The following is a 72,089-nucleotide window of genomic DNA, read 5'->3' as shown; positions in this document are numbered from 1 at the left end:
TTACTAGTTGTTGTACGCGGTTCTCGCTAGTATATAAAAAGAATTTTGGTGTGAGATAATAAACAAAAAAAATTAAAGAATAAATTATAATAAATATGGAGAAGTAAGGTGAGAGAGAAATGTGGGGTAGTGGGTAGTTAAAATGGAAAAAAAAATATAATTGTGAAATTATTAAAAAATACTTAAATTATTTGACTAAATTTTTTTAAAAGAAAGAAATAAAATAAAGAATAAATTTGGGTATTCAAAAATTGATACCAAAACATATTTTCTTTTATAATAATATAAATTTCAGTTTTTTTTTTTTTATAAAAAGTAAATTATTTGACTTATTAGAGTATCAATGCTGATTAAGTATATCAATTATTTCGTATCAAAACATACATAGGAAGTCGAATGACAATGAGAATTGGCATCTAATTAGGTGGTTGCATCTTTGTTAGCATGATTTGCCTCAATATTTATTATCAATAATTAAAATTCTTTATTTCTCTGCCAAAAAAAAAAGGGGGAACGACAATAAATTAAAAATTATTATAAAAATATACATATATCTACACATAAGTCGCATCCGCCTTTTGATATATAATACACCAGATAAACAACACAAATAATTACTCACACCAATATTTTAATTTATGAATTGTATAAATTTATAAAGTTTTTAAGTACATATATCGATTATGCAAATGTTACCACTATCAGAATTAATGCAATCGAAGCCTAATAAATTTTAAAAATAAAATCTTTGCTTCAAAGGTAAAGTTGACATCCCAGAAATCATTTATTAGGCAAAAATTTTGGGATTCGGATATCATATACGTCTGTGTTGATCTAATAGTAATTTATATTTTATTTGTTTTAAAATTATTTACGTAATAAGTTGAATATCTCGAAATGTTTATGGTATAAATATCTTTGTACAAAACATAAAGAAAAACTTTGAAACATCAGACCTATCAGTCCCCAACTTTTCAAAGACGAAAACTGGCAAGATTGGGACCATAGTCGTGGAGGACGGAAGTACGATTTCAGGTAAAATTCCATAGACAGTACAAAGAAGCGTAGCATGTGGACTGGTGAGGAGAAGATTCAGTACCACATTTCCAAACTCAATATTCCTTAAACGGCGTAGTTTAGGGCCCAACTTTACTTGTGGGCTTCGCACTTTTAATCTAAATCGAATGTGGTCCTAAAGGAGTATTTTGGGCTGGGGCTGCACCAACTAACATGCACATCTTTAGCGGCTTTTTATCATTGGGATGATATTAATTTAGTGAATTTATTTTTTAAAAAAATTAAAGATCAATATTTTTTTATAAAATAATTTTTGTGTTTTTAAGATAGTTGGTTTTCTTTAAAATTAAGTTATTGAAATATTTGAATAAAATAAAATTTTAAAACATATAAGATATTAGTAATGATGATTTTGTAACTAATGTAAATAAAATAAAAGATATTTGTTAAAATATTAAAATTAAGCTATTTATTTTGAAATAACATATAAACGCCTAACATTTCGAGATCTTATAAACTTAATTTCAAGTAATTTAGTGAACAATATTCTACTTTATGTTATAAGATATTTTAAAAAATTTATAAATCGGTCACACAAAGGGCCTTTGCTAACTCTTTCAATATTTGCTTAATTTTAAACTGTTGTATTGTAAATCCATTGACATTTTGTTTTAATATATTGGAATGCTAATTAGGGATTTTTTTAAACTCTAGCAATCGTTTGGCTCATTTTCTACTTTTATATATATGAAGTACAAAAAAACAGCTATCTAGTTTTTTGGTTCATGAATAACTACTTTTTATCTAATAATTATAATTAGGAAATAATATTTTATTACTAATGTGAGCAAAAAATTGCTCGTCTGGATAAGTTCAACTCAAGGTCTTTGGGCTTTGAATTTCACAAGTCTTAAAATAGAGATTTGCAAAAAACACATTATCATTCTAATATTCAGTCAGTAAACAATTAAAAGATGATAATTGCGAGAAAAACAATCCATGGTAGGATAAGCGCTTAGTGATTATGCATCAAAGCTTCTCATGTGTGAGTGTGTAAAATTGCAAGTTACCCCTCTAAAGTGAGGTGATAGGCATATTTACGATTGGCTCCTGCAATGGTTGAGAGGAGTTTATCTCCTACTGGACTCGAAAAAGGGGTATCCATAGACAGAATCCCTCCTTTCTTGAGGATAGATGCTCCTCCAGTGGATAGGGCTTATCCCTGATGATACGGTCACTCCAACAGGTAAGCTATCCCACATTCCAAGCTAGTTGTTGGGTGGATTCTTCCATCAGAGCTTCCCAGATCCATGATTGTCCTATTTGGCAGTGGATGGACTTTTTGGTTCAGTTAGTGTCGGGAGCCCCGGCAACTTGTTGGTCGGGTTCCCTCACGTGGGTCGCCAGCTACCACGCGAGGAGGTTGCTGAGGCCCCGGGGCCAATGCCTAATCCCTTGCAAGGCCGACATCCTTAGGCTTGTGGCGGGTTGATAGACTTATCCTGTTGGGCTCCTTTCTTTTTTTGGGTCACTTTACCATTCGTTTTTGGAGCTACTAATTACAATTATGTTTTTTTATTTTACGCATTTATTTTTTTATAAATATAAAAATATTATTAAAAAAATACTGATGAAGGATAAAAATTGAAAGTTTATTTGTTTTTTTTGCTGATATTATCATTGCGTTCAAACCCTAACGAAAGGGATCAATTTTAAATAAAAAAATTTTCAAATAGGGTGCAAGTATAATTTTAAATTTTTTTTTGAAAAATGTATGATTTTGCATTTTAGAGCGGTCTAATTAGTAGATCCTAAAAATTATTTGGAGAGGAGGAGGAGAATATAATCTAAGATTGGTGTTTTGCAAAACCCTTAAATGAAAAATGTATTTGATTTATTTTTCATCCAATGCCCTAGTAGAAGGAAAATAAGAAACTATTTGGGCCATATTGGTTGTTTTGGTTATTTATGATGAATTTATAAATCAATCTAAGTTTTTATAAACTTGCTCTTAGTAGGTTCTAATGAATAGTTCTTGGCCTGTTTATAGTTTATACAATAAATGGGTTTTGTAGCTACTTTCTTACTATATTAATAATACAATTTATTTTAGATTGTATTATAATAATATATGACCAAGTTTAATTCACTTGGTACTAAAATTATAAAGATATATGTATTTATTTTGTTGTATCAATTTTCGAGTACTAAAATTTATTATTTAATTCATTTTTTCTTTAAAAAAATGGTCAGAATATTAATTTTAATATTTTTTAATAATCTCACAATTATAATTTTTTTCTCTCAACCACTAATCATCTTTCTCTCTCACCTTATTTGTCATGCCTTTTTTTTTCACAAATTTCTATATTTTTAATAAATTTATAATTATAATTTATTATTTTTTCTTTCTTACCTCACTCACATTTTTTTTCTTTTCTTAGGGACTTTTTTTTTTCTCATCCCCTCACATCGTAATTGTCTTTCTCTACATACTTTTTTTTTATCATTATTTTATACCATAATTTCTTTTTATATGCTTTCGAAGACCACATGAAACTGTAGTAGTTTATTAAAAGTAAACAAGGGCTCATACTCGGTATCATTTCATGAGTATTCTAACTTAGAAATTAAAAGTATCTAATTTGTCTAGGCATTGATGGATTTATTTCGAAAAAATAGAAATCTAAAAGAGCAAGATATTTAACAACTAATCACAGTCTCAAAATACGATAATTAACAACTGAAATCAATTACAATCCAAGATTTCCTTTTCTTAAAAAAATTAAAAATACAAATGTATGTCACACCAATTGAATTGAAACATTCAGACAATTATCGGGGGAAAAAAGGAATTTTTGAAGACTCGCAATATCCACACAAATACCAAAAAAAAAAAAAAAAAAGAAAGAAAGACAGCAAGCTCAAGAACACTCATTTCTAACGTTAATTATTCTTCATTCATCTTAATCAATATCTGCATCGCAGAAAACCCTCTCAAAACCCTTAGACGGTGAAAACGGCACCGTTATTGGCCCACATTCAACCTTAAGCTTGCGATGGATCTTGAAAACCCCAACCTTCAACCTGATCTTGGCCCGGATCTTCACGTCCAAGTCAACACTCCCGGAGCCCCGCTCCATTTTCAAATCTCGGGCCACAGCCCCATACAGCACTGCATCCTTCGCCACCAAATCCAAATCCAAATGCGTGATATTCCTCCTGCGCTGATAAAACGGGTGGACATTGTTCACAGACAGCTTCTGATCCTCATACGACACCGTCACGTCGATCCTGTCGTAGTACAAGGATATCCTCTTGTTGGGGTTTTCGGCCCGGAGGACGAAGTGGAAGTTGGAGTTGAGGCGGTCGTTGGTCAGGTTGTAGCCGCTGATGGAGCCCTCTTCGATGGAGTATCTCAGCTTTCTTGGCTGCACTGAGAGCCAGATGATGAGAACCGCCAGGCCGGTGATGAGTATGAGCGCTAGCAGAACACCGGCGATGCTTCTCACCAGGAACGGGTGGCGCTGCCGCTGCCCCTGCTGTTGTGCTGGCGGCGGTGCTGGTAGCGGCATGGTGGTACGTAGCTGAGGATGATTGATATTATTAATTGTTATCTGATTTTTTGTTGTTTGTTGGCGGGGTTTGGGGTAGTAAGCATAGTTGATTTATACAGGTGAAAAGATGCATGGAGAATTATTTTCTTTTTTTAATTTTTAATAAATAAATAAATATATAGTTATGTATTGATAATTTAAAAATTGTTGTGATAGTTGGAAAGCTTTATGGTTTCTTGCATGGAACTCAAGAAATATACGAGTGATGATATTTAGAAATTAGGGTTTTGTGGAGAAGGGGAAAGGAGGAGAGATAGTACGTGAAGTTGTAGGTGAATATTCTTGTCTTGCAGTGCAGAGTTTAACGAAGTCTTTTTGTATGGAAAATTTTGGAATCTCATGCCTTATCAATTATTGCTCTTCTTGCTTTCCGCTCAAGCTATTCTAAAACCAGCTTTAAAGTTGTTCCTCTTGATTTCAAAGTTGAGTTTAAATGTGTCAGAAAATCTCTCTCTCTCTCTCTAAAAAAAATTAATTTTAAACAGTTGAATTCTTTGATCAAAATTTACATATATTAAATCTTATCATTTCTAATTATGGACATAGAAAAAAAGGACCTGCAAAAAAAAAATACGGTATCACTCCGACGCCCATATTTAATATTGGATTTGAGTTAAATAAAACGAGAAAGTAAATAAATGTAAGAAGAAATGGAGATATGTTGAATGAATTGAAAGAAAAATGTGTGAATAATGCATAAAGAGTGCTTGGAAGGATGCTTAGAGAGTTAGGGAGCTATTCCCGATCTAGGGGGACCAAACCTGTATATATAGGAGAATTTCCCCGCCTGCTGAGGGTCTATCTCTCTTTCCAGATTTTCGTTCGACAGAGTGACCTTTATTATTCATACTGTCCTTCTAGGACTGATGTGGTCCGAGGTGACAACTAAATGGTGGACTAGTTATACACCACATGGGAGAGGGAATTGTCATGTTTGTGAGCTTTTTGGACCGGCTGCTCTTGTTGGGTCGTGGCCATGGGCTGAGTCTGAGGGTTTCCTGGGCCTCTATCTCCCTTCTTGGTCTGCTTAGTCACTTGGGCTGCTGAAGCTAGTATATTTGGGGTTAAGGGCTGGGTTGTCTCAATCTTTTCTGCTTTTTTGCATTGGACCACCCTAAACGTGCACATCAATATATATATATATATGTGTGTGTGTGTGTTTAACACAACTTGAAAAATGTTCTTTAATATTTTATTATTAATATTATATTTTATTATAATATTTTTATATTTTTTGTATAACTAATACTGTATAATTTAAAGAGAATTATCAATAAAAATACTTTTTATAGAACCATAGGGAAAAACATATTACATAGGTATTGGACCTTTTCCAGACCCAATACTGATCATAGGACTACAAAATAAAGACCTACAGGGCGTTTGGCAAAGCTTATTTCTATAAGATTTTATATTTTAGTAATTTTTTTATAAGAGGGTTTTTTACACTTATAATTATTGTAAAAAGAAACTATTGAAGTATTTATACATAATAAGATATTTTTTAGGTAAATGGTAACCTTCATTAATAGAGAAAAATGGTACAAGAATAATACATTGTTGAATCCTGTATGGTTGTATCCAAGTTAGCCTTGACATCTATGTACAAAACTATTTGCCGACAACACGACCAAGGGATATGACCATGTCCACCGTGTTGTGCTCTCCCATGTCATATGTTGAAAAATTATGGCCCATGATCCAATTGAAAAGACCCAGCCCACATCACACAAACCCACACATCTTGGATGGCTTAGCCCACTCCACAACTTCCGCCCATTTATTCGCTCAACCCACTCTCTCCATCCGATCCACTTGACCCTACCTGATTCCTCACCAATTAAAAGGGAGTCTCTCTCTTTATCTGATTAATGAAACCCTGACTCTAATTCCCCCATCTCCTCGCCTCTCTCACCCTCCATCGTTCTTCTCTCTCACCGTGATAAATGTCTTCTCTCTACTTAATCCACCTCCAGTGGCTTTCTGAGTAGGACAACCAAAATAAAAGATAGTCTTCTTCCTTGTCTTATGATTAACAGTTCTTCGTGAACTAGATTTTCTAAGTGGAAATCTGTTGAATGATTTATTGTGTGGTCCTATGTGGTTCCAAGTGAAAAACTTGAGAGATTTTAATGGTATGTGTGATTAAGCCTTGGTGACGAGTTTCGGGTATTAGCAATCGGTGTGTGTTTGTCGGCCTTAGTGGTTGTGGGCTTCCTTCTTCGAATCTGGCTTCTTGAGCTAACTGCTTTTCTGTTTCATTTTATCTAATTCTAATTTTTTGTAAATTTGTAAAATACTTATATATATATATATATATATATTCTTAAATCTATAATATTTGTTGATATTTGTTGTAATATCGATTTGTAATATTAAGGGATTTTCGTGATCCATGATTTTCTGTAATAATTGATTAGGACTTTAATTTTTTGGCTCACTGATGTGGAATTTTTTCCCAACACCATCCAAGGAGGACACGACCTGAAACACAACTGTGTTGCTCACTGTTGATTCCATGAAGATCACAACCAATGTCACTGCCGTGTTTAGGATCGTGTTACTCACTGTCTCCAAGCAATTTTCCACAATCTGTATAATGTAGCAGTTTAGGAAAAGTGGAAGGCTCCTACTTACAATTCTCTGCTTCTTTCTGCTCCAAAATTACCAATGCCAAGTGGTCAAGATCGCAATAGATGCCTTTATTTATTTATTTTGTAGATAAAATAAGATTATGAAACTTATAATATATTAATAATGGCAAATTTATAATTCATTTCAAGATAATTGAACTAACTTGTTGAAACTAAAAAATAAGTTGAAAACTCCTTACTTTTTCAAATGAACTTATAAGCTCCTAATTTCGTATTTTTTTTTAATGTTATGACTTCTATATAATAATCTATGAAATTTACTTTACGAATGTAAATTGTCTCGCTGACCATACTGATCCGACTCGATTACGTTTGGTCACGATTTTTGACCACGACCTTCCCACGTCACCGATCTAAATCTGTTATTTGGAAATAAAATAAAAAGTTAGTCGGGTTCGTCCCGACGACGATACTCCGATGTTTAAGTCAGACGTGTGTCGAAGGAAAAATGTTGCGATCTAAATAAGTGAGTGAAATGTGTGTGTAATGCGTACATTCCCTCTTTGTAATTTGGAGGTTTTATAGACAGTGGGGTTGGGGTCCACCCTTGGAACAGGTGTCATCTTCATGTTTACCCATGCAATGACTAAGCTGCTTCATCGTTGGACACCTGTCCGAGCAGATTTACGGGTCGGATTCGGGTCCGTCCGACCCGATATAGACGTCATCAAGCCACAAAGTGCCACGTATGGTCCAACGACCTCGGTGTGCAACCTTATAAATGCTCTTCTATTCTATCGACCTACGACCTCGCATGCGACCAACTAATCAACCCATTAATCATCCCCACTTCATGATATCCCCATCACATACATCTGAAAGTTGTACTATTTCTTAAATATGTACAATGTCACAAGAATATTCCTTTTACAAATTTAAATGATCAGAAAAATATAATATTTATATTATATATAACATGCCCCATCACGTATAGATGATATTCTTTTTTTTTTAAAGCTTGCATGTTAAACTCTTATTTTAAAAATGATTGTTTTTTTTAAAAAAAAATGAGCTTAAAAATTTGTTTTTAAATGTTATAAGTTGGTTTTCTAAATAAAAAAAATTACTAACGCATTACCTAAGTTTATAAATTCTAAAATATCTTACACAATGATCTAAAAAAATGATAAACTCATCGGAACAGCATCTTATTTAAAAATATGCTTGAAACATGACCACATGCCTCTACTTATTACATTTATTAAATGGTATATGTGGGGCAAGTGCTTGAAATTTATATTAACAAAATTAGGTATATTCTCCCCCAACAACTCTTTGTGCCATGGCAATGGGAACTTTCACATGCCACACCAATATCCACATATACCCTCCTTCCTACTAGTGTTGGATTTTACATTTTTATCTCAAATTTTATTATATTTTTAATATATAAGTATAAAAAATTATATTATTTATTTTATTAAAGAGAAGATTTTACACACGTATCATATATATATTAAATAAAATAAAAAATTCAACAAAATTTGAAATGAAAAATCCAATTTGCTTCCAAGTACTCCGAGGTGCGATCTTCTCCAAATTTTCAACAAACCATATAAATAAAGAATAAAGTACCACTAATTAATTCTAAAAAAGACAAGAAAAAGCACCCCACAAAGGTTTTGAGTTGTCAAGAAGAGGGGCACTGCCATTGGTTATCTTTTTCCTACACAAATGATTCGCATATTTCTTATTGGTACACTTGTCGGTACTTCCGGCCAATCAAAAGCGAACACACGGAATTAAATAATAATAATTAATTTTTAAAAAGGAAAATGAAACAGGCTGGCAATAAAAAGGAGTAGATCAAATGTGGAGCAATGGAGGTGGTCGCCGCATATCCCTTGGAATTATCCCATCCCATGCTTTGCAAACCTATGGGAGAAGCAACCTTTTACACACACACAGATATATATATATATATATGTGTGTGTGTGTGTGACTAATTACATAGCATGCTGTAGCTCACTATATATGCATCCCTCCTATAGTACTAGAAAAGTACTGGCTAGTTAGCGCCGCCACATATCCGCCACGCCGTGGCCAATCGTGGCGGCGGCGGCGGCGGCAGAGGTGATGGCGGTCGCTCGAGATCTATTTCTCGTTGTAATGAGATGAAGATGATTGAGCTTGAAAGAATTATTTGGATCGTTTCTCCGACAGGGCAACTTTCAATCCTTTGGCATGTTAGGGTATTAGCTTCCACGACCTTAATTGTTGTTTTGTTATTGTTATCAGGTTTTTTATTGGTCGGATCAGAAGAGTTGTGTAGGATATTATTAAGACTATTCAATGTTTAGAAGTTGGAGCTTGTAGTTCTACTTCTCTTTTTTACTGAATTTTCTTTGTAATTGGAGATTGTGTTTTCTGTGCTGAATGACTATTCTTTTCATATACTTCTTACATTGATGAATGGGACAAATACCAACGCATGTTGTCTTTGTTGGTAAATACTTTCTGTTGAGAATGTTGTGTGTTTGGAATTCCACTTTGATACGAGGGTTACATTGGTGTTGATGGGTGCTTTAATTATAGATATTTTTGTTAGCGATCTATGGTCTGTGGGTTCGAAATTTATTCATTGATACGAGGGCTACATTGGCATTAATGGGTAATTTCTAAACAAGAGTTTAACTCTTTTCTCTTTAAAACAAAATTGCCATGCACATATGCTTATGCTCGTCTTCCAAAATACTGTGATGTAACTATCGGGAGATAGTGTGAAACTACAATCTTGAGAAATTAAGGACAAACCGAATAATATTTGAACTTACTTGATAAAACGATCAAGAATGCTTCTTTTTTTTGCAAAATGCTTCTAACTCTAATATATATTACTTCGTCAAAAAAAGTATGGGTCCAATGATATGAACTATGTTCAAAATTTGGGTCGAATCGAATGCAAATCTTGAAGGCGGACCTGCAAAAAAGACGTTTAGTAATCTGACGCTCAAGTTAGTATTGGATTTGAGATTGAATAAAGCCAAAAAAATAAACAAATGTAATTAAAATCGAGACATGATGAATAAAATCAGTGAAAAGTGTAAAAATATGTGATAACGTGCTTATAGAGTGCTTAGAGAATGTTTAGAGAGTGAGAGAGACGATTTATAGAGTAAGAGAGGTTTGAGGGACGTGAGGGGGACGTTCAGAGAGTGAGAAAGGTCTCAGGAAGTTGTGTGAGAGGTTAGAGAGTGTCTGGGAGGTCTCATTCGTATGGAAGGTTAAACCTATATATACAAAAAGGTGTCAGGTGTCCCCCTACGATGGGGCTCTACACGTTTCCTTCATTCTCGAGGAGAAATATACAAAAGTCGTTTGGATAAGCCATAATCTATTCTTATCTTTTGTTAATCTTGTTATTGAATGCTTATCTTTAAGTTGGGGAGAATTTTCATCAGAGAGGGCTCCTAACCACTAGGAAGTCCTAGCCGCCAAGAAATCCAGGATTTTGGCAGGACTTCCTTATCTCCAAGATTTCCAACCGTCAGTGAGTCCCAGTTACCAAGGAGTCCATCCTTACTAGGGCTAATGTGATTCCAAGTGGCTGTTGACTAAACCAACTGGATGCCATGGGGGAGTGTAGGCTACCATGCGGGTCTTTTGGATGGAATATTTTGTTGAGCTTTAATCATGGTTCGAGTAGGGGAATATCTTGGGTCTCCCCCCTTTACCAATTTTTTTTTTATGAGACACTAGCCAGGGCTGCTTGCCAGGTTCCCTTGAGCCTCTTATGATATTACGGGCCTCTCGTTTCTTTTTTCTTTTTGGATTATTTAGGTCTCTTTGGACCAATTTATTTCATGCACATCGATAGCCCTCACTCTAATAAGTGGAGATTTTGACACTTATTAGAGTAGACGCCTTCAGAGATTAGTCCAAAGAAATAATTTTTTTTTTTTTTCGAATTCCTTCAAAGAAGCACACAAGAATTTACTCCAAACAACATTGAATAATTTTTTCACTTGTACTAATATGCATGCACACAAGAAGCACAAAACAAACTTCCTCTATAAATTTCATTAAGTGAGTTTTCCAGGAAATATTCAAGCCAAAATTGAGTTGTTTGAATAGTTTGCCTTAATAGCTTGATAAAAAAACTTAAATAATTTACCAACTTATATTTTTTAAATTAATTTACATATTCAAAGGGAATATACATGTAGGAAAAAATGCATACTACCCCTATAATATGGGTAACGTGCAAAATACCCTCCTATGAGAAAAAATATCAAATTACCTCCCTATATTGTTAAAATTGAAGCAATTTACTTTGCCCCTCTCGCGACTGGACATGATTTTTGTTTAAAATAACTATTATTTTATATAATATATTATATATAAAATTTATTAATAATTATTATATATATGTATTAAATAGATAAATACTAATTTTTATATAAATATATAATATATTTAATATATGCTTTTTTATTTAAAAAGAAAAAGAAAAACCTCACCCCGACCGCCCGCCGCCGCCCCCTTCCCCTTCCTCCTCCCTCCTGCTCCTGACCCCTTCCCCTCCTCCTCCTCCTGCCCCTGCTCCCTTCATCCTCCCCCTAGCCCCCCCTTCCCATCGTTGGCGCCCCCCACCTTCCCCCCTTCTACCCCCTCCATTTCACCCTTCCCCACCTTCTCCCTCGCCCCAGCCCTCCCCCATTCTCCATCGCCCCCAACACCCCCCCCCCCTACCTTCCCCCAAATTCGTCGCTCACCCCAGCCCTCCCCCATTCTCCATCGCCGCCCCCCCCCCACCATTTCCCCCTTCCCGTCACCTACCCCCTACTTTTCCCGTCGCTCGCCCTCCTCTTCCTCCCTTCCCCCTTCCCCCATTGTTGTGTTTCTCTCCCTCTCTCTCTCTCTCTATATATATACATATATATATATAACTATTAATTATATATAATATATATTTTTATATATTTTTTATCTATATTTTTTAAGTTTATATATTTATTTAAATAGTAATCATTGATTGAAATAAATTCAAATTTGGACCGTAAACAATTTGGACCTTAGATTTAAATTAGATCCAATGATTATTAACTAAGGCTAAAACTATAATTTCATAATAAAAAATTAAAAAACTAAAAAAATAAAGGAAAAATGTGTGAATTACACGAACTCGTTTAAGGGGTATAATTGCTCTACTTTTCCTTTTACAAGGGGGTAATTTACTATCTTTTTTTACAAAAAAATAATTTAATTATATATATTCAATAAAAAAAAAAAAAGAAACATGCCAATCATCCTTTAATTAGTATTATATCAATGTGTGATAAAAGAATCCCCACTAAGACATAATATTTTGCACTTCCACTAATTAGGTTACATATGGATGGATGAATTTGAAATAATTTTTAATAATAATACTTTTTTTGAATTTATTTAGATAATTCTAAATTTAAATGGTTTTAAATTCTTCAATTACAAATTTAAACCATATTTTATTGAATAATGATCGATATTAATATTTTTCTTTATGCTGTCATTTTTAATTTATTTTCTAAATTCTTGTCTCAAATTCAGACATATAAGTCCAAATATAGCACGATAAAATAGTATTAAATTAGAGTTTTCATCGTAATAAGATACATATAAAAATATCAATTTTTATTACACATAATGCGAAGGTCTAGAAATTAATTACAATAACCTCCTCAATAAATTGGAAAGTACATTTATATTTTGTGATATTTGCTTTGTGTTTTAACGTTTAAAGAAAGAATACTCATAGTGTAGTATTATACTTATACAAATTTTATGACTATTTACTAAATTCACCAATCATAATTCTTGATAATTTAGAAACTGGGCACAAAATTAAAAAATCAAATATTCTGTATTATCTATTTTCTACTTATAGAAAAAAAATAATATTTCATAATCTAGTTTACAAAAATCTTGTTATATATATAGAAATAAATCTAAACGCTTGGGTGGAGAAATTGCAAAGACACATGATTTTTTATTTTTTTAGCATTATATTAATTCAATCAATACATCAATTACTAAAAATAGTAAACAATAAATTACAATAACTCTAAATTCGACCAATATATTAATATGACTGTAAATAAATTATAGCAACTTACATAAAGTGTGATAAATACCCACACATTTATTAAAACTCGAACACATAACCTCGAATTAGTTCATAAAACCTCAGTCTTAGGCTCAAATACTAGGTTACACATCATTGACGATGAACCAATGACACATAATTGATAAATAATAAATAACAAATATCGGAAATATAATAACAGGTAATACACCTCACCTCCTGACACGAATTAAATTTAGAAAGTTTTGAAGATAATAAGATTTGATTTTTTTTTGGTTGCTCAATGTTGACATGCATGATTTTCTTCTTAAACACAGTCAATTATTGTTGGGAATTTCTTTTTTTCCTTTTCAACACTCAAAAGAAAATATGTACCTAATTATAGTAAAATTACTAAAAATCAATGAAGACAAATTTTGTATCCTAAAATTCTTAGACTAAATTACCCCTAACTTATTAGATTAAATAATTAATTTTGTGGAGTTAAGAAATTTTTTTCTAGGTCTTGCAAATTAACAAATATCACTTGTAAGTTTATTTTTAGGATTTTTGGTAAGAATATTTATGAGGTACTTAATGTGTCATTATTTAATTCATGAAAATTTGAATTTTGTTGATTTGTATATAAATTGGTATTTAACATAAAAGTCCTGCAATCTTCATTATATAATTTACCATCTCAGAAATTTCCATCCATTAATTTCATAAGACAAAATAGTATTTGATGAGTTCAAAAAATGCACAGGTCTAGTTGATATGGACTATACTCAAAGTTTAGGTCGAAGCGAATGTAAATTTCAAAGGGGGACTTGCAAAAAAGGCGTTAGCACTCCGACACCCAAGTTAGTATTGGATTTGAGATAAAGCCAAAAAAAAGTAAATAAATATAATTGAAATTGAGATATGGTAATAAAGTTGGTAAAAAGTGCAAAAATACTTTATAATGTGCTTATAGAGTGCTTAGAGAATGTTTAAAGAGTGAGAGAAATGATTTAGAGAGTAAGAGAAGTGTGAAGGACATGAGGGGGAAGTCCAGAGAGATAAAAGTGTCAGGAATGTCTCAGGGGTAAATATGGAAGAGTAAATATGTATTTATAGGGTAGTGCTCTCTTTCGATAGGGGTATGCATGTTTCCTCGATTTGCAGGAAAAGTAGATGAAGGTTGTTTAGATAAGTCATAGTTTGTTCTTATCTTCTGTTAGGCATACTTTTGAATCCTTATCTCTGAGTTAGGGGACCCTTCATTAGCAAGGGCTCCTAACCGCAAGGGAATCCAAACTGTTAAGGAGTCCAGGGTTTTGGAGGTACCTCCCTCGTCTGCAATGAGTCTCAACCTTCAGGGAATTCTTTTGTACTTACTTTGTCTTGGGAGACCCCTCACCTGTGAGGAGTTCTAGCCACCAGGGGGGTCTTCTTAAAGCTGATGTGCTCTAAGGTGGTTGCTAACACATGGGTTGATGAGATACCACGTAAGAGAGTGGGTTGCCACGTGTGTGGACCTTTTGGAGCGAATCTTTTATTGGGATTTGATCAAGGTCCGAGTAGGGGGATGTCTTGACCTCCTCCCTTTGCCAATTTATTTTGGGGGACTCCCATTAGAGCAGCCTGACAGGTCCCTTAAGCCTCCTAAAATATTACGGGCTTCTCGTTTTCTTTTTGGATCGCTTACACTTCTTTGGATCAACTTATTTTTAAGAACATCAGTATTAGTGTGAAGTTATCATTTGGATATTTTTAATAAAATAAAATAAAATGGGCTTTTTCACTAAAAGAAATATTATATATAATGAGTTTTTGGGAATTTTAGCAGAACTATTTAAGTAAATCATCAAAATTTTGTCTACTTACGCAATTACTAATTATTTTAAATAAATACAGTATTTCTTTTTCAGATGTATTTTATAGGTAAATGATAGGAATGTCACACAAGTCACTAAAAATTTAATAAGTGCAATGCATTATACTAAACAACTACCAATTGCTTATTTTAAAAGGCAAATTGCAACATGCTTTTTTGAAATTTGTGATATTTGTAATTTTTTAAATAATGAGAAGGTATTTGTAATTAAGGAAAATCTTACTGAATCCCTTTGTAATTTTTCCTATCTTAAATCTATGCCTTTATAAAATATTTCCATAATACTTTATAATTTAGAAACTCTGTCCATAATAAAAATCAAATTTTAATGAATTACTCACAATATACTCGTAAAAGAATAAAGTTGTAACCTACTTTACAAAATTTTATTATTGAAATAAATTCAAACGTTTAAAAACCTGCGACGACAAATAATTGACATACGACAAATTGTGGATATCGGAGATATAAATGAGGGCATTAAACCTCGCCGCTCTCCACATAAGAAAACACACATCATCGACAAATGCAGAATCTTGTAAAAAGCTATAAATTTCAAACGAAAAATTTCACTGTCTACACCAACACAGTCTCGCAAAAAGCTATAAAATCTAGGCGATAAATTCCACCATCTGCACCAACACAGTCTTGCAAAAGCTATAAAATCCAGGCGCTTAATTCCACCGTCTGCACCAACACAGTCTCACAAAAAGCTATAAAATCCAGGCGATAAATTCCAACGTCTGCACCAACACAGTCTCGCAAAAAGCTAAAAAATCCAGGCGATAAATTCCACCGTCTACACCAACACAGTCTTGCAAAAGCTATAAAATCCAGACGCTTAATTCCACAGTCTGCACCAACACAGTCTCACAAAAAGCTATAAAATCCAGGCGATAAATTCCACCATCTGCACCAACACGGTCTTGCAAAAGTTATAAAATCCAGGTATTAATTTCACCGTCTGCACCAACAAAGTTTTGCAAAAGTTATAAACTCCGGACGACAAATTCCACCGTCTGCACCAACTTTGAATAACTCCGTATAAAAGATCTAGAATTTTACACCTTCATCCGCTACAAGATCTTCCGTTCTTTGTTGGAAATTCATTTGTATAAACAATCTACTTCTTTGCAGGACTCAGAAGTGTAACTTTCAGTTAATACAGATCGAAAACACCAGATCAACTTCAAAGGGTGAGTGAGTCTACTATATCAATCTCATGTCATTTTTATTCACTTTTCTGCAACTGCATTGTTACATCAATCAGTTCAGTGTCTAATTAAGCATTTTCTAACAACATTTATTTATTTCTCCTAAATTTTTCTATAACCTAAAAACAATTTTTCCAATTATTCGAGAAAAATCAATGGGATACATTTAAATATTTTATTTTTGAAATGAGATCTAGTGATTATAGGGTATATTTATTCATTTGAATTATCTACATTTATGAGTCAAATTTAGAAAGTCTTAAGCCCATAAAAGTTTATGTTTTTGGACTAAAAATTGACATGTTTGGTTTTTTTAATTTTAAGTACAGAACCATAATTCTTGTTCAAAAAAATCAATTTTTTGTTTTTCTTTTTTCATAACGCTCCCATTTAAACGTAAGTTTTTTTTGAAAAAAAAATTACTAAAAGTTTCCATTAGAATAAATATTTGTAAGCTATAAAATTCGTATCATTTGTTTTGAACTATCAACCTTAAGATCCAATGATTTCTAGACTAAAAGTTAATTTTTTTAATAGAAAATTTATTTTGTTTTCTCAAATAGATAAATATCAATTACAGAATCTTTTATATTTTATTTTCAAGGTTTTTGCTACCTTTTTTAAAGTATCAAAGTAATATTTATGAGCTAATTATTACGACATCATTCCGTTTATTAAAATTTTAATTATTTATGATTTATACAATAAATTTATATTTAACATACAAAAATTTGAAATCATTGTAATACAACTTATCATTTCTGAATGAAATGGTTATCCTTTGAATTTTTTGAATAAAATAATTTTGAAATGGGATTTTCTCGTTTGGGGGACTCCCACTAGACCAGCCTGACAGGTTCCTTAAGCCTCCTAAAATGTTACGGACCTCTCGTTTTCTTTTTGGATCGCTTACACTTCTTTGGATTAACTTATTTTTATGAACATCAGTATTAGTGTGAAGTTATCATTTGGATATTTTTAATAAAATAAAATAAAATGGGCTTTTTCACTAAAAAAATATTATATATAATGAGTTTTTGGGAATTTTAGCAAAACTATTTAAGTAAATCATCAAAACTTTGTCTACTTACGCAATTACTAATTATTTTAAATAAATACAGTATTTCTTTTTCAGATGTATTTTATAGGTAAATGATAGGAATGTCACACAAGTCACTAAAAATTTAATAAGTGCAATGCATTATACTAAACAACTACCAATTGCTTATTTTAAAAAGGCAAATTGCAACATGCTTTTTTTTTTAAATTTGTGATATTTGTAATTTTTTAAATAATGAGAAGGTATTTATAATTAAGGAAAATCTTACTGAATCCCTTTGTAATTTTTCCTATCTTAAATCTATGCCTTTATAAAATATTTTCATAATACTTTATAATTTAGGAACTCTGTCCAAAATAAAAATCAAATTTTAATGAATTACTCACAATATACTTGTAAAAGAATAAAGTTGTAACCTACTTTACAAAATTTTATTATTGAAATAAATTCAAACGTTTGAAAACCTGCGACGACCAATAATTGACATACGACAAATTGTGGATATCGGAGATATAAATGAGGGCATTACACCTCGCCGCCCTCCACATAAGAAAACACACATCATCGACAGATACAGAATCTTGTAAAAAGCTATAAATTTCAAACGAAAAATTCTACTGTCTGCACCAACACAGTCTCGCAAAAAGCTATAAAATCCAGGCGCTTAATTCCACCGTCCGCACCAACACAGTCTCACAAAAAGCTATAAAATCCAGGCGATAAATTCCACCGTCTGCACCAACACGGTCTTGCAAAAGTTATAAAATCCAAGTGATTAATTTCACCGTCTCCACCAACAAAGTTTTGCAAAAGTTATAAACTCCGGACGACAAATTCCACCGTCTGCACCAACTTTGAATAACTCCATATAAAAGATCTAGAATTTTACACCTTCATCCACTACAAGATCTTCCGTTCTCTGTTGGAAATTCATTTGTATAAACAATCTACTTCTTTGCAGGACTCAAAAGTGTGACTTTCAGTTGATACAGATCGAAAATACCAGATCAATTTCAAAGGGTAAGTGACTCTACTATATCAATCTCATGTCATTTTTATTCACTTTTCTGCAACTGCATTGTTACATCAATCAGTTCAGTGTCTAATTCAGCATTTTTCTAACAATATTTATTTATTTCTCCTAAATTTTTCTATAACCTAAAAATAATTTTTCCAATTATTCGAGAAAAATCAATTGGACACATTTAAAATTTTATTTTTGAAATGAGATCTAGTGATTATAGGGTATATTTATTCATTTGAATTATCTACATTTATGAGTCAAAGTTAGAAAGTCTTAAGCCCATAAAAGTTTATGTTTTTGGACTAAAAATTGACATGTTTGGTTTTTTAATTTTAAGTACAGAACCATAATTCTTGTTCAAAAAAATCAATTTTTTGTTTTTCTGTTTTCATAACGCTCCCATTTAAATGTAAGTTTTTTTTGAAAAAAAAATTACTAAAAATTTCCATTAGAATAAATATTTGTAAGCTATAAAATTCGTATCATTTGTTTTGAACTATCAACCTTAAGATCAAATGATTTCTAGACTAAAAATTAAATTTTTTTAATAGAAAATTTATTTTGTTTTTTCAAATAGATAAATATCAATTGCAGAATCTTTTATATTTTATTTTCAAGGTTTTTGCTACCTTTTTTAAAGTATCAAAGTAATATTTATGAGCTAATTATTACGACATCATTCCGTTCATTAAAATTTTAATTATTTATGATTTATACAATAAATTTATATTTAACATACAAAAATTTGAAATCATTGTAATACAACTTATCATTTCTGAATGAAATGGTTATCCTTTGAATTTTTTGAATAAAATAATTTTGAAATGGGATTTTCTCAACAAAATATATTATAATAAAACTTTTGGACTAAAAAAATTATTTTCACAGTTAGTCCTTAACGTATATGTAAAATCTTTTTCTCTAACTGGGACGACAAATTTTTTAAGAGTAAGGGCTAAAAAGTAATTTAGCCCAAAAAATAGTATAAGTTCCAAAAAAAGATCAATGCTAATTAAACAATATATTACTAAAGAAAATTATGAAATTCAGACTTATTGAATATTCATTGATTTTATTTTTGGTACGTATAAATTAATGTTGAAGTTAGTTCTTTTGGGTTTTCAGCTACAGTCATGGATAAAGTCAATAGCCAACCCAAAGACAATACCCAAGTAAGCAAATCTTCAGTGTTTAAATTCTCAGTTTTGTGGTTCTTTATTCTATTGCTAACGCCGAAATTAATTTGATTGATTGTATTTACTATATATCCCACAATTATTTATTAAAAATGTGCAAATTAATTTGTGGTTTTCTTTAATAATTAACAATTAATTTCACAATTATGTATTAACAGATAAGATGGAAATACAGGTGACTGCACTTGTGAAATGTGCATTAGTATATTGCCACTTATGCTATAAAATCCTATGCATTGTTCATCTATGTTTTCTGTAATGATTTTCCTGTACACATGCACATGCACGTGCAAATGTTGTGCACATATTTAACAGATGTGAGGGTGGATTGTGTTTGTGGACTATTCATACATCAACATGCAAAAAACTTGAGTTGTTTTTCTTTTTGAACTCATCCTGCACATATTATGCACAGATATGGCTTCTACAAATAATTGTCCTATAGGATTCATATACTTGGTTTCTGTAAGGCAGTATGACATTTCACTTATGGTTTTTGTTTCTCTTTGCACGATCTTGAGATACATGTGCACGAGTGCATTGTTGTTTTTTGTATATTCAGTTTGCCTTCATGTGACTGGATCTTAATAATCAAGAGATTTTTGGTTGCTCCCATGTAATATTTATGGTTTTATCCCTGATGAAATCTTAATTTTGTTGACAATATGGAACTTTGATGTTTGATAATAGGCACATGTCTTGATATTACTTTCTGTTGTTTTCTGTTGCAAAACCAAAGGACATGGATTCAGGTGAAGTAGTTGTCTCCTCCATTCGAGCTGGGATGAAGAGAGAGTTTGCAATGATGATGAAGGCGCAATCAGAAATAGGTGGGCTTCCAGCAGGCGGAAGGAGAATGACTAGGTCGCAGAGTACTGCTGGTTCCAGCAAGGGTAACGTGCAAAGTGCTGACAAGGTTAGTAGTAAGGTAAAAGGGTCTGAATCCAAGAAAACTAAAAAGGATGGAGGTGAAAAATTGGGAGTGGAGAAGAGGGATGCAACAGAAGCCGTGTCTAATGTAGGAGGTGATTTGGGAGGTTTGGAGGGTGATTTAGTTGTTGTAGAGAGGAGGGAAGCACAGAAAGTGGGGGCTGAAAGACCAGTTGGAGAAACAACTGATTTAAGGATGAAGATGTCTAAGAAGGTTGAGTTAAACAGGATCCCAACAAAGTTAAAGGATCTTCTGGAGACGGGGTTGCTTGAGGGTTTACATGTTCGTTACGTTCATGGCTCCAAGGTAAAATATTCGACATTGTTTTTTTGTTTGGTTAGTTGTTGATATGTATTGATTTTCTTTTCTTTGTGACAATTCTAGGGGAGGAAGTGGCCAGAATTTGAGCTTCCGGGAGTTATTCAGGGAGCTGGAATACTATGTTCTTGTGATGAATGCAAGGAAAGAAAGGTAAAGTCTCCAAACATTATTAACTGGCAATTTATTTGCACGTTCCTGTTCTAACTATTTTGTGTTGTCGATGTAGATTGTCACGCCTAATCAATTTGAGATGCACGCGGGTAGTGGAAATAAGCGTCCACCTGAGTACATATTTTTGGACAATGGAAAGAGTCTCAGGGATGTGCTGAACGCGTGCAAGGCCAATCTTTCAGAGTCACTGGAATCTGTAATCCTGAACGCCATTGGTCGTTCAAATTACACGACTGCTTTCTGCATCAATTGCAAAGGTGATATTCATGCATTGCTTTCAAATATTGCATATGCTTTTGAATAAGATATTTAACATTCCGTTTCTCTTTATGCGTTTAGAGTTGATTCCTGAAGCCAGTGCTGGAAGATCAATGCTCCTCTGTGATTCATGTGTGCGGCCAAAGGAGTCTGATGCCAGTGATGCTCAGATCAGTGACACCAGCCGCAGGTAATTGTCCTGCATTGATGGCTAAAGCATTGAAGCTATGTTTGTTTAGTACTTAGCTTACATATGCTCTAGAACTGCACGTCTCTATCTGTATTTGTTTAGTGTTCATTTCTTCATGTGCACCACAACAGCACATTTTGTGTCTATATTTGGTAAAGTGCTTGCTCCTTACATATACACTGGAATTGCACATCTCTGCACAGTAATCTCAGCATCAATAAAATAAGTTCACGGAAACAATGTATATTAACATCTTGGGGACTTCGTCTATGTTATTATTCTTCTCTATTAAGCTGTTATTGATCCCAGAATGTAAGCAAATGAAAAAAAATAACTAATAATGGAGAGAAGATAACATTTAGACCTTGATATTTACAATTGAATAGTGTTTTGCACAATCCACATTACAGATAATAGTTGTCTTTTAGGCCTGTAAACAAATCATATAATTGGAAGTTAATAAATTAAAAGGCTTCTCTCCCTTAGTCTCTTTGCATCCATATCATGTAACACAAGCTTATTCTTTTTCATTATTTATTTGAGGGGCAAATACATATACAGCTTAGAACACTAGGAAGATAAAGAAATCGATTCTGTTTATTTGAAGTTGTCTGTTCATGGTGAACATTATAGGTTTCCGTTGGCTGGTCCATCTGCTCCTGCTTCCTCTAGTCATCCGCCTGTGGTTTCAGAAAGTGCTCAAATTTCTTCAGATAGTCAACCACAAGAGAAACGTCGAGGGAAGCTAACACGAAAGTAAGCACTCTTTCCCTGTTGTTTGTATCCTAAAGTTGATTCCTATTGTTTGTATCATAAAGCTGATTAAACGTAACATATCTTTCTCATACTTGTTTGTATCAAACGTAAAATATCTTTCTCAAACTTAAAATGCCTTTCTCTAGTTGTTTGTATCATAAAGTTGATTCCTATCTTTTCCGTTGTGCAGGGATTTGAGAATGCATAAATCGGTCTTAGCAGAAGACGTGCTTCCTGAGGGTACTGCTTTGTCGTATGTTATGCACGGAGAGGTGAATGCAATTTATTATTAATACTATCTCCTTATCTCTGGAGTTTAAATACTTTCTCAGAATTACTTATGGACGCTGTAAAAGTAGTTCTACCCTTCTAACAATCTATCAAGTTTTTGTTGAATGATTGTTAATTCTTTACTTCTTTCTTGCTATGGAGCAGAAAAAGCTTGAGGGTTACAAGAAAGATGGGGGTATCTTTTGCACGTGCTGTAGAGAAGTGGTATTTGAGTTTTCTTTGTTATGTAAAATTAATAATTCATCTTTTGTCTTGTACCTGGAAATTACTTGTTTGTGATGTTGATGAACAGGTGAGTCCCTCGCAGTTTGAGGCTCATGCTGGTTTTGCTTCCCGTCGAAAACCGTAAGTATTTCTTTGAGTATGTTGTTTTGATGATATTTATAGGGTTACCATAATTAATTACATTGCACAAGAACAGCACCAAGTGTTTCTTTGAATCTGTTGTTTTGATGGTTTTTAGGGGGTTACCATAATTATATTGCACTAGAACTGCACCAGAATTGCACCAGAACATTTGTACTTTAACTTAGGTCTGCTTGGCTTGCAGGTACATGAGTATATACACTTCCAACGGAGTGTCTCTGCATCAGCTATCCCTCGAGCTATCCAAAAGCCGTAAATCATCTACAGAGGAACATGATGATCTCTGTTCAATATGTGAGGATGGAGGAGATTTGCTATGCTGTGAAAACTGTCCACGAGGCTTTCACACTGGTAAGAATATAGTTGTGTTGTAGCATGTTATGGAACTCTTTATTCTGGTGCATCGTGCATGTTTCTAAAATCATACGAAGGCTGTTATTTGAAAATTTATGCCTTCGCAACATATACTATTCATGATTTCCTACTAAAAGAAACAGTAAATCAATCTACCAACTCTTTCAACCTGGTTATCGGATAGCTCACTTTGCTCTATTGGTTTATGTGCAGAATGTGTCGGTCTCTCAGTTCTTCCCCAAGGGATATGGTACTGCAAATATTGCCAAAACATGTTCGAAAAGGAAAAGTTTGCAGTGCCAGATGCAAATGCAATTGCTGCTGGAAGAGTCCCTGGTATTGACCCTCTAGAAGCAATAACGCAACGGTGCATTCGTGTTGTTGGGACATCTGAACCTGAAATCGGTGGATGTGCGATTTGCAGGTTCTCTATCTACTTTAATTTTTCCTTTCTTTTCTTTGCTTTCGGGTTCTGCTTTTGGTAACTCCGTTGAGATTTGTTTTTCCAGGGGCCATGATTTCTGCAAGTCAGGATTTACTGCCCGCACAATTATTTTATGTGATCAGGTAGTACTATGTTATGTGTTGAAATAGTTTAAGAAACTGATTGGGATGGTCTGCCGTTTCTCATGTCACAAGCATGATAAACCATGTGTCTGTTTTTTGTAGTGCGAGAAAGAATACCATGTCGGTTGTCTAAAGGAGCAAAACATTGATGATCTGAAGGTTTGCATGACTTTAATGAGTGCTTATAATCACTCAGCTTTCCACAATTGATACATGCACGTAAGTCTTCTCTTGTTAAACAATGGTACTTTACAAAATGCAGGAGTTGCCAAAAGGTGAATGGTTCTGTTGCAGACCGTGCAACAATATTAACTCAGCCCTTCAGAAGTTGATTGGGGATGGCGAGCAGAGGCTCCCGGAAGCTCTTTCGGATGTTTTGAAGATGAAATGCGAGGGACAAGATCTGCAAAAGAATCCGGAGCTTGGAATAAGATGGAGGCTGCTCCGTGGGAAAAAGGCCACAGCAGACACCAGGGCATGGCTTTCTGGTGCTGTCACTATTTTTCATGTGAGTATATTCTGTGTGCTGTTTCCCTAAGTCTTTGTTTTAAATATTTATAGTGCTAAGATACCTCATTATGTGAACTATCATTTCCGATATTGACAATATGAAGTAAAGGCCTATTGTCTGCACAGAATTTGCACGGTAGTTTATATTGTACATTGTTGACAGGAACCTTGGAAATCAATATTTACTCTCAAATATGATCTAGAATTGCTTTCATTATCTAAGATTGAGTAATCTTTCACATCCTTTTGATTTCCACCTACCACATTTTTTCAGGACCGCTTTGATCCTATCTCTGATGCCAGCACGGGCCGTCTTGACCTTATCCCACATATGGTTTATGGGTAATAAGTCTGTTGTACTTGCGCACGCCCTTGTTTTTATGAACCTCTTTAAACCTCTTCTTTTGTTGAACATACTGTCTACTATTTCTGATGATCTGCAGGAGGCACTTCAAAGACCAGGATTTTTGTGGCATGTATTGTGCTGTACTGATGGTCGAGTAAGAAATATTATGATCTTTAGTGTATTCATTTTTATTTTTACTTTTTCTTTTTCGAATTTGACCTCTGTTGTAATCAATTATTTCTACAGCTCGGTGGTGGTATCTGCTGCAATTTTTCGAATTTTTGGAGAGGAAGTTGCAGAGCTGCCCCTAGTCGCGACAAGGAGCGAGTGTCAGGGAAAGGTGCGCTTCTCAACTCCCCTTTGCTTCGTCGATTGTGTGAAAATTCAATATAAAAGAGTTATATTTTTCAGGTGCTTCATATATTCAATGGCTACTCCTTTTGCAGGGATACTTTCAAACACTTTTCTACTGTATTGAGGGTCTTTTAGCATCCCTCAATGTGAAAGATCTGGTACTTCCTGCTGCTGATGAAGCAGAATCATTGTGGAGAAACAGATTTGGGTTTGAAAAACTCGGCCAAGAACAGGTTCCTCAATGCTTACTTTCTACTTTATGTGCTTTTTTTACGAGTCATTTATCGCAGCAATTAGTGTTTAATGGATTCCGTTAAAAACTTAACTAATACTGCAATAGACTATATAGCACGAGCTATGCAATTTACATAAAAACATGGTACCAGTTTTGCACTATAGATGCACACCCCAATTGCTTCAAAAACTTTATAATTGGTATTGATATTGCAATCGACTAAGCATATGTATGATACAAATAATGCATGGTATCAAATTTGCGACACCCTGAGATAAAAAAATGCACTTAGCTTAATACCTTACCTTGTGTTCAAGTATAATTCTTTTTAACTCGCACCTGTTTGCCGCATTGCAGTTGGATCGATATATGAAGAGCTATGAAATGATGTTATTTCAAGGAACGAATGTTCTACATAAATCGATCGCCAAGGCCTGAGACCTCAGCCCTTGTTTAATGCTGGTGGGCTGCTGTATGTACAGTATGAAAACTGCTTCTCCCCTCTCTGCCATAGCTTGTTACAATTTTTTGTAGTTGGATTTGTTGGTCGTAGCGTAGAATGTGAAATATCGAGGATAGGAGGTATACATCCAGGCTTGCAGGTCCAATGTTTGGTGTAGGATGATTCAAAATGTAAGAATACCAAGAAATATATAAGTAACAGTATCTGTTGTCTGAAGAATCCTTTTTTTGTTTTTCTAAACTAGAATTGTAGTTGCTGTTCATATTTATTGTCCAACTCTTACAAGGACCATTTGAGAAGCTAATTTAACTGTAGAAGAAAATTGTTGCGACTGTCTGATGATGTTTTGGAGCTGTTGGTTTTAGTTATTTAATAAGATGTATTTATTAGAAAACATTGCGTGCAAGTTGCACGTGCAATATACGTGCGTTCAAGAAATATGTATACCATGTATTTAGTAGCTTATATCGTTCACTCATTAAAGTTAAACATATGATTCATCACACAAAGTCCAGGAAATGACAATTCCAAATCATATTACACAATTTTAGTGAAAAACCAAATTAAAAAAGTAAAATAAAAGTAAAATATCAATTGATCATCCAAATTCTCACATAATTCAGCTTTTTTAAATTTGAAATAAAAAATACAAAACGTAATTTAAGCATTTTGATAAAGAACATTAACTATTGCTTAATTTTGGTGTTCTTTATATGGTCATGAGGGTTTTCTTGTGTTCATGCAAAATTTTAGGATTTAATTTGGTAACTGAACTTTTTAAAATGGAAGAAGTTAACATTTCTGCTAAAATTAAACCAATCCATTGTATCTTTTTCATGTACAATTTGCAAATTAAATGAATTTATTTTGGTAACCTAACTTTATAAAAAAATAAAATAAATTAGAATTTCTGCTAAAATTAAACTAATGAACTTAATGATCGCAACATAATAATCAATAATTAATATAGAATGAATAATTAAAATATGGTAACTCGTTTACCTACTACTTTTTATAAAAAAAAAATTGCAATCTTAAAATAGTGATTGCTAATTTTAAGACAATTAATATTGATGTAAAATTATAGGAATATAAAATTCTAATTAATCATATGTTTGCCTTAATATCTTGATAAATAATTTACCAATTTATATTTTTTAAAATTAATTTACATATTCAAGGTGACTATATATATATATATATGTGCACACAAAGAGAATAATAGGTGTGCTTTCTCTTTGCTTTTGCTCAAGGATATGCACATCCCACTTTTAAAATTATATTTTAATTTAGTTATGTATGTTTTTTCTAAATTTTTAAAAAAGAAATATACCAATCATCCATTTATTAGTATAATATCAATGTGTGGTAAAAGATCTCAGCGAAACACAATATTTTGCACTTTCACTAATTAGGTTGCATATGGATTGGTGGATTTGAAATAATCTTTAATAATGATATTTTTTCAAATTTATTTAGATATTTTTAAATTTAAATAATTTTAAATCATTCAATTATAAATTTAAATTATATTTTATTGAATATTTAATCGATTTAAAGTTCTTCCTATGTCAAGTCATTTGAAGTTCGTTCTCCAAATTCTTGTCTCAATTCAAACTTTCTATTCAAATATAGCATAATACGATAGTGTTAAATTGGAAGTTTTATCATAATAGGACACATATAGAAATATCAATTTTTATATCACATAACGCGTATTTCTAAAAATTTGTCTTAATTACAATAAACTCCTCAATAGATTGGAAATTACATTTATATTTCCTGTATTTGCTTTGTGATTTTACATTTAAAGAAAGAAATGCATTATAGTAGAAAACAAAAGTCAATACTAATTCACCTATGACATTAGAGAATGCTCATAAGTGTAGTATTATACTTATACAATTTTTTATGGCTATTTACTAAATTCACCAGTCACAATTCTTGATAATTTAGAAACTGGGCACAAAATTAAAAATCAAATATTCTGTATTACCTATATTCTATTTATGGAAAAAATTTGATATTTCATAATCTACTTTACAAAAACATTGTTATATATATAGAAATAAATCTGAACGCTTGGGAGGAGAAATGGCGAAGACGCATGATTTTTCAATATACTAAAAATAATAAACAACATATTATAATGAGTCTCAATTCAACCAATTTATTAATACGACTATAATAAATTATAGTAACTTATATGAAGTGTGATAAATACCCACAAATTTGTTGGGTATTGATCTTATAACCTCGAACTTGTTCATGAAACTTTAGTCTTAGACTCAATCACTAGACTAAGACATCTTTGACGATGAGTCGATGACACATAATTGACAAGTAATAAATGACAGATATCGAAAATATAATAAAAAGTAATACACCTCACAGGAATTAAATTCAGAAAGTTTTGAAGAAAATAAAATTCTTCTTAAGCACAAAGTCAATTCTTGTTGAGATTTTTTCTTTTTCCTAATTTTCAACACTCAAAAGAAAAAATGTACCTAATTATAGTAAAATTACAAAAAAATCCATGAAAACAAATTTTGTATCCTAAAATTCTTAGACTAATCCCCCTAACTTGATAGATTAAATAATTAATTTATGGAGTTATTTTTGTAAAAGGATTCTTTTAAGGTCTTGCAAAGTAACAAATATCACTTGTAATTTTATTTTTAGAATTTCTGGTAAGAATATTTATGAGGTACTTAATATGTTATTATTCAATTCATGAAAATTTGAATTTTTTATGATTTATATAATAAAGTGGTATTTAACATTGAAAGCCCTGCAATCTTCATAATACAATTTACCATCTCAAAAATTTCCATCCATTAATTTCATATCACAAATAGTATTACTGTAAAGTTATCATTTGGATTTTTTAATACAAAAACTGAAATGTTCTTTTTCACTAAAAGATATTATATATAATATATCTACTTAGGCAATTACCAATTATTTAAATAAATATTTCATAAGTACATTACTTTCAATTATTTAAATAATTACAATATTTCTTTTTCAGATTTATTTTATAGGTAAATGTTAGGAATGTCATACAAGACCCTAAAAATTCAATAAGTGCAATGCATTACACTAAACAACTACCAATTGCTTATTTCAACTCTATGATTTTATAAAATATTTCATTGTGTAATATTATGTTAAAATATTTTGTGATTTTTTTTTTCAAAATGTGCTTACCATAATACTTTATAATTTAGAAACTCGGTCCAAAATAAAAGTCAAATTTTAATGTATTGCTTATAATATGCTTATAAAAGAATAAAATTCATAACTTACTCTATAAAATCTTAATATCGAAATAAATTCAAACGTTTGAAAACTGCGACGACCGCATACGACAAATTGTGGATGTCGGAGATATAAATGAGGACAGTACACCTCACTGCTCGGCATAAGAGAAAATACATCATCGGCATATTCACAGTCTTGTAAAAAGCTATAAGTTTCGGACAACAAATTTCACCATCTGCACCAACACAGTCGTGCAGAAAGCTATAACCTCCGAACAACAAATTCCACCGTCAGCACCAACAAGTCTTGCAAAAAGCTATAAACTCCGGGCGATAAATTCCACCGTCAGCACCAACACAGTCTTGCAAAAAGCTATAAATTCCGGGCGATAAATTTAAAAACTCCATACAAGAGATCTAGAATTTTACACCTTTACCCACTAGAAGATTGTTGGTTCTTTATTGGAAATTCATTTGGAAAATCAATTTACTTCTTTGCTGGATTCATAAGTGCGGCATCCAATTGATACAGATCGAAACCACCAGATCAATTATGGCGGGTAAGCGACTCTACATATCAATCTCATATCATTTCTATTCACTTTTCTTCAACTGCATTCATACATCATTAACTTCAATGTCTAATTATGCATTTTCTAACAACATTTTTTTTATTTCTCCTAAATTTGTCTATCACCTAAAAATATTTTTCCAATTATTCGAGAAAATAAATGGGACACATTTAATTATTATTATTTTTAAATTAGATCTAGTGATTATAGGGTATATTTATTAATTTAAATTATTTACACTTATGAGTCAATTTAGAAAGTCTTGAAGCCTATAAAAGTTGATGTTTTTGGACTACAAAGTACAAATCGACATGTTTGGTTTTCTTCTTAAGTACAGAACCACAATTCTTGTTCAAGAAAATCATTTTTTTTAATTTTTTCATAACGCTCCCATTTAAATTGTACGTTTTTTTTTTGTTGAATTACTAAAAATTCCATTATAATAACTTTTTGTAAGCTATAAAATTCATATAATTTATTTTGAACTATCAACTTTAAGACCTACTGATTTCTAGACTAAGAGTTAATTTTTTTAATAGAAATTTTATTTTGTTTGTTCAAAATGATAAGTATCAATTGCAAAATCTTTTTTTTTTTTAAATTTCTATGTCTATTTTACCTTTCTAAAAGTACCAAAACAATATTTATGAGGTAATTAATACGATATCGTCCCGTTCATTAAAATTTTAACTTTCTATGATTTATACAATAAATTTATATTTAACATACAAAAAATTGAAATCGTCCTAATACAACTTATCATTTCAGCAACTCCAGTAAAAGAAAGATCTACCAAAATAACTCAATTTATTAATTTCTTAAAGCAAAACGGCCAATGGTAAATTAGTGTAAAAACAATAAAATCTTAATAATTATGAGTAAAATGGTATTCCTTTGATTTTTTTCAATAAAATAGTTTTGAAATGGGATTTTCTCAATAAAATATATTATAATAAAATTTTTGGATTAAAAAAATTGTTTTCATGATTAGTCCTTAACGCATATGTTAAACCTCTTTCGTTAACCGAGACGACAAACTTTTTAAGAATAAGGGCTAAAAAGTAATTTAGCCTAAAAAAATTAGTATAAGTTAATAAATAAATGCTAATTAAATAGTATATCACTAAAGAAATTATGAACTTCAAACTCCTAGATAATTCGACTGAAGAATAATTTTTTATAAGAAGAGGACCAAAATGAAAACTGCTGAATCAAAATTTCAATATTCAAGATCTAAGTTCTATCACGAAACTTTCCAAATATTTGCATATTAATGGAATATCGGATCTCAATTTAACAGAATCCGAATAGCCATAATTAGGTGAAAACTTTCAAATCTATTAAGTTTTCAAACTTTTAAATAAAACCCAAAATGCTTGTAATTGTTTTTTGAAGTAAAAATTATGCGCATACATAATATGTGCAACACTTATATAGTACTACTAAAGAAGAGCATATTTTTATGTCTCTATTTTTCAGTTTGTTTTTTAAATATTTACTTTAGTTTCTTTATTTATTTATCTACATACTCACTCGCTCACTATCTTTTGATGGTTATTTTTTGGAATAATTATACTTCGTTTTCATAAAATTTGGTATAGTTACACGTAAACCCATATGATTTGAGAAATTACATCTAGCATTGTTGAGATTTGCTTTCATCTAATAAATAAGTTATCCAATTGGTCAAAATTAACCGAATTTGCTGATAGTTAACCAAAAAATTGATATTTACCCTTAATTGACTTATTACTAACTATTGCAGGTTATATAATTTTTTTTTAATTAAACTACCCTTATCACGGTGAAAATATATCTCCTCACATGCATTAACGCGTGAAGACGTACGAGGGTATCTTAATAAATCAATCGAGTTAAATATAATTTTTTTGTTGTTAATATCAATAAATTATTTAAATTTTAACTAACGGAGGGACTTATTTGTTAACTTATAGAATGTGATATGAATTATTATTCTTAATAAATTATATAGTAAATTATTTTAATTGATAATTAATATAAATAATTATAATAAACTCACAAATTCTTTTTAGAAATGAGATTCGAACTTATAACTTTAAACTTATTTATTAAACGCGTGTTCTTAAAATATTTTAGTAATTTAGTACTGAAGTTTTGTAAATAAAACCCAAAACTTTGAAATAATAATTTTGGAGTGTGGTAACTGTGTAAAGTACTTATTTTTTTTTTTGGGGAAAAAGAGAAGAGGAACGCAAATCATACGACATGACGAACTGTTCATATTCAAATCTAAAGATACAGAGATACAGATACACATCATCATCATGTATCCGTATAAATATACATATTATGCTAGGTATAAATAGCGGGAATTTAAATATGTAAGAGTTTTTATCTGGAACGTGACTTTTGCTATTACCTCTGTTTTTAGGTCTATTTTCCCCCAAAGCTCAGACCCAATTCCTCTTCTTCCCTCCAAATTTTTCTTGGGAAGTTGAAGTTTGTAATCAAGGAATCAATCCGCGTGATCTTCTCTCCCTTATTGGCACTGCGTGGGCTCGGAAGGTATGGAGCATATTGTCTCTTCGGCTTTTGATTTTTTTTTTTTAATTTTTTTCTACCCATGGTTTGAAGTTTTACTTTTGATATCAGCAATCTGTTTCTGGGTGGAATATGAGTATTATCTGCTGGGAGAAATCTGGATACGGTGAATAGTTTGGAGAATATTGCGGTAGGGAATGCATTTAGGTTTTGATTTTTCATGTTTGGGAACACCCTAGAGTTTTCTGTTTCTGGTTGTATTTTGCAAAGTAGTTAACCTAGATGGTGGTGTCATGGATTTCTTCTTTGCTTATAAATTCTTATTGAGTACGTCGCTTTGCTGTTCTTTTACTCTGTTTTTTTTTTAGGGGTTTTCAGTGTAAAAGGTGTTCTCAGGAAATAATTGTTAGAGGATGAATTTGCTGAGCAGAATTATGATATGTTAGCATATTGACTTTCGAAGTATTCAGGGGTGCTGAATCTTCTTGACACTGGGTAGGATGTTGTACTATAGTGTAGAATATATTGTGTATATTATGTGTACTATGCAATATACTGTCATAGTGCAATTATTATGATAATAGACAAGATTTGTGTTGTTATCATGATATGCATGCATATATTATACATATACAAGACTGTGTAAATATATGTTCATAGATTATGTATGTAATAGATTACATATATTCACCATTTTATTATTAGACATCTTTTTGAATCATCGTCTGTGTAAGTGCATTATGTAGGAAAAGCATTCATTATTTTATATGTACCTACATACAACCCTTATATGTACACAAGGATAGTAAGTGAATATCGTAGTTTCTTATTACATATTATTTTGTGAATCAATGGATTTAGAAATTGTTTACTTACTAAATTTGCATTTGTTTCAAAATAGATCCAGAGTAATATCTACTTTTTGGTTAATAAGAAAATGTATATTATAAAAAGATTATGTATGTATGTCTACATATCCCAAAATATGCACATGCACTTTATATGCACATACAGTAAAACCTTACTAATATATAACTACGTATATCAATATATACATACAAATGGACGAACCCATTATGATTCATTACCTATATGAACCATTTTATTCATCACCATAGTATTATAACTACTTTAAAAATGTAAAATGTCTCACTAAACATACATTTCATAGTTATACTATTTCTTATTATTTCCATAATTTTAAATGACTACTTCATTTAGAAGTTTTGTTAGAGAAGAGACCATTTGATACTTAATATCTATAACATGCCCCTCATGTGTAGGTGATATTATTTTTCTTGTAAAGCCTACCATGTGAAGCTCTTGTTAATAGATGGTTAGGGGTGAGATTTGAACTAAAAAACTCTTGTTTAGCCTATCTCTTGTACAATGTTGAATAATTACTTCATCCGAAACTCTAAACCATTAGGAAGAGGAGTCATTTAATATTCAATACCTCTAACACGCAACTATCAATATAACATCCTCATTAGTACCAACCATTTCTTGTTGCAATGATACCAAATACCTTAAACTAAACTTCAATGTTCCAATTGAAAGTAATTAGATGTAACTAGTGATGAAATAAATCCGTACGGATATGTCCATGTTGCATATAATATTTTCAGTTATAGTTAATGATGTAACTAGGTTGAAATTCTAGAACATTATGTATTTGCACGCATAGCTGTAAATGGCGTGTGCCATGGCGCATGGCGCAAAAGGCGAGAGCCCAGCGCCATTTTCAAAAGGTGGCGTTGGGCTTTCACCTAGCACAGGCATGGCGTGCGCCATGGTGCAAAAAAATTGATGAAAGAAACCCTAATTTGCGCCAGTTTATTTTCTGTTGAAGGTAGTAGTTTTACGTCTTATTGTCCTTCTTTTTTTTATTCTTTTTTTGCTGGAGCTTTAGTAAATTGTTGATTACTTTATTATGTATTGTTATTAATGTCATGACTTAATTTTCTTGTTATCATATCAAATAATTTGCTGAATAAATAATTCAAATTTCTCTTGCTAGATATTTTTTTTATAATAATTTGCTATTTTCTTGAAACTTTTGGCTGAAAACCAAGAAACGAAACATGCTGATTTTGGTGAAGGTACTACTGTTATAAAAATATAAATTATTTAGGCAAACATACGGTGTGCTTCAACAAGGCACCCGTTGTGCGCCATGGCTCCATAGTACCTTTGTGCCATGATACACCATGCGCCTTTAACAACTACATTTGCACCCTTATAAACATTATAATTTTATTGCTATAACTCAAGCTGCTGGGTTTGTGGTTTCTTTTCTATTCTAAACAATGTTTAACTTCTCAGTTTTGTGGTTGTCTATTCTATTGCTAACTTGTGATTTATGGAGTTTTTTTGGGTGTTCAGCGATACTCATGGATAAAGTCAATAGCCAAGCCAAAGACAATACCCAAGTAAGCAAATATTCAATGTTTAACTTCTCAGTTTTGTGGTTGTCTATTCTATTGCGAACTCCGAAATTAATTTGATTGATTTTATTTACTATTTTGTTATTCTTAACTGGGAGTAGATAGATAAGTATTTAACTAATTAAAAAGTTAGATAATTGTTTGATCATTTTAAAAAAGTCTTTCTTCATTTGCCAAGTAATAAGATGGATATTAAGTGTTTCTTTGATAGTGTGCAAATACAGGTGACTGCACTTGTGTTATGTGCATTATGTGTGCGTTATGCTATAAATCCTATACATTGTTTATCTATATTTTCTGTAATCATTTTCTTGTGCTCTCAAGTCACACATGCACATACAAATGTTGTACTCATATTTAACAGATGTGAGGGTGGATTGTGTTTGTGGACTATTTTTCTTTAACGATTAAAGTTTTCAATTTGACATTCCATGTAAACTGATGTATTTTGATGTTACTAAGTCCGTGTATGATATTCTAGTGCACTTCTTTTGAGTTTGGGGCATGGGTTGAATATTCTCTTTGTGGATTGCATTTGTATTGACGTTGCAATTTGTAACTTTAATAATACTACTACACATAAAAATAAAGTCGGGTTACTTTTGTAATGTGAAAAGCTTGAGTTTTTTCCTTTTGAACGTATTCTGCACATATGATGCCCAGTATGGCTTCTACCAATAACTGTCCTATAGGATTCATATACTTGATTTTCTTTCCTCTTCTTTTATCGTGCGGTCAATCATTTAAATAAAATTTGTATCTTTTGTTCTATAATTAATGGCCATGTAGAAGGCTAATTATAGTTGGACATTTGAAGAATGTTTTTATTGGAAAAAAGTGGAATTTACCCGGTTGTAAAGGCACTATGACATTTCACTTATGGTTTTTGTTTCTCTTTGCACGATCTTGAGATACATGTGCACGAGTGCGTTGGTGTTTTCTGTATGTTCATTCTGCGTTCATGTGACTCTGGGTCTTCATAATCAAGAGATCTTTGGTTGCTCCTATAATGTAATATTTATGGTTTTATGCCTGATGAAATCTTAATTTTGTTGACAATATGGAACTATGGTGTTTGATAATAGGCACATGTTTTTGATATTACTTTCTGTTGTTTTATGTTGCAAAATCGAAGGACATGGATTCAGGTGAAATAGTTGTCTCCTCCATTCGGGCTGGGATGAAGAGAGAGTTTGCCATGATGATGAAGGCGCAATCAGAAATGGGTGGGCTTCCAGCAGGCAGAAGGAGAATGACTAGGTCGCAGAGTACTGTTGGTTCCAGCAAGGGTTACGTGCGAAGTGCTGACAAGGTTAGTAGGAAGGTAAAAGGGTCTGAATCCAAGAAAATAAAAAAGGATGAAGGTGAAAAATTGGGAGGGGAGTGTGTGAGAAGGTTGGAGTTTGATGTTTTGGACTGCGACAAAGGGGAGAAGAGGGATGCACCCCTGGTCGTGTCTAATTTAGAAGATGATTCGGGAGGTTTGGAAGCTGATTTAGTTGCTCTAGAGAGGAGGGAAGCAGAGAAAGTGGGGGCTGAACTTAGGGAAGACATGCCTTTGGTCATCGAGTCACCTTCTCAGGTTAGAGGTACTGACGGAGATTCTATTCATGAAGATGAAAGACCAGTTGGAGAAACAACTGATTTGGTATATGAGAGAACTGAAGCGTCTACAAGCGGGTTGTTAGAGAAGCCGCTTAGGAGGTTTACTCGCTCAGCATTGAAGCTGCAGGATGAGATGGGGTTAGGATCAACGGCAGGGGTGGTAGATAGTGGCGGTGCAGTAACTTTGACTACTAGCCCGTCAAAGTTAGAGATGAAGATGTCCAAGAAGGTTGAGTTAAACAGGATCCCAACAAAGTTAAAGGATCTTCTAGAGACAGGGTTGCTTGAGGGTTTACATGTTCGTTACATTCATGGCTCCAAGGTAAAATATTTTACAATTGTTTTTTTGTTTGGTTAGTTGTTGTATGTATTGATTTTCTTTTCTTTGTGACAATTCTAGGGGAGGAGGCGGCCAGAATCTGAACTTTGTGGAGTTATTCAGGGAGCTGGAATACTATGTTCTTGTGATGAATGCAAGGAAAGAAAGGTAAAGGCTCCGAACATTATTAACTGGCAATTTATTTGCACGTTCCTGTTCTAACTATTTTGTGCTGTCAATGTAGATTGTCACGCCTAATCAATTTGAGATGCACGCGCGTAGTGGAAATAAGCGTCCACCTGAGTACATATTTTTGGATAATGGAAAGAGTCTCAGGGATGTGCTGAATGCGTGCAAGGCCAATCTTTCAGAGTCTCTGGAATCTGTGATCCTGAATGCCATTGGTCGTTCAAATTACACGACTGCTTTCTGCATCAATTGCAAAGGTGATATTCATGCACTGCTTCTAAATATGATATATACTTTTGAATAAGATATTTAACATTCCTTTTCTCTTTATGTGTTTAGATTTGATTCCTCAAGCTGGCGCTGGAAGATCAATGCTCCTCTGCGATTCATGTGTGCTGCCAAAGGAGTCTGATGCCAGCGATGCCCAGATCAGTGACACCAGCCGCAGGTAATTGGCCTGCTGTGATGACTAAAGCATTGAAGCTATGTTTGATTAGTACTTTACTTACATATGCGTTAGAACTGCACATCTCTATCTGTATTTGTTTAGTGCTTGTTTTTTGCATGTGCACCAGAACAGCACATCTTTGTGTCTATATTTGGTATAGCACTTGCTACTTACATATACACTGGAATTGCACATCTCTGCACAGAAATCTAAACATTAATAAAAGAATTTCAAGGAAACCATGTATATTAACATCTCGGGGACTTATGTTTGTGTTCTTTCTCTTCTCTATGAAGCTTGTTATTGATCCCAGAATCTAAGCAAATGAAAAGAAGTAACTAATAATGGAGCAATTGAACAGGGTTTTGCACAATCCACATTACAGATAATAGTTGTCTTTTGGGCCTGTAAACAAATCATACAATTGGAAATAAATTAAAAGCCATCTCTCCCCTAGTTTCTTGCATCCATATCATGTAGCACAAGCTTATTCTTTTTCGTTATTTATTAAAAGGCAAATACATATACATATACATACAGCTTAGAACTCTATGAAGATAAGGAAATCGGTTCAAAGAAATATTTCACTAGGCAGATAGGTTTCAAATATTTAGTGAAGATTTTCTACTTTTTCTTTAGCTGTTGTTGCAGTCCGCATTTCCTATTAAGCTTGTTATCTCTCTGATTGTGATATGTGCTCACTGCAGTTGTCTGTTTATGGTGAACATTATAGGTCTCCATTGGCTGGTCCATCTAATCCCGCTTCCTCTAGTTGTCCGCCTGTGGTTCCAGAAAGTGCTCAAATTTTTAAAGATAGTCAACCACAAACGAAACGTCAAGGGAAGCTTACACGGAAGTAAGCATTCTTTCCCTGCTATTTCTGTTGTCTCACAAATGCATAGTCATGCTCAAAAGCAAAATGTCTTTCTCATAGTTGTTTGTATCATAAATCTGATTCCTATCGTTTCCGCTGTGCAGGGATTTGAGAATGCATAAATCAGTCTTAGCAGAAGACGTGCTTCCTGAGGGTACTGCTTTGTCGTATGTTATGCACGGAGAGGTGAATGCAATTTATTATTAATACTCTCTGCTTATCTCTGGAGTTTAAATACTTTCTCAGAATTACTTATGGACGCTGTAAAAGTAGTTCTACCCTTCTAACAATCTATCAAGTTTTGGTTGAATGATTGTTAATTCTTTACTTCTTTCTTGCTATGGAGCAGAAACGGCTTGAGGGTTACAAGAAAGATGGGGCCATCTTTTGCATGTGTTGTAGAGAAGTGGTATTTGGTTTTCTTTGTTATGAGAAATTAATAATTCATTTTGTCTTATACCTGGAAATTAGTTGTTTGTGATGTTGATGAACAGGTGAGTCCCTCGCAGTTTGAGGCTCATGCTGGTTTTGCTTCCCGTCGAAAGCCGTAAGTGTTTATTTGAGTCTGTTGTTTTAATGATTTTTATGGGGTTACTATAATTTACATTGCACAAGAACTGCACCAAGTGTTTCTTTGAGTGTTGTTTTGATAGTTTTTGTTGGGTTACCATAATTACATTGCACGAGAACGCACCCCAATTGCACCAGAATACTTGTACTTTTTCCACATGAACATTATACTTTTAACTGGGGCAACATAAAGATCAGTAGGTAGATGAGTTGGATGCTTAGCGGACAAGTACTAGAAGTTATAATTTTTTGTCTCCTTCAACTTAGTTCTGCTTGCAGGTACATGAGTATATACACTTCCAATGGAGTGTCTCTGCATCAGCTATCCCTCGAACTATCCAAAAACCGTAAATCATCTACAGAGGAAAATGATGATCTGTGCTCAATATGTGAGGATGGAGGAGATTTGCTATGCTGTGAAAACTGTCCACGAGCTTTTCACACTGGTATGAATAGTTATGTTGTAGCATGTTATGGAACTCTTTATTCTGGTGGGTCGTGCATGTTTCTAAAATCATAAAAAGCTGGCAGTTATTTGAAGATTCATGGCTTTGCAACATATAGTGTTCATGATTTCCTACTAAAGGAAACAGTAAATCAATCTACCAACTCTTTCCACCTGGTTATTGGATATATTAATTTTTTATGCCTATTGATTACTTTAGGTTCACAACATGCTATTCTGTAAACCCAGAGTCCTACCGGCTCAGTTTTTGTAGCTCTGTTAGCATTTATGCCTTTCCTCTTACTTTAGATAACTCAGTTTTCTCTCTTGGTTCATTTGCAGAATGTGTCGGTCTCTCAGTTATTCCCCAAGGGATATGGTACTGCAAATATTGCCAAAACATGTTCGAAAGGGAAAAGTTTGCTGAGCGAGATGCAAATGCAATTGCTGCTGGAAGAGTCCCTGGTGTTGATCCTCTAGAAGCAATAACGCAACGGTGCATTCGCATAGTTGGGACATTCGAACCTGACATCGGTGGATGTGCCATTTGCAGGTTCTCTATCTACTTTCTTTTACATTCCGCATCAGGTTTATGTTTGGCATTTAATTTAAACCTGTGATGGTCGTCTTGATGAAACAATTATGTATGTGCATTCAATCATTTACCAATTCTTTTTTTTAAATAAATAAAGTAGAAAAACATGTCTCGCTGGGTAGATTGTTTTTATTGTTTATAGATATATTGAATTCGGCACTTCAGCTGTATAGTGATGAGAATCTTGTAATTGAGTGTGTTGCTTCATTGGCTCATATACACTCTAACCCTAATCTCTTTTCCTGCTTTTTCCTTTCTCTTCTTTGCTTTCTGGTTCTGCTTTTGGTAACTCTGTTGAGATTTGTTTTTTCAGGGGCCATGATTTCAGCAAGTCAGGATTTACTGCCCGCACAGTTATTATATGTGATCAGGTAGTACTATGTTATGTGTTGAAATAGGTTTAAGAAACAGGTCGGGATGGTGTGCTGTTTCTCACGTCACAAGCATGATAAACCATGTCTGCTTTTTGTAGTGTGAGAAAGAATACCATGTCGGTTGTCTAAAGGAGCAAAACATTGATGATCTGAAGGTTTGTATGACTTTATATCAGTGCTTAGGATCACTCAGCTTTCAGGAATTGGTAAATGCACGTAAGTCCTCTCTTGTTAAACAATGGTACTTTACAAAATGCAGGCGTTGCCAGAAGAGGAATGGTTCTGTTGCACACCGTGCAGCAATATTAACTCAGCTCTTCAGAAGTTGATTGGGGATGGCGAGCAGAGGCTTCCAGAAGCTCTTTCAGATGTTTTGAAGAAGAAATGCGAGGGACAAGCTCTGCAGAAGAATCCGGAGCTTGAAACAAGATGGAGGTTGCTCCGTGGGAAAAAGGCCACAGAAGACACCAGGGTGTGGCTTTCGGGAGCTGTCACTATTTTTCATGTGAGCATATTTTGAGCGCTTCCCTAAGTCATTTAGTATATTCCCATTTGTTTAAATATTCTTAGTGCTAAGATACCTCATTATTTGAACTATCATTTCCCATATTTCTCTGGTCTTCACCTTTATCTGGAGGAACTTAGTGATGACAATATGAAGTAAAGGCCTATTCTGCACAGAATTTGCACGGTAGTTTATGTTCTACATTGTTGATAGGAACCCTGGAAATCAATAATGCTCTCAAATATGATATAGAATTTTGCTGTTAATTATGTAAGATTGAGTAATCCTTCATATCCTTTTCTCCTGAAATAATGGTTGGAAAAAAGAGCTGAGAACACATGTTGATAACCTTACACCAGCTTGCTTGTGTTCTATTAGTCCTGTTTGAGCTTATAGTTGATTTCCACCTACCAAATTTCTTCAGGACCGCTTTGATCCTATTGCTGATGCCAGTACTGGCCGTCTTGACCTTATCCCACATATGGTTTATGGGTAATAAGTCTGTTCATACGCACGCCCTTGTTTTCATGAACCTCTTTTTACCTCTTCTTTCGTTGAATTTACTTTCAACTATTTCTGATGATCTGCAGGAGGCACTTCAAAGACCAGGATTTTTGTGGCATGTATTGTGCTGTATTGATGGTCAAGTAAGAAATATTATGGTTTTTTAGTGCAATAATTTTATGTTTACTTTCTTCTTTTTGAATTTGACCTCTGTTGTAATCAATTATTTCTACAGCTCGGTGGTGGTATCTGCTGGAATTTTTCGGATTTTTGGAGAGGAAGTTGCAGAGCTACCCCTAGTCGCGACAAGGAGCGAGTGTCAGGGAAAGGTGCGGATCTGAACTCCCCTTTGCTTCCTCGATTGTGAGAAAATTCAGTATAAAAGAGTTAGATTTTTCAGGTGCTTCATATATTCAATCGCTACTCCTTTTGCAGGGATACTTTCAAACACTTTTCTACTGTATTGAGGGTCTTTTAGCATCCCTCAATGTGAAAGATCTGATACTTCCTGCTGCTGATGAAGCAGAATCATTGTGGAAAAACAGATTTGGGTTTGAAAAACTCGGCCAAGAACAGGTTGGTCAATGCTTATCTTCTACTTTATGTGCATTTTACGGGGAATTTACTGCAGCAATTAGTGTTTAATGGATTCCATTAAAAACTTAACCGATACTGCAGTAGACTATATTGCACGAGCTATGCAATTTACATAAAAGCATGGTACCAGTTCTGCACTATAGGTGCACGTGAATTGCTTCAAAAACTTGACAAATGGTATTGATATTGCAATCTACTAATTCTATATGATACAAATTATGCAATTTCTCCAAAGAATGGTATCAATTTTCCGACACCCTGAGATAAAATATGCACTTCACTCTATACCTTGCCTTGTATATATACAAAATTTCCCAAGTTTTTTGCCAAACTTTAGAGTATAATTCTTTTTAACTAGCACTCATTTGTTGAATTGCAGTTGGATCGATATAAAAAGAGCTATCAAATGATGATATTTCAAGGAACTAACGTTCTACATAAATCGATCGCCAAGGCCTGAGACCTTAACCCCTTCTTTAGTGCTGGTGGGCTGCTGTATGTACAATATGAAAAGTGGTTCTCCCTTCTCTGCCAAAGCTTGTTACAATTTTTTGTAGTTGGATTTGTTCGTCGCGTAGAATGTGAAATGTGGAGGATAGGAGGTATACATCCAGGCTTGCAGGTCCAACGTTTAGTGTAGGATGATTCAAAATGTTGAGAGTACCAAGAAATATATATATAGAGAGAGAGATACTGCAAAAACTAACATTAACTGGACCTGTCGTCTGGAGAATCCCTTTTTGGTTTTTCTAAGCTAGAATTATAGTTGTTTAGGTGTTAGCTTAGGTTTTATGTTTAAAGTGTTGTATTTTTGCTGTTCATATCTTGGTATCACAATGTATTTTTGTCCAACTCTTTACAAGGCGGCTGGATATTTATTGACCATTTGAGAAGCTAATTTAATTGTGGAAGAAAAATGTTCCGAGTAGATTCTTGTTTTAGTTGTGTGTGACAGTCTGATGATGTTTTGGAGCTGTTGGTTTTAGTTATTTGATAAGAAGTATTAGAAAGCATTGAATGCAAGTTGCACGTGCAATGTATGTGCAGAATTAATTGTTTGCAGGTAAACTTATATTTTTTTATTAATTTATGTAAAATATAATGTTATAATTTTTTATATGGAACTATTATCGTATGTAATTATAATTTTTTTAGAAAATAGAGGGGAGGATCAGAAACCGTACTAAAATTTAAGCTTTAAATAAAATCTGTTTTTTACATGTGTTTTAATAATTTAAATTTTTCAGGATTTACCAAGTCTATTTTTTTCTAAAGTTTTTACCATATTTATCACTAAATAAAATATAAACCTAAAAAATCCTTTATTTTTTTATTATACAAAGGTTATTGTATTTTTTTTCTATATAAAATGTTATTTCAATCAATAATTAAATTACATTTATATATAAACTTTTGGATACTTATGCTTGTTCTTTTCAATTGTCAATTTAACGAGTACGTAAAGTTTAGAAATATATTCTCTCTCAATTTGTATATAATTTTAAAAGTTTCCATCCTCTTAAACTCCCCCCCCCCCCCCATTGTTTATAGTTTTCTTCAATCCCTTTTAAGCACATTCTTGTGCAAACAGACAAATAAAAGGGAGACAAAATATATCTATATATACACTTTTTCTTAATCTTCTATACCTTACATTTCTTTGTGTCTCAAGTTTTTTTTGTTTGCCACTTTTTTATTTTCTAAATTATTCCACCATTCTTTTTCTTTTCTCAACCACCAATTCCGTCTCTCTCAACTTCCATTTTTTTCTTTTTTTATTTATATAACTAAAATGCATATTTGAAGAAAAAAATAACAAACAAAAGAAATTGAGACACCAAATAAGTACTCTTCAATTATTATACTTAGTAAATATGGCACATTTTATGTATGTGTATAATTTTTATAAAAATATATATTTTATAAAGTATATCATATATATAAGATAATATATATGTATATATACATATATAAGATAAAAATGAATGAGAAATAAAAAACTACCAAAAGGTAGTTATGAAAATTTATGATGAGTGGGGAAGTTAAAAATAATTATTTAATTTTTAAAAAATAAAAAATTGACATATCAATAAATTTAAAACACCAAATAGGATGCTCTTCAATTATATATAGTATAAATTTATGGGATAATTACACTCGCATCTCTTGAGGTTTGATGTAATTTAGAACTCCATATGATTTGGGAAAATATATCTACCACCCTTGAGATTTGCTTTCGCCTAACAAATAAGTCCACCCATTAATCAAAATTCACTAAAATTGTTGATATTAATAAAATAAAAACTTAATGAAAATTGATATTTACTCTTGATTGACTTAAAACTAACTTATTGCAGGTCAAATAATTTTTTTCTAACTAAACTACTCTTATAATGGTGAAGGCGTATGAGGTAATTTTGTTATAAAAAGATTTATTCGACCTGCTATAAGTTAGTAGTAAATCAACCAGGGGTAAATTAGGATTTTTCTAATTTCTTATATTAATATAAGCAAATTCAATTTTGACTAATGGAGGAATTATTTGTTAGGTGAAATCAAACATCAGAGGTACTAGATATAATTTTTTAAACCACAAAAAATCTACATATAATTACACAAAATCTTAGTAGAGGGGAGTACAATTATCCCTAAATTTATAATCTAAGAATGAAAAGTAGATATAATTCATCCTAATATATATTGAAAAATAAGATAGATTAAATTTAAATAAAAGAAATGATACTAATTGCCAAAGCGGGAAAATTCACTAAATTTGAAATTCAAAATAAAGTGCCCTAATTGATTAAAGAACAAATCAATCATTTCCCCCAAAATACACACAGCTCTTCTTCATCTTTCCCGATCTCTCGTCGTTTCGCTTTCGCGATCTCTGATTCTCTCTCCAGGTATCATTCTCTATCTCATACGTACACGGAGACAACTATGTTCCTCACTTTTGATCGCTTTTATTGATTTTCACAGATTGAATTTCAACTAGGTGTGCAAAAGTAATCCTTTTGGAAATAAATAGGAATGGGTCAGATCCAATACTCAGAGAAGTATTTTGATGACACCTACGAGTACAGGTACTTGTGATTTGATTTGTTTTGATTTTTCCCCATGTTTTCTCCAGGATGCTGTTTTTGGCTGGATATTTCTTTTTTTTTTTCTTTTTATAATCTTATTTGATGGAGTTTTTGATTTTTCAGGCATGTGATTCTTCCAACAGAGGTGGCCACACTGCTTCCCAAGAATCGCCTACTCTCAGAAGTAAATGTTATATTTATCAATATGCAGAGTAAAATTTTGGGTTTGTGTGTTGATTATTTTAATATTTAACTGACTTCTGGTTCTACAGTTAGGCTTTTTCTCCAATCAATGTTTTTCTTTGTTGTTTGAATTCATATATTTGTTTTGGTGGGAATTTTGAGCATTGGGTTTTCTTCGACCAGACAAGGATAATCAGGAAAGAACCTATGCTTTCATGTTATACTTTTTTATGAATGGTGGCTGTGATCAGTGATGGTTTTAATGAATTTCTCTGGTGATGATTTCACTACTGGTACTTAGACATTCTTTTATTTTTGCTTTGGATAAAAAAAATTCCAGATCACGTTTCTAGCTATGCAAGTAGACAAATACTCAATGAGTTTGCTAGCCATTAAATGATAGAAGATGGTATCATTGTTTTACCTTATGACATCAGTATATTTTCATCTACGGACTTCCAGTCGGACATATATGCAATTAGATGGTATGAACACATTTTTTGAAAAATGTTGGGGCTTGGCTATCCTATATATCTGGAAGTGTTATGGACTTGGGAACTTTATATAAATTATGTATTGCATTGATGGAGGGATATTCTTATCATTGTGCCTATGATATGTCCTTGTACATGAGCCGCAACCCTACTGTGGGTGTATGCATATTGCATTTCCTAACATGTTTAGTAATTCTTGCTTTTTCTTTCCTGTGTTAGAATGAGTGGCGAGCTATTGGGGTTCAGCAGAGCCGAGGGTGGGTCCACTATGCAATTCATCGCCCAGAGCCACATATTATGCTGTTCAGGAGGCCATTGAACTACCAACAGCAGCAGGAAAATCAAGCTCACTAAATGCTTAAGTGAAACTGTTGCCAGGGTGCTAAATTTCTGAGCTTTAGTTTGGAAAGGGTGCTACTGTTTCCTCTGGAAATGTACCTCTTACATAATACTCTACTAAGAAACTTGTGTTCTCTAAGTGAATGCTGGTGTGATAAGTATTGCGCTGGTGGAGGAACTTTAACGTTGAAACTTCTTTTTCAACATCAATATCACCAGCACCTGATATGTATTAGCAGTCTTCAGATACTTTACTAAAATGTTCTTATTCTATTCACTAGTGTTTGGTGATGCTGATTTTGTATATCTTGTTTTGGCACTTGTGATGCTTGGATTACAGTAATTAGAACACTCTGAGGGACCCAGATCTGCCTTGCTTTTCTTGTTTCGCATTAACCTTTCCTTCACTCCACGATGAAGTTGAAAACTTCAAATGGTGCCAAAGAATTACTATAGTCAATACAATAGCAGTACAAATTTACAGCACCATATTGTTTTTTGGTGGTCGAAGCTCTTTTCTCTGTTTGCACTTTGATTTTGAAAAGAACTATTTATTTCAATCACTTTGCCTACTGTATATATTCATAACTAAACAGTGCAAGTACATCTAATTGTTGTGATATTTTCCTATTAACTTCCAGTTGTGACACAGATAAAGAGCATTGTGATGGTAAAGAATTGCTCTGTTAAGGAGCCAGGGCAGTGTTATTGGTCTTTAAATCTATATTTTAGAATTTGGATCATATTGATTCTAGATTACATGTATGACAAGTCAAGTTTCTTTTGGCTCTGGATTTGGAGTAAAGTTAAATGTTTGCAGGGAAAACTCAGAATTTTCATGCACACACTCAATTAAACATGCTTGCTAAATTGTTAAGCTTTTGGTTGCAATATATATAGCAACAATTTTATGTGGATCATTTAACATGTGAGTGAACTTAGAGTGAAAGTTATAATTCTACTTGGCATTTAGCTTGTGGAATCTCAGTGACAATAAGACAGAGTAAATGAATCTGTTGTTTTAGAAAATACTGATCATCTTGCATGTATAACTTGCTTATCGACTTGTGCACTTAAAACAGTTTCTTGTTCTTTTTTCTCCCATAAAATTCTGTGGTCCTGTCATTCTGATTACTATTTCACTACAAGCTCTATTAACTTCATTGAGAGTTGCCGTTTTGTATTGATTTGTTTGTCCTATTGAAGCATATATGCACCAGTATTGGAGATCCCATTGCTATTAAGCTTGATCATGCACTTTCAGGTCTAGGAATTACAGCAAATTCTCTTTCTCTTTACTAAATGATCTGAAATATCAACTGTGCTAATCTGACTCTATTTACGTTTATGTAAATCCAATCATTCATTTATGAAGATAAGATTGTTACGAGGTATATCCATACACTAGCACAGACCAAGCCTTTCAAAAACCTCCAATTCATCTGCAACAAGAAAACTCCATTACGAAGATGGACTATGGTACCTACCCTCCCCACCCCAACCTCAAAAAAGAAAGGGAAAATTACATCAAAAGAAGTAAAAGAAAAGCCCACCCAACTACAAATTTCTTCCAGAAGCCTTCACAATAGATTTCAACTAATTATGAAGTAACTGAGCTCTTCTAGCCTCAAGTGCAGCTTCTTCCTTTTCCAGCTCCATCCACTTCTCATCAAAACCCTTCAAAACATCCTCTCCCAAACCCTCCAATCCTTGTTTATAAACCTCATAACTTCCCGAAAATGCCCACGAAACCTGCCTCATCAAGAATGGATAACTACTCCAGTTTACTCTGCTTTCACTCCCCTCTTTCTTTGCATCATCCAAAGTTGTGGGAGAGGGTATTCTTGTCTTTTTGGGTCCCCAAATCTTCCGTGCGAGCTCATACGCTTCGCGATCATGAGGGGTCTTTATGGAAGACTTGGACCTCGCTTGCTTGTGGTACTTTTGCTTCAGTCTCCTGATCTTGTCACGGATCTGAGCCTCGCTGAAATCGCCGCCGCAGATGGGGTTTCCGCTGGAGTTCAAGAGCGAATTCAGGAGGTCAATTTCGTCCTTTTGTGTGAAGAGTCTGGTGGGCTTTGAAGGTACTTTGGAGGCGCTGCGGCGGTTCATGGCGGAAGTGGTGGTTGGCGTTGACTTGCTAAGCGGTGTTCTTGGGATCTTATGAAATGGTGGATGTCCCAATGATTCCCACTTTACTTAAAGCACGACTCTGTTTAGTGTTTTCTAAGTTCTTTTCTCGGCCTAAATATTCCTTCCTCGGATCTAATTTATATAAAAATTGGCACAAGTCATACAGCTTGAGCATGTCAATATTTTTTATGCTAATCGTGGTTTCATCTTATCTATGCGTGTATATAATAAATAAATTTTTACATTTTAAAATATATTATAAATAAAAATAAAATAATTAATTGAGCAATTTAATTAATGTAAAATTTATGAAATTCAATAAATTAATTATCTTATTAGTTAAAAAATATTTTTAAAATTATAAAAAAATTGGCATAGTAATGCTAAAAACAACCATTTGATACCTATAACACTTCTTTTCTTTATAATAGTATAAGTATACATAATATGGGAATGCCAATGAGTTCAAATTAAATTTTGGACCATCTTAAAATTATTTCATATATATATATATATAATGGGTCTAAGAGTGGGTGTTGAAATTTTGTTTTGAGGTTAGATTCAAACTTTAAAATATTAGAATATTTTCTTTTTATAAATTGATTAAGCATATTTAATTATATGGAACTTGTAACATAAGGAGACTTTGAAATATGAAGGAACAAAGAAATGAATTGAAGAAAGGAAATTCACATCCTTGTGCTCAGGATGGTGTCGCTAAACTACAAAAAATGAGCCCAGGGTCAATTTGCCTAATGTCGGCTCAGGATGGTGTCGCTAAACTACAAAAAATGAGCCCAGGGTCAATTTGCCTAATGTCGGCCTGGAAATGTAAACGGGTTTTGGGCAGTCTTATGTGGAACTGGCCTGAGCACTCTGGATTTCGGTGAACTTGGGCACTTCAAAGTTTTCCATAGCTATTGTTTGAATTTTATTACCGCTGAACTTGTAACAATTTGAAATTTTATTAGCATTATACATCTCAGAAAACATATAATTTTCTTATTTCAAGCAATTTATTATTAAATTATTAAGAAAGTAATTACTAAGTAAAATTATATTAACTCTTTCTTCTTTATTTATTCAAAAATCAAATACCAAAATGCTAGAAATTTGAATCGAAAACAATTGACCATTTCAATTTTCGCATAAACACACACTCAACACTGCATACATCCCCGGTAAGTTTTGTTTGTTGGAGCAACTATTGTGTAATAAGGTAGAATAATTTGGACCCAGATTACCGTAAGAAGAATCAAAAATAGATACACATCTCCATTACAAACTAAACGGTTAATTTCATCCAAACAATTCCCTAAACAACAATTATCAGATCAAACCTAAGAGCTAGTGAACTTGGTGACAGCCTTAGTCCCCTCGGAAACAGCATGCTTAGCAAGCTCGCCGGGCAACACCAATCTAACGGCAGTCTGAATTTCCCTGGAAGTAATCGTAGGTTTCTTGTTGTACCTGGCCAATCGCGACGCTTCCTGCGCCAGCTTCTCGAAAATGTCGTTGATGAAGCTGTTCATGATCCCCATGGCCTTGCTCGAGATTCCAATGTCTGGGTGGACTTGCTTCAGCACCTTGAAGATGTAGATCTTGTAGGTTTCGACGCTCTTCTTCGCCTTCTTCTTCTTTTTCTCACCGGCGGCGGCAGCGCCACCGTCCTTGGGGAGCTTCTTCCCGGCTTTGGGCTTCTTCTCCGCCGGGGCCTTTTCCGCCACGGTGGTTTTCTTCTCCTCCGCTGGCTTTTTCTCGGCGGGCTTCTTCTCTGCCTTTGGTGCCATTTTTGGAGGAGCTAAAGGCAAATTATCTTCAACTTTGTTCGACTGAGAGAGAAAGAGTAGATGATGATGGATGTGAATTTTGGGGGAGAGTGGTTTAAATAGAGGAAAGGTAGGATTTGATTGGCGGATTCGCTGGGACAAGATATTGCATGTGAACCGTTGATTAAGGTGGGAACTAACGGTCAGCAATCAGGACGGGTGAGATATTTAGGGATCGGCTGCGTGCTTCCATTGGTTAGGATCTACAGACGTGGATTTGTAATCTAGTCCGTTGATAAAGATGGATATCTACGAAGGGTATTTTGCTCTGGGAAAGCGGGAAATTTTGGGCGTGGTTTGAAGTTTTGGGCATGATTTCGAAATTCTTCCATTTGGCGGAGGAGGGTAGGATTTGAATTTTCATGTAATGGAGTTACTTTGGAATTATTTTAATTTATTTTGATATATCAGGAATAGAGTCTATAAATATATTAGGCGAGTTTTAGAAATTAATATTTTTGCACTTTAATGAATTACGAGTCTTATTTGCTAAAGTTGTCACTATATATATGTCATTAATTATTTATATTGATTGATGTATTACTGTTGTATCATATAATTACTATATTATGATAAATATTAATATTATCGTCACTTAATATATATCTTAAATAATATTTTTAAAATTTATTATTAGTATTATAATCTTGTGTTGTAATGTGGTTAAGTTTCCCTGTCAATTGTCTTAAGTTTGAATTTCTTTTTTAATTAGGGTTAACTTTTGTAATTAGAATTTAGGGGTAGAATTTATGGCATGCAAAGATCAATGACTCCTAAGAAAATAGATTCACCTCACTCAATTTCAGCCGAAAACAACACTAGTTAGTCGAAAAATACTACTAGTTCAACTTTTGCCAACCCGTTGATGGGGCAACACTCACTCGATGTCCAATTTTAGCAAGTTTAAGACTTATCCACCTCATCCGATAAACAAACAACACCTCACCTCCAAAGTAAACCAACGGGAATATATATGTCAATTGTGTCTTGTTATGTAAAAATAACGTGTAACCACCTCTTTAAGTTTGTATACTTTTTCTGTATATTTGTAGTGATAAAATTTGAAAACTATCAGTTGATATTTGGTTACCAATATTATATTTTATTGTAATGATAGTTAATTTATGTGTGCAAAGATATGGATCTAGAAACAAAAGCTTGACAGAGTTGGAGGTAAACAATTATATTTTAAAAACACATTGAGATAGATTGCTATTTTTTTTTCATAGGGGGATAATATTGTTCATTTACAATATCACGGGAGTTGCTTGCATTTTTTCTTAATTGGAAAGGGCAATATATACAAAATATTTTAAAATTTATACATAATTCTTAAAAAGCTTAGAAAGTTTTGGGGGGCATGAGCTCCTCCAGCCCGCTTATATCCGTTTTTGGGTGTGCAGGCGCGCATGAATTGTTAGAACAAATATTAAAAATGTTGCTTGTATGATGGGTCATTTGTTAAATAATTATTCCTATGATGTCCTAGGATTATACATTGTTTAATTTTGAATTGGAAAATGTAGGCTTATATATGCATGGTGTGTGAATGTGTCAATTTAGTGAGCGAAGTGTGTGCAAATGTGCAGTGTGTTGTTATGTGTGTGCAGTGTGTATGGCGCTTGCAAAGTGGGGGAGTGTGGCTGCGTGCGGACTGTGATGTGTGCAGTTCGTGTTATAATATGTGCAGTATGTGCTAAATGTGTGTAGAATATGTGCACTGTGTTATATGTGTAAGTTTCATTAGGTACATTATATGTTTATGTGCAGTTTGTGTGTCAGTATGCGTTTGTGGTATATATTGTGTGTGCATTATATGTTATGTCTAAGTTTAGTTTAGTCTGTCATGTGTGCCATTTAGTGTGTGCAAGTTTATTTTAGTATGTGCAAGTGTAGATAAGTGGAAAAAATATTTTTTTAGTCCTATAAAATAAGGGCAGAATTTGTTTTGATACCACAACTATGGAATGTAATGCTTTTAATCTCATAAACTCAAAATAATATTTTTTAGTCCCAAATAATGTGATTTTGGACCTTTTTAATCCCAAAGTTACAACGCATTTTTAGTCCCAAACAATATTTTTATAGTCCCAAAACTATAAGGCACATGACTTTTTTGGATAAAAAATATGTGATTATGAGTTTTATGGGACTAAAATTGACACCTGCCATAGTTGTGGTATTAAAATAAATTCTACACTTATTTTGGGACTAAAAAAGCATTTTGGGACAAATCGTGTATTTATAACCCATATATTTTGCTTCATGTATATGGATTTTATCTTTTGTTTTGGAATGTGTTGTATTACTTATTTTGAGCCGCACATGACTTTATGGGATAAAAAATGCTTATTTTTAGATTTAATGGTACCCAAACACTATGAGATGTTGGAAGGCCAATTTTTCCTCCTTTTTCGTAGAATCACTTGACTTTTCCCGCCAAAATGGTGGAGTTAACGGCAGTTAATGGAGCACAACAGTCATGTGCACCGCACATGACGTCACGGGATCAAAAATACTTATTTTTGAGTTTAATGGTACCTAAACTTAAACTCGCAAAAATTGTAGTACCAAAAACAAAACTGACCTTTTCTAATAGTATCAAAATAGGATTTTGCCCAAATTTTGTCATAGAGTTTGTATCTTGTCGCCTATGTAAATATTGTTTGATTTCTTTTTCAAATGTCCATTTTCAATTTTACATTTTTTCAGATTGTGATATTATATTTGACTTGGCATTTTCTTTGTGAGATCGAACCATAATATCTAGAAAATATTATATTTTTAATTCTTCAGTCCCGTTTAGTTAGTATAATTAGGCATGATAAGATTACTTATCATACATAATTATATGTTTGGTTGGCATTATTAGAGCCCGATATTAATACCAGACTATATTTTATTTATAAGAATTTATGAGATAAATGGATTTCATCTCTTAGGTGGGATACGCAATCTCACCAATTACTATAAATTCGTATTAAAATTATCTTTCCTCATTTGCCCTTCTGATCCCCATAACCTCTCTCTCTCTCTTCCAGTCTTCACTTCTTTCCTCTCTTCCTCGCTTTTTCTTTCCATCTATTTCTTCTCTCCACGAATAATATAAGATGATTACTCTAAAACAACCCTCAGAGTTCTTATTTTTCCTAAATAATTAAAAAATTATATTTTAAATTATAATAATTAGATAATAAAATATGAATAAAAAATATTACTTTTGTTTGGAAAATTTGAAAAAAAAAAAAAAAAGAGTTTTGATTACTAGCTAAATTGAAAATGTATTTAGAACTTCTGTTTCTTATAAATATAAAAACAAATAAAATATTGATCTACTAATTAATTTTATTTTAAAAACTTTATTTCAATAAATAATTTAGAGATTTAATTTCTGTAATAATTCACAAGTTACAATATAAAAATAAAAATAACTTAAAAAAAGATACCCTTAATAGTACTTTTACATTTAATAATACTTTATAATCCATTCAACTAAATACTATATTATATTATCACATGAGATATCACATATATACCTCAGACCAAACAATATATAATGAAAAGCGGGATTAATTATCATTCAATCCCTTCACGTCTAATCTTATCATTTGAACCAAACGAGTCCTACAAGTATAGAGAGTGATAATTTAATTGGGCATTTGATAGTTTTTCACCTAATTAAAAATCTATCACAAAAATATGAATTCAAGCACATTTTTTTCCCATCACATCTTTTCATATAAAAATCTATCATAAAACATACTAATATGAACATATTTTAATTTCTCACAAAAAATCAAATAAAAAAAGAAAAACCCACTTAAAAGTACTGAAAATTGAAAACCACACAAGACCATAATTTTGCATTGCGCCATGTGATTTTTCTGCTTAATGATCCCATCACGTGATTAGTAGCAATAGATTTTATACTACATTCATCTCTAATTTCCATAGCAAGCCCATTTTCTTCCCTGGTATAATTAATTAGCTATAAATAAACGCATTTCGGACATGTGATCGAAGACAAAATTAAACTAGATTCAAGCCATGTCGTTGCAGCAAGTACACATGGTGAGTGTAAAAGAATACTACACAAACGTTTGTAAAATTGCGACTTTAACATACAAAGGGTTATTCTGTACTGAGGAATGTCACACAAAACAAAGCCATCAATAAGCTTGTCTGTGTAGAATTCTTTTACACCTGATCAATACAAGTGTACGTTCTATATATTAACTATGTAGTATACATGACTCGGACCAAGTTTCAAACTAGAAAAGTACCTAAAAACTATACCAAGCACCCAAATTTCCACCTACAAGGAAAGCACTGTATTCAAATATACGGAACAGATGAAAAACGAGCAGCCTATGTATTACACATCCACGGGGATTTAATCGTTCTTACCTGCTTTGATCACTTGCATTTGTGCTGAATTTTGAGCTCCACTCCCCAGCTTCGTCGACGAATTTATAACCGGTGTGTGGCCGATGAACAGGGCAACATGGCCCATGAGCTTGTCCTTTCGCGAAAACGTCGTCCCGCATGAGCACAGCCACTTGAGATCACCGCAATGCTTTTCATGAGTCCTCAAGTCCGACAGCACGGAGAATTGCTTCCTGTTGCACCTCTTGCACACGTACATTTTCGGGCAATGGCTTCTCTTGTAGTGATTCTTTACGCATATCATGGATTTGAGAGGCTGGAACTTGGCGTGGTTCTTGTTCCACCGGCACCCTTCTTGCGGACAGGAGTATTTTCTCGGAAGCTTGGGGATGTTGCTCTCTCCACTCATAGTAGAAGCGATTTTCATGGGGTTGCTGAGAGCAGCGCTGGACTTGTACTCGTCCCCGTGCGCCCTCATGTGCATTCGCAGATTTGCGTCCCGTTTGAACCCTTTGCCGCAGACCTGGCAATAGTGAGTGTACTTGGCTAACAAATCGGCAGCATCCAGTTCGACGATATCGTAATTCTTGGGAGAAAGCAGGCCCTGTGACGACCCTTCGTTTGTTTCTGTCTTCTGAGGCAACTCTCTTGCGCAATTACTACCTTCAATAGTACTATTACTAATGTTATTATCATCAGTCGGGTTGCAATTGTTGCAACTATCACTATACCAGTGATCAAGCGCGTCATGATGACTGGAAAAGAAAGCTGCCGCGGGCCCTCTTTCGTCCACGGCAGGATTGTCAGCCGATGGGGCTAGACCGCCAGCGCTGGCAGCGTTGGTTGTTATATTAGACGGCCGGTGGTGGGGCTGCAAGTCAAAGGCTGCGTTATTGTTGATGGAAGGCGAACCAAGGGCCATTTGCTGGCAAGCAAACATCATAGACGATGCCGTGACAATAATTTCTTGAATTAAGGTGCCCATCGTTGGGACAGCGATGGCCGTTGACTCGGGCGGGTGGCCGTGATCGTATGAAAAGAAAATACTGGCTAGGGATTGTACCTGGTGGACTTTATCTTTAAGAACTGAGAGATTGTAAAGAAAAGAGCTGGGTTGTGTGGATGAAGCAGAAGAATTTGCTTCAAGAGATGAAGCTTGATCAGGACCTGATCCATAGATTGGTATCCCTTGTGGCCCATTAGGGTAACAAGGAGTGGCCCCTGTGATCATCGTATGGAGAAGAAAATAGAAAGCTCTTCTTGATTTTCTGTCCAACCTTTATTCCTCCCTAAAGTGCCTTCCCCTTTATGGATTCTTGTTCTGTGCAAGATACACGCGTGTTCCAAATTCCACAAACACCCTGCATCTGTATAGGAGACTGATAAATAGGGAGGAATTGAAGAAGTAAAACAAATATGATAAAATGGGATGCCTTCAGCTAGCCTTCAAGTTGACATAGTAAAATACAAGAACAAGAGGACGGAGGATTAACTTGATATACGTACACGGTGTTCATGCGTCCAATGACTCCTACAAAGCGCGTGTGTTAAAAACGCATGTCTTTTTTCTTGATTGTGGTATTGGCATATGAACGCCGCAGCGTAGGAGAGTATTTCTTGAGGCTGGCAAGTCAACCTTTGAGCTTAAATTCATCACCACTTAAGACCTCCCTCAAATGCGACCGATCTCACATTTAGACAAACCTTCCAACAAAAAAAAAGGGTTTACTCATCACTGCTGGATAGACTCAATAAATAATTACGGTGATGTGCAACCATTTATATATTACTTGTATAGTTTGGAAACAATTAATGTGCGTGTGATCTTCTCTCAAGATGGGGACCAATAATGCTTAAGTTTTAATGTATTTAAACTCAATTTTGTTTGCCATGGGTTGTGGGGGATAGCGTCAAACATCACGCATGACATGGAGTTGAAGATTTCAAATTTCAAGAGGGTAGTCAGTCGTGTTGACATTGATCAGTGTTGATCTTCTAGTTATTCATGCGCAATTAATGTTGTATTACCATCACTGGCCAATAGTCAAACCTAGCTACGTTGAGGTTTGGTGATTAATGTGGTGTGGTTTTATTTCATTTTTATTTTCAGATTTTGAAATTGAATTGCTATAAGTAGTTTTCAAAAATTACAATTTTAGTTCTGTAATTAAATAGAAGAGGTGATAACTTTTAGTTCTATATAAATTATTTTTGTTAATTTGTCTTATAATTTTAAAAATTTTGCATATTAAAGAATAAAATGGCCAGAAAAGTGCACCCAATTAAGTTTATCAAAAGTAACGAATCATAGCAGAAGTAATTAATGATGGCTACGCAACAACTATTAGCACTCGCTTTTGTAGACGATGCCAAAACGTTAATTAGCAAAACCTAAAGTTTATGCAATTGTTTTGGTTATAACTAAAATCATGATAAATATTAATTGACTGTAACAAAACTTATCATAATTTTAACCAATGTGATAGATAATATTAATTTATCATAATTTTTAACCGTAATGATGTATAATATCAAGAATAGTTCAATTTCTTGTTCGGACGATACTTGTCTGTTACGATCAATTAATTAAGAATGCTGTTCTTCAATAAAAGTTTAATTGTATTTATTGCCCTGGTTTGGCAAAAGAACCATAATTATATAAGGGTGACACAGAATACTTCGGAATTAAGTTTCTATTTTTCTTTTTTTACGATTTCAAGACTCCGACCTTGTTAAAAATGGCCAAAATTTGTTGATGTTTACAAATTTAAGGCTTCTTAAATCCGGAATAAAGCTGATTGGATATATATATATATTTTTTGTCACATAAGTACTTACATGAAAAAATTCCTAACTACATAAGTAATGACATGGAAAAAAAGAGAGAAATACATATTTATTTGAACTTTTTACTGACTAAATATTCTTTTTTTTATCTATCCTCAATAGTTTATACTAGCTGTCGTAGCATGACAACCCTACGTATACATAATAAATAATACTATACACTTTGAAATATATTATAAATAAAATTAAATATATAATTCAATATATCAGATTCAAAAAAAAAAACAAAATACATAAAAAAATAAAACAAATGCACAGCTGCCCCCAACCCCCATCCATCACTTGGCGCCGCCTGACTCCACTGGAGGGGGGGATGAATGGCGTTGGCCCCCGAGCACGATTGGGGAATTGGTATACAGGTTTAGGCCACAGCTGCGCCCAATCAATCTCGCTTGGGTTCGCCGCCCTTTTGTTGGGGTCGGGAGTCGCCCCCCTCTATTGGGGCCAATCGCCCACTTCTATGGGTGGGACGGGGATGGTTGTAGGAGCGAGAGTGTCTTTTTTTTTTAAAAAAAATTATATTATATCATAATTTTATTTTTATAATTTATTTATCATATACATAATATAAATTTAAAATTTATTTTATACAATTTGTTCATGACAGCGTTTTTGTGGAAGGGTGTTTTAATTAAAAAAAATAATGTCTAGCTTGCTTTTTTTCCAATTTAAAAGGTCCTAAATTTGTATACATCAATAAAATTATACCACTTCTAAAAAGAATCGATGATTATAGTTCAACAATTGTCAAAAAAAGAAAAACTTAATACCGAGGTACTATTTGCAACTCCTATAATTATGATCCTTATTCTACCATCCTCTTATATACAGATCTGTACTAAATACAATCAAAGCCCTTCGTTAAAAATATGGGAATTCTAAGTTAAGGAAAGATGTTAACTTGAACAGCACAGTGGGAAGCCAAATTGCAGTACAGATTACAGAACGCTTCAACATATACATAATAACAAAGTAGTCAAATAGCTTATGATATTCAAAACTTTTCCTAATTCGATGCAACTGTTAAATTAGATTTCATTGGAAAAGCATATTACCTTGAAAGAAAATTGTAAGAAAAATAAGACTTCTGTAAAGACATAACATAATAAAAGCATTTCATTATTGTTTGTAGAATTTTATCAATGCCAAACATTTAAATTAACTAGTTGTCGTTGCAGAGATATAATAAGTAATTTTTTCACATTTTAAATGTATTATAAATGAGAATAATAAAATATTTAAATCAACATATCATATTTAAAAAATAAATAAAAAAAAATCAATTTAGGGTTGTTATTCGCATAACAAAAGGATTGGTGTCACAGAGTCGCAAACGGTCGTTTGTGAATGAAAAGTGCATTATATATATATATATATATATATTAGTGTAGATTAAGGTTTAAGTATTTTTTTAAATAGAATTCAATTTGTTACATCGTTCAGTATATTTAAATTTAAAGACTGATTCAATTTATCAATATTTTTAAATCAACAAATATATTCAAATGAAATAAAGGAAAAAAACACATGCTATCCCCCGTGATATGGGTAATGTGCAAAATACCTCTTATGAAAATAATTATCAAATTACATTCCTATATTTTTTTAACTTAAAGCAATTTATCCCTTTAGAGGGATGTGTGTAGTGCACCAGCCCCTCTTGCGAATGTGTATGATTTTTTCTTTAAAAGTATTTATTTTTATATCATATATTATATGTCTAATTTATAATATATATAAATATTTATTGAAAAATAAATATACTATTTAATATATCATATCTAATATTTTTAATAATATATATTTTTATTTTAAAAAAAAAACCCCTACCTACTAACCCCCCACCCCCAAACCAACCACCGCCCATCCCCTTCCCTCGTTGCCGCCTCCACTCTATCGTTCTCCTCCGACTCCCTCTCCCCCTCCCCTTCCCGTCGCCATTGCCGCCTCCACGCTATCGCTCTCCTCCCACTCCCACTCCCCTTCTCCCTTGCCGTCGCCTCCCCTCCCCTGTTGCCGCATCCGCCTCCCCTTTCCCCTCTACTACCTTCCCTCCCTCCGCCCCCTTTGTTCCTCAGTCTTTCTTTCTACGTCGCTGTCGCCATCGCTCCCCTCCACATCCCTCCCCCTCCTCGTCGCCCGAGTCCCCCTTCTTTCTCTGCGCCGTCTCCTTCTCCATCCCCATCGCCGGCCCCTCCCCCTTTCCCTCCCCTGTCCTGCTGCCCTCCCCCCTTTTCTGCCCTCATTATCGCTGTTCTCTTTCTCTCTCTCTACATATATATAATTATTAATTATACACAATATATATTCATTTCTATTATTTAAAATTTATATATTTATTAAATATTAATCATCGATTGAAATAAATCAAAATTTGGGCCGTAGATTACTAGTTCAATTTGAACATTAGATTCAACTATAAATAAGGCTCTATAAATATAATTTTATAATTAAAAATTAAAAAATATAATTTTATTGTGGGCCTAAATCTAAAAAAGTAAATTAATATAAGAGTTAATCATTAAAATTAATTTACTTAAATATTTAATATCGAAAAACTTAAATATAAACCTATATATATAATTTTTTTAATAATAAAAAATTAATTAACTACATTTCTAAACAACTATTTATGTGGCAACTCAACAACAACGTGGATGCCCTATGCATATGGTTTGCCTGTTTCAACAATTTTTTAAAACTCCATTGTCAACCCTACAACTAGAAAAAAATGTTACTTTTAATAATCACTCAAATTATATTTAAAAGTGATAAAGTGTGGTAAGCATTAATTAATTGTGGTTGCGGAATAGTTATTAGGTGCTGTTAATGCAAGTGAGTTAAAATATTAATCATAATTAAAAAATATAATAAATATTTTGATCGTTATTAAAATTATGTCAAATATTTATTTACCATGGTCAATACTTAATTCTTTGTATCAAATTTATTAGATTATGATGGATATTATTAAATTACCATAATCTTTGAATCGTGATTATTGCAATGTTGAGAATATATATTATATTTAAATATATATCTTGTAACATATATTAAATATTCATATATTTTTCTATATTTAATGCTATTTTATTTTACAATATAAATTTATTTATTATTTAAATAATCTTACATATTTTTTCTGGGGATATTTTTAGTATTTTACTTAAATACAAATGTTAATATTTCAACTAGATTTTTTAAAATTAAAAAATTACTGAATTATTTATTTATATTATTTAGTCACATCCATTATGATAAATATGATCTATTGTCATAAAAAATTCTATGGCCAAAAATAAAAGATCGTGATAGATAGTAATTAACCACAACTTCACAATAACCTCTATAGAACTTTGTTAATTTCAGTTGACGAGGCAAAAGATTAACTATAGCTAAACATTCATAGTAAATACTTTGACCATAGCTAAAATTATAATAAATACTTTGATCATAAATATCATAACAAATATTATTGATAAATGTGGAGGGTGGCAGCAGTTTCATTGATGAGGAGAATTAAAATTATTGTGGTGATAATATAAAAACATTTTTTAAAAAGAAAATAATTAAGAAATATTTAATCCTAAAGACTGAGTGGTGCACGTGCACTTTCACACGTTGCGACAAATATTCCTAAAACAAGAAAACAACTCCCCCACATCTCACCAATCACCATACCATAACCATATCCTTTGTACCTTCATTACTATTTTCTGTTATTTTTTTTAATTTCAGCAGTCTTTCTCTTAAGTTCTAATTCTTTAGAAAGTAAATATAAATACCGTTCCCTATTTCTATTTAGAAAAAAATACATCATACTTTCTGATATTTGTCTTAGTTATAAATATAGCTCTGTTAGATTAAAAACTATAATTATTATGCATGTAGGTATTAGTCTACTTTTATAGTATTATTATTGTGCTACATACCGAATTTTGTAATAATATATTACTTGTTTTAGAGACATCGCTATATTTCAAAAAAAAAAAAAATATTCTAATAAATTTTATTATATTTACTATATAATTTTTTATATATTACTCAATATTAGACTGAACGTCTATTTCAATTACATGATCAGTATATTGTATTAGATGAAATCCGTCTCCGTCCATAGTCCATACTAAAATTTTCGTTAACGACGGTCAATCGATGCAACTCATCTTATCCTATTATTTTACTTTTTGGATATGTGCCAACTTCTCCCGTTGTCAACAATTAGAAATAGAAGTGGATTTTGTCGTGGTCTAGGAAAAAGATAATTAATTATAAGAAAAATTATATTTTTAGTTTTGTAACTATAGATTGTTAATATTTTTGGTTCTGTAATTTATTCTATGTATACATTTAGTCTATTTTTTTTAAAAAAAAATTAATTTTGAATATCTCATACTTGATTATGTTTTGACAAATCAAGTCCTATTTTGACAATTGTGATGCCTTTGATAGTGGAGTAGATATAATTTTTAGTCATATAACTATAGATTATTAGCATCAAAATTGTTAACACAAAACTAAATTTATTAAAAAATGACCAAATGTGAGATCGACGTTCATGACTAAAATTCGTCAAAAAAATAACTAAGTGTGTAAATGGAGTAAGTTACAAAACCAAAAGCGCTACCAACCAATAGTTACAAGATCAAAAATATAATTTTCTCTTTATTATATATATATATATATTGTTCTTCTTTATGTTTATGGATAATTATAGCCCCTTTTCTTTATAGTTTCAAACCCCTTGAAATCTGGGTGATAAGATGATAATTATCAAAAATCATGTAAGAAAATTTTATACAGTTAAAAAAAAAATAGTCATAATAAGGTCATTACATTCCATAATTACGTTAATTAATAGAAGGCGATGACTGATGGTTAGAGATAATTAATCATCAACTATATATATCTATAATTAACACTATAGTTCCGGATTGAATTTTTTATTTTTTTATTACATCTTTTACTTTATTTAATATGTATACATCGAGAATATATTGAGAATGCTTTTTAAATAAACTAGATGACGTAATTTATACATATAGATAAGTGAATCGTGATGTCTATGTAGTAAACTGAAAAAAATAGTGTAATTATATAATTAATTAACTAAAATAACGAGGAGGTGGTGTTACTAATCTTTTATTACATGTCACATATTTATTTTACATTAATTGTAGAATTGAACGTCTTCTCCTGTATTAAACTCTACAACTGGCAGTTGCATCTTCTTGCTCCTATATTTAGACTCTCTTTTCAAAATTTATGTTATGGCATAAGAGAATGAATTCTTGTTTGATTTTGTGTCACTTTATTAGAAAATTGTCCTAAACACAAACTATTTTCGTATAATTTTGGTTTTAGATTATTTCAGAATTTCATTCATATCTATAAATAACACTTAGCATTTCTTGTGCCGAACCAATAATCAAGGTTCAAATATGAGTTTTATGATCTTTGCCCTAGTACTTTTAGGACTGGTGGTTTCGACCACTCCCGTCCTCGGTGAGACAACTGATGATAATGGAGACGAACACCACTACCACCACCACCATCACCACCACCACCACCACCACCACCACGATGAGGCTCCTTCTAACCATACTAATTGTAATGCTCCGCCACCAAAGCATAGCCATGATCCTCCTCCTCCTCCTCCCACCGGTTATCGTGCTCCGCCACCAAAGGCTAGCCATCATCATGTTCCTCCTCCCCATGGTCATCATGCGCCATCTCCAAAACACAAGCATGCACCATCTCCACATGCACATTCTCCTGGCCATGCTGGTTCGCCGCATCCCAGTGGTCATCACGGTGCTTCTCCTCCGCACAACCACCACGACCATGACATCAGTCCTCCCCATGCACATCAGTATCCCCCGCAGGACAAGAACCAACTATTGGCTTTCTGGGAGCAAATACTTTCTTGACAGTTCCAATTCATGTAACCCATATGTTTACTGCATGAATAGGGCTCGGAAATAAACTTAGTCGTTAATGCAAAAACGTGTTTCAAAATGTACAATTAAAACGTTTTATCTTACAACATCATCCTTAATCACAAATGAACAAAATAATCACTGGTCCTCTACCCGGAAAAATTTGATTGGAAATGAAAGAGTGTCTCATTTGAAGATGGGGCTCGTGAATTGGCAGCGAATTGAACTCGACAAATGTGGTAAATATATAGAGTTTTATTTAGGAAAACGTCCAAACATGGTGTTAGCAAGAAGCCCAATGGATCTTTGAACAAACTGAAGTCAGAGGTAGATGATGAATAGCTTATCACAAGCCCAGGGTTGGGATACACATGCAACTTGACCCTCAAATTCAATGATGGGTAGCATACGAAATGGCTATTTTACCCTTAAAACTGGGTATTTCTTTGATAGGTTAAAGGCTATATTGGTAATTACACAATTTGTTCATCTTTTTTATCCAGCAGATTAAATTTATTAATTCGCTAAATATTCCATAATTTAATATAAACAAATAAACACAATTTATACTGGTTATTCTAAAAACTTTAATTACACATTTTAATCTCAGGTTAATTATGCATTTATTGGTTATCTATTTATTTCACTTTCACACATACACATCTATAAATAAATAAACAATCCCTCTCTTCATTTTCCGTGTTAGCTGTTAATCAAGCCCAATTTGGTCTGGGTTTCATCAGAGGGCCCATAATTTATATGGGCCTAATAAGCCACTGTTAGGGCTTGTCGGGATGAAAGACCTAATTAACCTCATTAATTTAGACTATTTATTAAGTTTGATGGTACTAGAGTAACTAATTTTGATTTACAAATTATATATATATATATTTGATTAAAATACCCTCGGTATACTTTACTTTTTTTTACAAGATAAACACTCACTTAATCACTTAATTATAACGATAATTCTCTTACTGCATGTTCGAAGTTGAAATATTTTAATAAGTTATTAATGTATTTTCCTTCTTTTTCAGTTAATTATAAATAAATATAATAGAAGTTGAAATTATATATAGACATCGACATCGAGTGTGCTTTAGCTGCTAGTGTACATTATTTCACACTAAATCAACCTTAATCCTTTTGTTGAATACTTTGGCTTACGAGGAAAGGATAAGATATTAATGATGATCCTCAATTTTCAATTATTGACAGATAATTTTCTGTTTTGGACATATAAAACAAACGAAAACAAGAATCTTATTGGATTGTCCCTTCTTCTAATTTGTGCCTAAGGGATCCCATGATGCTTTACATGAAATTTCTAGGTTGTGACTACTACTAATTAATGAATTATTACTTTTCTTGGTTAAATTCCTAGCTCAAAATTTTGATACTTTCCAATTTTCAACTTATTAATTCTTATTGTTTTTGTAAGGGCAGAAATTAACTTATAAATTAGGCAATTTGCTAGTTTGTTAGTGTTCAAAGTTTTTATATTGAATTTAGATGTATGGTAGTAAATACTATGTATCGAAACGCTTCAAAAATAAGATTCAAAATTTTATAAGTTTTTGAGATATCTTATAAGATACTTTTAATAAATGTAATTGAACACCCTCTAAATCATAAATTCAATAGAGTGATGAATTATAACGTGTACTACAATATTTTTACTGTATAATTAGTTTAATGCGACCTGTTTAAAGGTTTCTAGTAATATGTTTTGATCGAAATTGTTAGTCGTGTAGGGTTGCTCCCGCTCTTCCGAGTCCTTGTCCAGTTCTCCTAGGCGAGCCTACAACACAAGAATCGATCTATTGTGGACCTCAGTGAGAATACTCCGACGTTCAAATCATTTTAACAATAATAAAGTTTACATTACACGAGTTCAAGTTCATAACATTCAAGATAAAACATATCTAATGAAGTATTTAGAATTATACTAGATCATATGAACGTCTACAAATAGACTTCTTAGATGATGTCACGTATGATTACATCAACGAATTCGATTCCAAGTCCACTAAGGCAGGCAGGTCGGTTTGACCCAACCCAATTGTTAAACCTGCAGATCCTCCAACACAGCAAACTATAGACCCTGGTAAACAGGACACAAATGTGTGTTTTCTGAAATTTCCAATACCCATATTATCTGGTCCACTATAATTATTCTTAAATGGGAAATTAGATAGTTAGGCAATCGTACATTCTATTACTCATCATCTAGTAATATATATATATATATGTTTGTGTGGTGGTAATAGCCTTTGTTGCAATGGTCGGCAAATTTAATTTAGAGCATTAGGGGATGGGGTGGGGGTGGGGGCAGGCAGAAATATATTAATCAAACGTTTGGTTTTCAATATAATCCACATCGATCAATGTTATACTAATGCATCCATCACTATTTATGTCACACACGATGAACTGTCTCAAACATTGTAAAGGTCGCAAACACACACACAAACACGTGTGCGTGTGTGTCTGTGCCCAGCTTGGTTTGGTTGGGTGATTTTTCCTTTTTTTTTTTTTTTAATATCCGAAGTTGTATGATGAGTGACGTGGTGGAAAAGAGGAGAGGTAGGGAAATAGTATAATTTAGGCATACAAATATTGTGAGCCAACCAGTTGTCGAGTGGTGAAGGGCGCCACCTCGAAGGTATATGTGGGTGCTGAGTTGTCCAGATGACGACTTTTTACTTTTTAGTGAACTATCACAAAAATATTATACTTTTAGTTCTATAAAATAAGAGGTTTAACACTTTTAATTATTTACTTTATAAAAATTTAAAAATAATTTTAAAATTAAAAAAACTTAACACATTTAGTTCGATACTTTATGAAGTTTTTTTAAAATAGTCCAAAATTAAAAAAACTCAAAACATTTAGTCCCATAAATTCTTTAAATCAGAGAATTGATTAAATATATTGATTTTTCTTAATGTTGGATCATTTCGAAAATTATAAAATAGAAAACCAAATGTATCGATTTTTTTTTAATTTTTTGACCATTTTAAAAATTACGTGAAGTAGAGGACTAAAAGTATCGAACATCCTATTGTATAAAATTAAAAGTGTAATTTTGCCAAGCTACCTTAATTAATTCGATTTTTTATTGTAAAATAATGAACAATTATTTTTGTTAAGTATGTAGATGATTAATATGAATTATATGTACATGAAATAAATATGTAAAATATAATAAAAAATATTGTTTTACTAACTTATAATAATAAACAAATGCCATGCACGCGGCCGTCACCTCATTTATATAAAGATCTTGATAGTGACCATTTAGTTCCGTTTGAATGTAAATAAAGAAATTAAAAAAGAAAAAAGCTTAGAGTAGTAACTAGTAAGGTATAAAATATAAATATATGCGTAAAGATTATGAGAAACTTCAACTATAATATTTAAATTAATTAACATAATAAGTGGATTTTTTGAAACCTAACTTCAATTATAATTAGTTGTAATATATATATATATATATACTGCTATATAATTTGGTAAATTGTAGATACTCATCTAATTAAGAAATCTTAATATAATACGTATTTAAAAAATTGAATTTGCTAAATGTGGCTTCTTTAATATTTTTTTTACACCACTCAATATAATTGATTAAATTTCAAGTTAAAGCACAACAAACAAAAAAAATTATAAATTCAATAAAATTATATCTGTATTTAATCCATAGAATTCGAGCCCACAACTTCTTAATCATTGGATTAATTCAATTCTATCCACAAATAATAGTTGATTAACACAAGAACTTGAGACACTTTCAAGAGAAGTAGGAAAAGTAAGCAAATGAGGAACTAATTTCCCATCTCTTTCAAAACTTCGGGTGGCTAAAAATAAAGGTATTAATTAATTTCCATCCTTGTTAATTAATGAAAAATAATAAGAGGTGATTAATTAATTAAGTAATTAATTAAGAGACATGGGAGCACCCACTAACATGTGGGCATTTGAATTATCCCACGCAATTATGTGCCGGTTCACATGCTTTGGCTTAGCAATTATCACCAAAACGTGCACATAACAAACACAAATTCAGCTAAATTAAGTCCACTTAACCCCACACTACCCACCTCTCTATATCTCTTGCTACTGTGTGTTGTGTGTGTGTGTGTTTGTTAGACGAATTATTAGCCAATCCTAATTAGTCATTACATGACTCATGTGTCTATGTTTAGATTAAGTGTAAAATCAGTTTAATCAAATTGATTAATTCCATCATGAGATAATGGAACCATAACATAGAATGATCATGAGGTTACACTTCACCTAATTAGGTTCTACCTTGAGTATATATATATATATATATATATATTTCTAATCTTTTTTTTTTCTTTTTATTGGGAGAGATATCTAAACTTTTAAATTAATATTTTTACTCACTTTATTTTACATTTTTCAATTCAAAAAGGGGGAAAAAACCAAAAATAAAACTTTATGTTTGAATTTTTTTTTCTAAAAAGTATGTCTTATATTATGTAAGAAGTTTGAAAATTCTTATTCTGATCAGATTAATTTGAACTATATCAAAGTAATCATAATATAAGTTTCTCTACTTGTTATGTTAAATATTCACTCTCTTTATAATGTACATTAATCATGTACAAACTCCAGAGAAATTCTGTAATATATGAAACTTGTGAAAAAATTTAGATTTATCGCAAGGTTTCATCGTCCTTCTGCTATGATTTTAAGTTGGTTTTTACTCGTTAATATTTGTCGTTGCGAATTCATCGCAATTTACCGAGAAAGTTTTGGGTTGCAATAAAACTTTTCTTTTTCTAGTGTGGTTTCATTTTGGTGAAGAGAAGTAGAGAAGGGTGAAGTTAGTTAAGAAGGTTGAAAAGTTAGGAACTATAGGGGAAATCTTAATTTCGACATTATTTAATTGAATCTATACTAATTATTATATTTGTCATGTGATTAGTGTACAATTCAGATAAAGTGACTAATCATGTAACAAATGTGATATACTTATTTTATAATTGATTTGATTGAAATAAAAATTTTCTAAATTATAGGAGAAAATTGAATAAAAAAGGTGGGAAATGGTGGTGGGGGCGAGATGATGATGATGAGGTGCAAGTGAAGTGAGGTGAGGAAAAGAAGGGATGAAGAAACAGCTTGGGAATGCATATTTTAAGAGATATGTTGGTTTTGGATACAGATGGATACACATGGGATCCGCAGTTACCTTCCTATCCATTTATTCCTTGTCATTTAATGGCAACATACACTCAACCAAGTTCTTGCTTTATTTAACGTTTTTTCTTGTAATAAAAATACAAAAGACAACCTAATCCACGACTATTCCTTGTGGTGCTCCTTATGCCTAACCCTAACTCTCCCTCTCCCTCCCTCTTACACACACACTCACTCACTCACTCATATTTGAGTGTTTGCACGTCCATTGGTATAATTCAATATTTGAATTTATATATATATATATATTATATGTGCACGTCAGGTGTATAAATTGAATTTTATTACATGTATATAAATAAAAAAAAATTAATTTAAAATAAAAGATTTGAACTGTATACATCGAGTTCTTTAAATTATTATTTTGAAACAACGTGAACTTTTAAGATAATTAAAAGAAAATGAATAAAAACCATAAGAAAAGATGCGGCCTCATCACTCACTTTTCGTGAATGGAAGGCAACCATGAATAGTAACCACTTACTCAAAGAATTGATCAACTTCAACATTTATTAAAAACAACAATAGAATGAATCAAAATGGCCCCTGGCCTCCACGAATTAAAACAATTCCAATAATGAATAATGGGAATTATAATTTTTATATGGAAAAATGAAAAAAAGAAAAGAAAAAAAATATAGTGGTAATTAAGAAATAATTATTCACATTGTTGTGATCAAATGTCAACCCACGATTCTCTTCTAGCTAGTAGTGGCAATCCACCAGTGCCGCGGCGGAGAAGACAAGACGTGGCTGCTGCTTGGCCGGAAACTCATGATCTTGAAGCTTGTCATCTTCCGGCGACTCGGCCGGGAGGTTGAGATCAAATTCCAACGTGTTTCTGGGCTTCTCGCTGACATCATGCGACGTCGTCGGGGAATCGTTGTCGACACTCGTGCCGATTCTTGTACCAGTAGTACTAGGTGCTGTCCTGTGTCTTCTCATGTGGCCACCCAATGCTTGACCCGACGCAAACTCCGACCCGCATATTGAACACTCGTGAATCTTGGGTTTGTTGTGATCGTAATAATGGCAGCTTTTGTTATTGGGGAGTTGTGTTGAAGGTGGCGGAGCTTCTTCCTCTTCTTGGTAATCCGGCGGCGGCGGAGCCGGAGGCGACTTTTTCTGATCATCATCCGTGGTGGGCTTGGGCTTCTTGTGGCTGGCCCTGTGGCCTCCCAAGGCCTGAAACGACGGGAAAGTTCTGTTGCAAGTCTTGCACTCGTACACGTAGATGCCCACTTTCCCGGCCGCCGTGGTGGCCATCTCCGCGAATTTCCGGCTGCTGAATTTGCCCTCCACCGCCTTGATTGGGGGAGGAGAACCCCCGCGTGCGAGGAGAATCAAACAGTTGGCCATGTCCTCGTCTTCCTCCATACTCGTTGATATTCCACTTGAAGTGGTGGGAGAATACGAAACCAATAATGAATTATGAGCCTCTACTACTCCTCCGCCAGATCCACCGCCGCTCGACGAGGCTGAGGACGACGGTCTCGGCCGCTTGGTGCGCTTCCCTTTAACGATGGCGTGATCGTTAGACCCCGCGAACTCTTCCAAGATTTCCATTTTCATCATCATCCCAAGAAGGAATATATATAAATCAAATTAAAATTCAAAACTAGGAAAAGAACACTGGGAGTGAGTGGAAGTGTGAGAAAGTGAAGAGGAGAGGTGAGAGAAACTGTGATGGGATGGTGAGGGCTGTACACACATACATATATATATATATATGTCTAATATAATATATGTAGTGAAAGGTAAGAGAGGGATTGTTTGGAGTGAAAAGCCGAACTCGTGAGCAGTTTAACATGGAGTAGCTTATAGCCACAAATCTTGCTTGCTTCAGTCTCCAACTCCAACTTTAATAAGAAAATTTCCGGCGCAAGAACGAATATATGTGTATTCAATAAGCTCATTCAAGGCTACAGCCAGTTAGAACTTACAACATACCAATTTAACTCACTCTTAAATGTATATTCTCCAAAATTAAATGTTTATTATTTTATTTGGAAAATATTTAGGATTTTATAATACTTATTAATTATATCAGTCTCAAATTTAGAAAAATTCTTATCTAAATCAAATCTAGTTAAATCAAACCAATCACACAATAAGTATAATAAAATAACTACTTACACCGATTACAGTATAAGTGTATTAAGCTTAACATTAGGAAGAATTTTTATAAACTTTGTTTTTAATTTTTTATTTTTTGAGATGTTCTAAGAACAATTAATTATTTTAAATAAATTTGTTGAAAAATTACTTCAGTGGCACTTAATATAATATACTGTGAGGCGAATAACTTTCAACCATGACATTTTTCTGATGGTACTTAAAGCTTTGACGAGCCCAACTTGCATATATGGTAATAGAAGAGATCAAAGGAATTATTATTATTATTATTAATTAGAATAATGTATTTATTTTGTGGAAGTCTTCCTACTGTTACTATCTTTTAGTAAATTGAAGTATTTAATGAACACAATGGGAGGCTTAGACAACGTACAAGTTATTAAATGGAACCAAACTTTGAAAGTAATTATTCGACGTGCTATATATATTTAAATATACTCTACATCATTTGCATCTCAAATTCATAACATCTTCTGTAATTACACCTATATTACAAAACAATAAACTATTCTCCGGATTATAAATAATTAATTTAAAAATTATTGTAGATTAATACATTCCAATTGTGAAATAAAATTGATGCAAAAGATTTACGTATTGATCATAATTAATCGATATTTGTCATAATTTTAGCTATAAGGCAAAATATTTATCATGATTTTTATGTATAACTAATATTTTGAGGCAAAAGTATATTTTTAGTCCCATAAAATAAGAAGTTCAATACTTTTAGTTCTCTGCTTTATGGAATTTATCAAATGGTCCCAAAATTAAAAAAAACTCGATACATGTAGTTCTTCGCTTTATGCAAATTTTAAAATACTCTCAAAATCGACAAAAATCAACACATTTAGTCCTCTACTTTACGAGATTTATGGGACTAAAATAATCGAGATTTCTCAATTTTGGAACTATTTTAAGAATTCTATGAAGCATATGACTAAGGGAGTGTTTGCGCACTTCAAGAAAGTGTTTTTTCACTTCTCGCTTCAAAAAAGCACTTTTGAAGTATTTGGAATACCAGTTTCTGCTTCTAAAACGATTAAGAAAAACGCTTTTAGCCAAAAGCTAGAAGCACCTTGGGGGATGCTTTTAGCTTCTTTGACTTTATTTTAAATAAATTCAACTTTATTTTTTTACTACTTTATCATTATTATAATAATCTTAATTCAAATGTACTCTTTTAAATTTATTTTTAAAATTATATATTTAAAATTGATACCAGAGTTTTCAAATAATTTAAATTTTAACAATAATTAAATTTACACTTTCACATATTTAATATTTTAAGCTTTTATATTTTATGTGCTATATCATCATATTATATTATTTTATTTATATATTATTATTTGATTAATTAATAAATTAATTATTTTTTGCAATCATGCAAGTTTAATTATTGTGTATGATTCAATAATTATATTACTTAATGCGAGCATTATTAAATTAAATATATTTTTAGGACTATAATATAAAATAGTAATTAAAATAAAATTTATGATTTTTAATGAAAAAATAATTAATAGTGACAAACAACAAATGAAATAATAAGCAAAAAAAATAGTAATTTTTAACCCAAGGACAAAATGGTCTTTCATCAATTAAGTTTATTTTAAAAGTGGTTTTTCTCCTAACACTATTAAATTTAGCTTTAATTTGCTTTTTACTTTTCTTGCAATCACTATCCACTTTTGATTTTGCTACAACTTTTAATTTTTTCTACAAAAATTATTTTTTTAAAAAGTAGAAGTTTTTGCAAACACTCCCTAAATATGTTGAGTTTTTTCAATTTTTGGATCATTTTGAGAATTTTATAAATTAAACAGAGGGCCAAAAGT

General features: G+C 32.7%; 7 protein-coding genes and 1 long non-coding RNA gene across 13 annotated transcripts; 3 read left to right on the top strand and 5 right to left on the bottom strand.

Annotated features, from left to right (window-relative positions):
• Positions 1-3,745: 3,745 nt before the first annotated feature.
• Positions 3,746-4,818, bottom strand: LOC105170764 (uncharacterized protein At1g08160). Its single transcript, XM_011091671.3, has one exon. The coding sequence runs from the start codon at positions 4,590-4,592 to the stop codon at positions 3,984-3,986; it is 609 nt and encodes a 202-aa protein (XP_011089973.1). The 5' UTR covers positions 4,593-4,818; the 3' UTR covers positions 3,746-3,983.
• A 10,937-nt stretch (positions 4,819-15,755) lies between these two features.
• On the top strand, positions 15,756-26,153 carry LOC105170882 (uncharacterized). Its single transcript, XM_088884398.1, has 22 exons — positions 15,756-16,158; positions 16,348-16,406; positions 18,446-18,504; positions 19,634-19,680; positions 20,444-20,941; positions 21,020-21,106; positions 21,183-21,384; positions 21,467-21,575; positions 22,209-22,331; positions 22,522-22,603; positions 22,767-22,826; positions 22,915-22,967; positions 23,173-23,339; positions 23,556-23,766; positions 23,852-23,909; positions 24,012-24,068; positions 24,172-24,417; positions 24,694-24,761; positions 24,863-24,919; positions 25,012-25,105; positions 25,212-25,352; positions 25,712-26,153. Exons 4-22 carry the CDS (start codon positions 19,642-19,644, stop codon positions 25,790-25,792), a joined length of 2,433 nt encoding a protein of 810 aa, XP_088740524.1. The 5' UTR covers positions 15,756-16,158; positions 16,348-16,406; positions 18,446-18,504; positions 19,634-19,641; the 3' UTR covers positions 25,793-26,153.
• Positions 26,154-31,971: 5,818 nt separating this feature from the next.
• Positions 31,972-42,575, top strand: LOC105170763 (uncharacterized). 5 transcript variants are annotated; one of them, XM_088884951.1, is made up of 21 exons: positions 31,972-31,990; positions 32,066-32,199; positions 34,561-34,607; positions 35,758-36,549; positions 36,628-36,714; positions 36,791-36,992; positions 37,075-37,183; positions 37,917-38,039; positions 38,162-38,243; positions 38,407-38,466; positions 38,552-38,604; positions 38,907-39,073; positions 39,415-39,625; positions 39,981-40,038; positions 40,140-40,196; positions 40,301-40,546; positions 40,971-41,038; positions 41,137-41,193; positions 41,286-41,379; positions 41,486-41,626; positions 42,027-42,575. In XM_088884951.1, the coding sequence occupies exons 3-21, from the start codon at positions 34,569-34,571 to the stop codon at positions 42,105-42,107; spliced, it is 2,727 nt and encodes a 908-aa protein (XP_088741077.1). In that variant the 5' UTR covers positions 31,972-31,990; positions 32,066-32,199; positions 34,561-34,568; the 3' UTR covers positions 42,108-42,575. The 5 variants fall into 5 exon arrangements, 4 of the variants coding, with proteins under 4 accessions (XP_088741077.1, XP_020552596.1, XP_011089969.1 ...); XM_020696937.2 differs by lacking the exon at positions 31,972-31,990 and adding an exon at positions 32,287-32,365 and having other exon boundaries at positions 32,003-32,199; XM_011091667.3 differs by lacking the exon at positions 31,972-31,990 and having other exon boundaries at positions 32,003-32,199.
• Positions 42,576-44,403: 1,828 nt separating this feature from the next.
• LOC105170762 (cyclin-dependent kinases regulatory subunit 1) lies at positions 44,404-46,053 on the top strand. Of its 2 annotated transcripts, none has more exons than XR_016067358.1 (4): positions 44,404-44,553; positions 44,630-44,733; positions 44,857-44,917; positions 45,630-46,053. It is a non-coding gene; the product is annotated as a cyclin-dependent kinases regulatory subunit 1 (long non-coding RNA). The 2 variants fall into 2 exon arrangements; XR_016067359.1 differs by having other exon boundaries at positions 44,473-44,553; positions 44,646-44,733.
• A 1,292-nt stretch (positions 46,054-47,345) lies between these two features.
• LOC105170881 (putative transcription factor At1g11510) lies at positions 47,346-47,861 on the bottom strand. The gene has a single exon (XM_011091805.1). It carries the CDS (start codon positions 47,859-47,861, stop codon positions 47,346-47,348), a length of 516 nt encoding a protein of 171 aa, XP_011090107.1.
• Positions 47,862-49,122: 1,261 nt separating this feature from the next.
• On the bottom strand, positions 49,123-49,748 carry LOC105170761 (putative histone H2B.1). Its single transcript, XM_011091666.3, has one exon. It carries the CDS (start codon positions 49,670-49,672, stop codon positions 49,223-49,225), a length of 450 nt encoding a protein of 149 aa, XP_011089968.2. The 5' UTR covers positions 49,673-49,748; the 3' UTR covers positions 49,123-49,222.
• Positions 49,749-53,787: 4,039 nt separating this feature from the next.
• Positions 53,788-55,620, bottom strand: LOC105170760 (protein SENSITIVE TO PROTON RHIZOTOXICITY 2). The gene is made up of 2 exons (XM_011091665.3): positions 55,604-55,620; positions 53,788-55,464 (listed from the first exon to the last, which is right to left on the bottom strand). The coding sequence occupies exon 2, from the start codon at positions 55,326-55,328 to the stop codon at positions 54,105-54,107; it is 1,224 nt and encodes a 407-aa protein (XP_011089967.1). The 5' UTR covers positions 55,329-55,464; positions 55,604-55,620; the 3' UTR covers positions 53,788-54,104.
• A 12,987-nt stretch (positions 55,621-68,607) lies between these two features.
• LOC105170759 (zinc finger protein ZAT5) lies at positions 68,608-69,947 on the bottom strand. Its single transcript, XM_011091664.3, has one exon. It carries the CDS (start codon positions 69,691-69,693, stop codon positions 68,821-68,823), a length of 873 nt encoding a protein of 290 aa, XP_011089966.1. The 5' UTR covers positions 69,694-69,947; the 3' UTR covers positions 68,608-68,820.
• Positions 69,948-72,089: the final 2,142 nt, after the last annotated feature.

This window comes from Sesamum indicum, linkage group LG9, assembly GCF_026168435.1.
Source record: "Sesamum indicum cultivar Baizhima isolate 11 linkage group LG9, ASM2616843v1, whole genome shotgun sequence".
NCBI lineage: Eukaryota > Viridiplantae > Streptophyta > Magnoliopsida > Lamiales > Pedaliaceae > Sesamum > Sesamum indicum.
Note: the sequence above shows the minus strand (reverse complement) of the source record. Positions and strands in the feature narration are given on the sequence as shown.

What these genes read in the sequence shown, in the direction of transcription:
- LOC105170764 (XM_011091671.3), bottom strand. Translation starts at nt 4,592, where the DNA reads ATGCCGCTACCAGCACCGCCGCCAGCACAACAGCAGGGGCAGCGGCAG.
- LOC105170882 (XM_088884398.1), top strand. Translation starts at nt 19,642, where the DNA reads ATGGATAAAGTCAATAGCCAACCCAAAGACAATACCCAA. An exon ending in TTTCTGCATCAATTGCAAAG is followed by an intron (nt 21,385 to 21,466) that starts GTGATATTCATG and finishes TTATGCGTTTAG; the next exon opens with AGTTGATTCCTGAAGCCAGT. An exon ending in TCCACGAGGCTTTCACACTG is followed by an intron (nt 23,340 to 23,555) that starts GTAAGAATATAG and finishes GTTTATGTGCAG; the next exon opens with AATGTGTCGGTCTCTCAGTT.
- LOC105170763 (XM_088884951.1), top strand. Translation starts at nt 34,569, where the DNA reads ATGGATAAAGTCAATAGCCAAGCCAAAGACAATACCCAA. An exon ending in GTTACATTCATGGCTCCAAG is followed by an intron (nt 36,550 to 36,627) that starts GTAAAATATTTT and finishes TGACAATTCTAG; the next exon opens with GGGAGGAGGCGGCCAGAATC. An exon ending in CGTATGTTATGCACGGAGAG is followed by an intron (nt 38,244 to 38,406) that starts GTGAATGCAATT and finishes GCTATGGAGCAG; the next exon opens with AAACGGCTTGAGGGTTACAA.
- LOC105170881 (XM_011091805.1), bottom strand. Translation starts at nt 47,861, where the DNA reads ATGAACCGCCGCAGCGCCTCCAAAGTACCTTCAAAGCCCACCAGACTC.
- LOC105170761 (XM_011091666.3), bottom strand. Translation starts at nt 49,672, where the DNA reads ATGGCACCAAAGGCAGAGAAGAAGCCCGCCGAGAAAAAGCCAGCGGAG.
- LOC105170760 (XM_011091665.3), bottom strand. Translation starts at nt 55,328, where the DNA reads ATGATCACAGGGGCCACTCCTTGTTACCCTAATGGGCCACAAGGGATA.
- LOC105170759 (XM_011091664.3), bottom strand. Translation starts at nt 69,693, where the DNA reads ATGATGATGAAAATGGAAATCTTGGAAGAGTTCGCGGGGTCTAACGAT.